General features: G+C 41.3%; 2 protein-coding genes across 2 annotated transcripts; both read right to left on the minus strand.

The window, feature by feature from the left end:
- Positions 1 to 24,688: 24,688 nt before the first annotated feature.
- On the minus strand, positions 24,689 to 27,992 carry LOC311010972 (uncharacterized protein; the record flags this gene model as incomplete). The annotated part of the gene is made up of 10 exons (XM_084005646.1): positions 27,942 to 27,992; positions 27,619 to 27,854; positions 27,200 to 27,314; positions 26,695 to 26,812; positions 26,510 to 26,601; positions 26,025 to 26,142; positions 25,831 to 25,932; positions 25,581 to 25,754; positions 25,073 to 25,249; positions 24,689 to 24,891 (listed from the first exon to the last, which is right to left on the minus strand). Exons 1-10 carry the CDS (start codon positions 27,948 to 27,950, stop codon positions 24,689 to 24,691), a joined length of 1,344 nt encoding a protein of 447 aa, XP_083861772.1. The 5' UTR covers positions 27,951 to 27,992.
- Positions 27,993 to 37,279: 9,287 nt separating this feature from the next.
- On the minus strand, positions 37,280 to 56,325 carry pcsk6 (proprotein convertase subtilisin/kexin type 6). Its single transcript, XM_084017500.1, has 21 exons — positions 55,782 to 56,325; positions 53,614 to 53,718; positions 52,756 to 52,866; positions 52,523 to 52,666; positions 52,218 to 52,294; positions 51,347 to 51,435; positions 50,445 to 50,617; positions 50,127 to 50,339; positions 47,357 to 47,457; positions 44,862 to 44,965; positions 44,591 to 44,708; positions 44,311 to 44,499; positions 43,607 to 43,743; positions 43,364 to 43,504; positions 42,932 to 43,034; positions 41,874 to 42,070; positions 40,302 to 40,389; positions 40,119 to 40,222; positions 39,379 to 39,508; positions 38,668 to 38,780; positions 37,280 to 37,874 (listed from the first exon to the last, which is right to left on the minus strand). Exons 1-21 carry the CDS (start codon positions 55,935 to 55,937, stop codon positions 37,777 to 37,779), a joined length of 2,691 nt encoding a protein of 896 aa, XP_083873626.1. The 5' UTR covers positions 55,938 to 56,325; the 3' UTR covers positions 37,280 to 37,776.
- Between the last annotated feature and the right edge of the window lie 729 nt (positions 56,326 to 57,054).

The following is a 57,054-nucleotide window of genomic DNA, read 5'->3' on the forward strand; positions in this document are numbered from 1 at the left end:
TCTTCCCTGTATTTAGCTATGCGCAAGTTTGCGAGAGTGGAAGACGGCAATGGACAAACCAAAGCGTAAACTTAAAGGTGGAGCTGAAAAGCTCAGGGCCAAAAGGCTCAAAAATCTAGCCGCAGACGCCGGAAAATGTGCTAAAATAACTGACATGTTCAGTGGAGGTGCTTCGGGAGCCCCCTCCACCTCAGGTGAATCAAGCACCACCAGCACCAGTGGACAGGGTCGCTAGCTGCAGCGATCCACCCATGGAGACAGCACAGATGGTGGAAGATGAACAGGGAGGAGGAGATGATGAGTCCGAACCTGAGGGTCATGGACTGAGTGAGCCGCTGCCGGTGCACCAGGTAAGCAGCTATTAACATAAGGATAATACGTTTAGATGATGGATTTGAATTTAGCCAGTCGCAGCGATATGAAAATGATGCGTAATAGTTGTGACAAACGGCTACTATGCTAATATGCTAATGAAAATGATAGATGAATAGTCATGCTACACGCTATCATGCCTGATGGATAAGCAAGCACACAGCATAGCCCCACCCACGATACACGCCGTTCACAGGTGGAATGCTGTAATAATAGTCGTTGGAAAGTTTTTATTACCACGTAGTATTACACTACTATGGCATTACACAGTGTATTTAGCGATGCAACTTGGGCCATTATGGTAATAGCCGAGCCAATTTATTACAGGGGGTTGGTGGTTATTATTGAAGTGGTTGTCGTCGTCTTTTTTCCCAAACGAGGCTCTTATTTGTTTGCGCAGCTTAAACCTTTTCTTTTCGTTGAAATGTGTCTCGATGACAAACGATTAGTGTTCTATGGTGGGACGGGTTGAAATGAAACTGAGAAATTGGGGAATTCTGGCCAACGTTCGGTTCTTCTGTGTTGAAAATAAGCCGCTTCCCCCCCAAGACCCTGCCAGCTAACTGGGGTAGTTTGTCTGATGCTCTCGGCTAACGTACTCTCACACTCCAAATATAATCTGTCAATATAAAGTTCTAATGATTCGAGTCTAAATGTTCAAGCCGACATGGTTGCCGTTGTCTTTTTCCAAACGAGGCTCTTGTTTGCACAGCTGGAAAGCCTTTTCTTTTTCGTTGATATGTGTCTCGAGGAGATGTGTCTCGAAAGAAGCACAGAAAATAAAAGCGAGAGCAACAAAAAAGCAAAATGGGGAGTAGTCTATAAAATTGCAATTTTAAAACTTGGCATATTTTGGAGATATCCTACAGTGTTCTTAATATGGGTAATTTAAAGATATTAAAATGACTTAATGGAGATGAATACAGTATAACTTATTTGGATATTTCCAAATAAAAAATAACATTTAAGCATTAATGTTACTACAAATAAATATACATTTGTATATTTAGTTTAAGTATTGTATTATTTGTAATTAATAATTGATCCCTCTGTTCTTTTCTAGTCAAGCCAGACTGTTGAGGCAGATGTTGACTACTTTTGCCGTCCAGACCGTGCTACACTGCAAACTTTTTTGAACCACCATCCAAAGCAAGATGCTCCAAACCCAATAGGAAAGGTCTTCACAAACAAAGAAGGTACAAGCAGGAAGTGGCTGACATACTGTGATCAACGTCCTGCTTTATTTTGTTTTGTATGCTTGGCCTTAAGCAAGCCCTCTGATAACAGTGTATTCATTACTGGAATGTCTGACTCGAGACATGCTCACCAGAGAGCAGAAGAGCATGAAAAAAGAATGGCACATAGAGCTTGTGCTGAAGCTTATTTTCTAAACTGCTCAAAATCTGACATAAACAGCCTGCTTAGAGGAAGACAGCTAACTGCTCATAGAGAGCAGATCAAGAAGAGACGGCAGGTGTTAGACCGTGTGGTGGAAGTGGTCAGAGTGATTGGAAAGAGGGGCCTAAGCTACAGGCACGAAGACGGCAACTTTTTGGAGATGATACTTTTGCTGGGGAAATATGATGTGGCATTGAAAGAACATCTCAGTGACATAATTCATAAAAGCAAAAAGCTCCATGAATCTGCATCAGGCTCAAGAGGCAGGGGTTCCCTTGTCACTCTGCTGTCTAAATCGACTGTCAACTCAGTGATTGACACAATCCTTAAGATGATCAAAGACAACATCGGCACGGAAATTCAAAAAGCCGGCATGTTTACTGTACAACTGGACACAACACAGGATATCACAGCACAAGACCAGTGCTCAGTTGTGCTTCGGTACGTCACTGATACTGTACATGAGAGGCTTGTTGCTGTGGTAAGGTGCAGTTCATCCACAGGAGAGGCCTTTGTTCAGTTGTTGAGTGATGTGCTTGATGGTCTGAACTTAGACAAAAGCCTCTGCATTGGAAATGCCACAGATGGAGCTGCCAACATGCAGGGAAGATACAGAGGCTTCTCTTCACTCTTGTCATCACAATCTCCTCACCATGTCCATGTGTGGTGCTACTCTCATGTGCTCAATCTCGTTCTTTCTGACACCACTGAAATTGTGATAGAGAGTGGATCTCTTGTTCATCTCCTGAATGACATCGCTGTGTTCATCCGAGAATCTCATCAGAGAATGAACGTATGGGAGAAGGAAAGCCACAGCAGCAGGCACAAGCGCATAGGACCCATTGGAGAGACACGCTGGTGGGCAAAGCATGATGCCTTAAAGAAAGTGTTTGGCTCATTTGGGAAACCGCAGGACTGTCTCTACATTGATGTTCTGTGCACCCTTTCAGCCATTCAAGACCAGACGACAGTGAAGTCAAATGTAAGATCCAAAGCAAGGGGATACAAAGATGGCCTTCTCAGACACGAGACCATCCTGACAGCGCAATTATTCTTGCGGATATTTGAGAAGACCACCCCACTATCCAAATACCTCCAAACAGGCGGGATGGACATCCTCTCTGCCCACATGATGGTGATGTCCACACACGAGGCCCTTAAGGAGATGGGAAGAGATTTCCAGACAGTCAAGGATGCAACAGAGAGTTTTGTGAAGTGGGCAAAAACAAGCTGGAGGAGCAGGATGAGGAGATGGGCATGGAGGTGGAGGTTTCACTACCGCAGAGGAGGCCAAAGAAGAAGAAGTCCATGCCAGGAGAGATGGCCCAGGATGAAACTTCCAATGACCCAAGCAAGACGTATGAGGTTAAAGTCCATAACCAAATTATGGACACCGTTATTGAGGCCATGCAAAGACGATTCCTCGATAACGGCAATCTGTATGCGGACCTCTCAATTCTTGACCCCCGAAACTTCCCAGATATCAAAACCAGTGGTCTTCCTGAGTCTGCACTGAAAGACCTAAGCAGATGTCTCATCAAATTTAACAATTCGGCAACCATATCAAATTTACAATCTGAACTTGAAAGCTTGGCAAGCCAGTGGGACATGCTGAAGCGTCCACCACTAGATGAGTACACATCCCGTACTGTGGAGGAAGGACCTGGTGGAGACCCAGAGATGAAAATTGTCAGCAAAGCCTGTGCCTCATGTAAAAACTGCCCCCTGTGTTGCTACCAGATTCTCCTCAGATTCAACCTGCTCACAGACGCATACCCTCTTCTTTCTCTGTCCTACAAATATCTGCTGACACTCTCAGTGACACAGGTAGCCTGTGAAAGATCATTTTCAACTTTGAAATTCATCAAGAGCAGGCTGAGGAGCAGCTTATCTGCTGGTAAATTGGAGGCCTTCATGCTGATGTCCACAGAAAAGGACATCCTCATGGGATTGGACACAGACAGTGTCATAGACAGAGTGGCCGATAAAAGTGAACTTCTTCGGAAGCTCCTACTCTACTAAAGTAAGACAATATTTTTAATATTAGTTTAGTTTTGTTTCTCTTCAAAATTACCTAAACTTGATAGTAAGGAATAAAAGGCATAACACTTTCATTGTTGATTGTCTTCTTTTTCCTTTTAGGAAGCCTCTGTCTCAGGTTGTGGCGACGACTTGCTTTCACAAAGTAAGTATTATAGTTATGGAAATGAATGTAATTGTTTGGCTTGAAATTAAAACTTTTTCCCTTTCCCCCCCTTTAACATGCATTACATCCTTTTCTGTTATTTACTGTTTTTAGGGTTCCATTTCAGGATTGTGAGATTGGATTGTGAGGATTGTTTTTGGAGATGGACAGACGTTTGGTTTCTGGGTAAGTGAGAAGAAATCAATCTGATTCAAACACAAACGCACACAAGCACACACACACACACACACACACACACACACACACACACACATGTAATGTATTCAAGTCTCACTTCTCTGTGTCTTCCTCTTTATGAAATCCTGTCCCTCTAGGGCTTCACATGTACATAGTTCTTACTGGATTGACGGGGTTTGTGAGCATTGGTTCCGGTGAAGTCAGCTATTCACCAAGTGAGTAAACATTTACACCTCACCAGAACATAATAAACGTGTTGCAAACCAGATTTTTTATGAGCTTGTATGTGCTTAACATCAAAGTGTGCATGCAACCCCCTCCTCTTCTCTATCTGTGTGTGTGTGTGTGTGTGTGTGTGTGTGTGTGTGTGTGTCTGTCTATCTGTAGGTTTCATGAGTGTTTGATGGACTGTAGTCGGTGTAGACAGACAAGGCTATGCACCAAGTGAGTAAACATATAAACATATACACATTACCACAACATAAAAGTGTTACAAATCTGATGTTGTATGTGCCTAACATCAGAGTGGGTATGTCCCCCCCCCCCCCCCCCCCTCTGTGTGTGTGTGTGTGTGGCTATCTGTAGGTTTCATGAGTGTTTGATTGACTGTAGTGTGTGTGCCCAAAGAGCTGATTGGAACTGAAGAGCGCAGACAAGGCTATGCACCAAGTGAGTAAACATATCCACATTACCACGACATAAAAGCGTTAAAAATCTGATGTTGTATGTGCCTAACATCAGAGTGGGTATGTGCCCCCCCCCCCCCCCCCTCTCTCTCTGTCCAAGGAGCTGTTTGGACTGAAGAGAGCAGATAACGCCAGTTCATCGGCAGCTGCCAGGGGCTCTCTTCTCTCAACGTCCAGGTTTTCTGCCAGCTATCATGACAAATGTATAGATTCATTTTAAATAAACAATTGAGTGTGAAGTCACTGCACATTTCCTGGTGTTTTTTTGGTACCTGAAAGAGAGTTTTTTTAGTTAAATTGTGCACCTTTTCCACTAGGCCAGAACGTTTGTACATTTAGAAGACATAAGTTACGTCAATTTAATGGCAGATGTGCTCCGCTAATTATGTGGGCCGGTCTGAGCCAAAAAATGCCCGGGCCGTTTTGTTCTCCCAGTCCAGCCCTGGCCAGACATCTCAATAGGGAACACACTCCAGTTGCAAACCCACAACATTTTGAACAAGTCAATTTCAGTGATGTGTTGGAGGATGATTCTATGCCATCTTGCTCTCATGCTGTGGATACTTCTGAAAGTAATTTGAACGCTAATTTGGACACTCCTATGGATTTTCAAACCACCGTGACTGTGCAGCATCGTTTGTTGCGAAAATGTACTCCTCATCAAATTCCACCTTAACTGATGTACAGAAAAGCATTACGTGCACCAAAGAGCTACTGGAAAAGACATTGGACACTTTAAAAAGGAAAACTGCCTCTGTGATTAGTAGCTACTCAAATGATGAAGCTGTCAAGTCTTTGATGCAGGATTTTGAAAATGAACAAAATATGTTTTCAGAGGTGGATATGCCCTATAAAATGTGCAAATATTTTTCTGAAAAACATTCCCTTGTCAAGCCCACAGAGATTTTCTTAGGATACAGAGGTGACACAGCAAGAAAGCAGGGAAAATTGACTCAAGTACTGGCTGCAGACACTTGCCAGTATGTATCCATTATTGATACCATAAAATTTCTCTTTGCAAGTGAAAAGATGCAGAGACTATATGCAATCGAACAGAAGTGTTGATGGTAAAATGCGTGATTATTGTGATGGCATGCAGTTTGCAAATCATACATTATACAGCAGGTATCCCAGTGCCTTACAAATCCAGCTATATTTTGATGACTTGGAAACGACTAATCCTTTGGGGTCAAAAACTAAAGTTCACAAAATGGGAGCTGTTTACTTTTGCTTGAGAAACTTACCTGTGGAATTTAACTCCTCCCTTGCAAACATCCACCTCTGTCTACTCTTCAATTCCATAGACAGGGAAGTGTATGGCTTTGACAAAATATTAGCTCCTTTGTTGGATGACATTAGAACTCTTGAAACGGATGGGATAAAGGTTGAAATGGAGGGTCAGATTTCTATCCTTCATGGTACTGTCTGCCTTTTGACTGCTGATAATCTTGCTTGCCATTCACTTGGGGGGTTTTTAGAGAGCTTTTCAGCAAATAGATTTTGCCATTTTTGTCTAACTGACAGACAAGCAGCCCAGTGTGTGTTTGATGATGATCACCAGGAGTTCCGTAACAAAGTAAACTATAAAGAACATGTTGTGCATAACAATCCACCTTTAACAGGTATAAAAGAGGATTCCTGTTTGAACTCACTGAATTACTTTCATGTGACTGAAAATATTTGTGTAGACATTATGCATGATATTTTAGAAGGTGTGGCTTTGATTGAAGTGAAACTGATGTTAAAACATTTCATCTATAATGAAAAGTTTTTCACAGAGCAGTTTAATGACAGATTGGTAAGTTTTGATTACGGTTTTGCAAATGGAAAAAACAAACCAAGTGTCATTCTTAACTTGAGAACATCAGATAATCCCATAAAACAAACAGCCAGTCAGATGTGGTGCCTTTTGCTCTTTTTACCCTTGCTAATTGGAGATTTTGTAAGTGAACATGATCAACATTGGAAATTGTTACTTCTCCTCAGAGAAATATGTAGCATAGTATTTGCTCCAGTTGTCAGCATTGGACTCTCTGTCTATTTAAAACAGTTGGTTATAGATCACCATAATTTGTTCAAGATTCTTTATCCAGACCGACCACTCATCCCAAAACATCATTTTATGACTCACTATTGGCGCATGATGATGAAGTTTGGCCCACTTTTGAAGTTATGGTGTATGAGATTCGAGAGCAAGCATTGTCCCCTTAAAAGACATGCTCATGTTGTGTGTAATTTCATAAATATTTCTAAGACTTTGGCTTACAAGAATCAAGTTCAAAGTATGTATAATTGGAAATTTAGTGATCCACTGACGAAAAAAATGACTGTCCCGAACGCCTTTGCAGTCATGGTTGGATCGTTGGAAAAAAGTGATCTGTTAATTGAACATCTGAAACCATTTGGGTGTGATACTGGCACGTGCAGCACAATTCATGTGGCTCACTCTGTCTGTTGGCTTGGTCAGACATATAAAACTGGTTGTGTTCTTGCTTTAAACTGTGATGCAAGAGGGGAGCGTCTATTTGGAGAGATTGTACACATGGTTCCTAAGTGTGAAAAGGAAGAGGTGCTAATTTTTCTTAAAATTTTAACTGTAAAATATTTTGATGAGCATTTGTTTTCATGTGGTGGAGCGGACTGATGAGTATGAAATGTTGAATGTAAAAGATGTAGCAGACATCAGACCACTAGACTTGCTGTCATCTTTCAGTGGAAATGCACTATATGTAAATCCAAGATACAAATTGATTGTTTAAATTTGCATTACTGTAAACTGCTTTACCTGTGACATACCTGAGCCAGACACTTGCTTGTAAAGTTTTGAAGAGGATAGTTAATGGTGCTGCCTGTTTTGTGGTCATGCAGTTAATGACGGTGTGACCTGATGTCCTCTGCAGTGATCATTTGCAGGTTAGCCCATTGTTCATGAATTATTTCAGTTCTTGAATTATTTCAGCTTATATGAGTTTTTGTACAAATTCATAATAACAAATTGTTTTATTCAACCCGGATGTTCTGCAATGACAATTATTTTGAATAAAGGTCACTGGAATTTAATGCAAATGTTTTTTGAGTGTTTTAATGGACATCAAGCATATAAATTCTATTTTAGACAAAAAAGTATAAACAACACATCTTTGTGTTATTTTGTAACACATCTTTGTGTTGAAATACTTAACACACAACACACTGATTGTGTTAAAAGCAACACAAAATGTGTTGTCCTTAACTAGACACACAGATGTGTTAAAAATTAACACATGATGTGTTATTTTTAACACATCTGTTTTGAGAGTGTAGGGATTACGATGACATGAGCGGCGGTCTGGCTACCCCTACTTCAATGTCATCGACCTCATATAATAATCTCTCACATAGAAAAATCCTCATTTAAAGAGAATTCTACTATGCAAACTGTCATTACACTACCAATAGGATTTACGATGATACGAGCGGCGGTCTGGCTACCCCTACTCCAATATCATCGACCTCATATAATAATCTCTCACATAGAAAAATCCTCATTTAAAGAGAATTATACTATGCAAACTGTCATTATACTACCAATAGGATTTACGATGACATGAGCGGCGGTCTGGCTACCCCTACTTCAATGTCATCGACCTCACATAACAATCCCTCACATAGAGAAACACTCAGACCCATAAGGTCACGGAGAATTTCACCATGCAAACTGTCATTATGCTACCAAAGGCCTTTTTTTTGCTTAAAACTCACCAGAACAGCCTGCAGTCAACCGCTGCTATTTGAAAATTTTAATCGCGTTACCTGGGTCTATGGAAGATCCGGACCTGAGACAGGGTATTGTGAATATCAGCAAAAGTTAGGAATTTTACAAGAGGCTTCCTTTACCCTTTGAATTTGGCGCCGATTGCTAATATTCAAAATCACTCCCTCCGGTCCAGACGTCCTCTAGCCCAGGGTTAGCGAGTTGCCGACAACGCCATATTGTGGAAGAAAACTCTTCAGGTCCAATTCTGTAGCTGGTTCAAATGAGGTTTAATCACTGACAGTGGAGAAAAGAAATTCACAGTGTGTCTATGAAGATCCAGTCTCTCGAATGGCTTGGCCGAGTTGGATTTATACAGAACATGCCAGAGAACAAAAGGGAAGGCGTCATGAGTGGATTTGCATTGAATCAACACATGTCTCTCTGCAGAGGAAGAGACATCTGTTGATATCTACAAGGTGTGACTGTTCTCGAAAGAGCTAGACGATGTCACTACAGGGGTCACTCATCGGGCCTTGATCAATGTATTTGAGACAGAGACCATTCAGGAAGAGGGAAAGATCAAAGAGTCTTTTCATCAAGACGGCAAGGGTTAACACAATGGAAAACAGCTCAGCAGGACATTTGATGTTTAGAGAGAAAGGAACATTATACCAAAACCAAATAACAAATGTAAGGTAACACAATTTCTTCTACAATACACAGAAGCGTCTTTCTCTTGTCCCTCGCTGAATTCCAATAGTATTTAAGCAGGGCTACAGACTGCGACCAAATGGTCGCATTTTGCGACTTAAATCTGTGACAGTGCGAGTAAATTTTTAATCTACTCGCGCATGGGCGACCAGTAAATTTGCTGTTTTTTGTTTTGTTTTTTTTTTAATATTTTTTGTTGCTGACAAACTTACAGCCCACTAGTTGGCGGTAATGCAAAAATGAGCTGGTTTGCCAACCGACATTAACTCCAAAAGAAGAAGAAAGGAGACGGCTGGCCAATGTGCATGAGAGCGGGGGGGCGAATGACCACTGTGATAGGCTAATATGTGAAAAGAGGCGGTTCTTTGGGGTTATCGCGCGAATCCACAGATTTCACATACCGGCATCAAAACAATGGACAATGGCGGCGAAGCGGACTATCAGCTCGTACTTTCTACCCAGTTGTGTTAAACATAATGTTCCGGAGGACACAAACGTCGAGAATGAGTCCGACTCAGACTGTGAGGAGACGGTCGTGGCGAAAAAAGCCAGGAAATTCAGCTTTCGCGACGAGTGGCTCCGCGAGTTCACCTGGCTGAGGTATTTCAGGCAGACGAATTCAATGAACTGCAAATTCTGCTGTCGATACCCACAACATGCGGGGAACACAAAATTTGCCGACTGGCACTACACAATTAAAACATGACACATTGACCAAACACAGTGCCAGTCTGAAACATAAAATGTGCCGCGACCTGTGCAATGACAGTGCAACTCCATTTATCAGTAATACAGTGAAAATTATAGGAAAACTTTGCAAGTCGATTTCGGTGTGCGCTCCTAAATTTTCTGCTTGCGCCCCTAAAATTTTAAGTTAGGGGCCACTGTGCTCCTAGTGAAAAATGTTAGTCTGGAGCCCTGTTTAATTATGTTTTGTTTTTTGCTAAAGATTTGAAGAAGAATTGTTACTTCTCAATGTATAGCTTTCTACCAAAGTGTAAAATATACATTTTCAGCATTAGCCTGACTTGATATGTTTCTAATTTTCAGTCTTGTGATTTTGTGTCAACTTTGTTCCAGCTCCACAAATGGAAAATATTAGAGCGCAATCCAGTCCTCCTCCTCGCCAAAAGAACTGCACGTGGCTTTGTTGCGGAGTGCCTCTGTCCGTGGCAAATAGAGAAAGAGGACACCAAGGATGCCTTAGCCACAATAAAGAAGATCTATGAAAGTCTTCTTAATGATAATGCACACAAATGTTCATAACATACCCAATCCATAGTGAATTCAGGATGAATTTAAAAAGAAAAAATGACTTACATCTGTTTATAGCAAAGTAAATATTTAGTCTTTAACTGTGTCCCCACGGTTTGATTGCATATTTTCCTCTTGATTTATCCCATAGTGGTAAAATGTGTCTTTCAATAGTATTGACATGTCTTTTCACAGCTAACAGTTTTGTGCTCTAATCACATGGCACGTAAAGGTTATCTTATCTGTCCTCAAATAAGTTTCACATTAACATTTTTATAACAAAAACCCAAGAGCAACATCACTGCAAGACACAATGTCTCCATTATTCAGATTCATTCTCATACACTCATGTTAAGAGATTTTTATGGGACTACGTCTTTGGGTGAAAAATAGAGCTACTGAAAAATATCTGAAATGTGTTTGGGCATATACCGAAGCCCACTGCCCCCAAGGGCAGTTTTTTTTAATCAACTTTTAGTCAGACAATATGCATTGATAAACAGAATGTGACTACTCTGCACAGCAGCAGTGACAGAGGCACACCACAAAGTAGCAGAAGTCACAATTTATGTGTTTTATTAATATGTATATGTGAGTCAGAAGACTTGGAAAGACAAGACAATGTTTGGGGCATTGGAGTCAAGGGAAAAACAATGTGTTGCCTGCGAATATCCATCTAAAGGCACTATGGCGGCTCCTTCTTGTTCCTATATTATCATACAGCAATATTTTAAACTAATCCCCCGTCAAAAAATGCAGAAGATGACTGCTATCTTGTTTTGTAGATGCATTTTGATTAAAAATTTAGCAAGTGCTTACACCAGTGTTTGAACAGGTAGGAAAAACTACAAAACTGTGCAGGTTAGGAGTTCTTGCAAAATTGTTAAGATGGTGTGCATATGATTCAAAATTTCAATTAATTTCAAAATTATTAAATGAAAATTGAATGAAGTCAATTTCAATTTTAAAATGATTTCACTGTATATCCCTATTTTCTAACAGTGTCATGGATGGACAGTGGAAAGAGCTGCATTTGTATGTGCCTATGTGACAGAGACATGGCAATAGTTTCAATAGTCTTTGATATGTGTATGTTCGATTTGCAACTGTTTATGCCAATAATCACAACACAGTTTCTTCTTTCCAAAAGTGACTCTGGCTACCAGGACGGAGGAGACTTCACCCATGTCCACCCCATGTTCTTCTGTGCCCACCTCCCTTGCTCCACCCATGTCCACCCCATGTTCTTCTGTGCCCACCTCCCTTGCTCCACCCATGTCCACCCCGTGTTCTCCTGTACCCACCTCCCCTTCTCCACCCATGTCCACTCCGTGTTCTCCTGTACCCACCTCCCCTTCTCCACCCATGTCCACCCCGTGTTCTCCTGTACCCACCTCCCCTTCTCCACCCATGTCCACCCCGTGTTCTCCTGTACCAACCTCCCTTGCTCCACCCATGTCCACCCTGTGTTCTCCTGTACCCACCTCCCTTGGTCCACCCATGTCCACCCTGTGTTCTCCTGTACCCACCTCCCTTGCTCTACCCATGTCCACCCTGTGTTCTCCTGTACCCACCTCCCTTGCTCCACCCATGTCCACCCCGTGTTCTCCTGTACCCACCTCCCTTGGTCCACCCATGTCCACCCTGTGTTCTCCTGTACCCACCTCCCTTGGTCCACCCATGTCCACCCTGTGTTCTCCTGTACCCACCTCCCTTGCTCCACCCATGTCCACCCTGTGTTCTCCTGTACCACAGGAAACAAATGTTCCGTTAATTTCAAACTGTCCTCATATTAAATCAGTTTAACAGTGTAGTCTTTTTTTAGATAACATATCAAAACACAATTAAAGCTTCAGATCCAGACTTGGATGTATTTTTTTTGGCATCAAATGGACTTTTATTGTGCTGGGTATTTTGATGATAATAAGGTAGAATGCATACATAACTGAAGAGTCCATATCTCATTGTAAGGAGTACAATGTCAGCATGGTGCATATTTCTGATGTTTGAATGTGAAAGTAATTATTTTTCTCATCTCTCTGTCTGTCTTACAGTGGGACAAAGTGGAGGAATTCTTGGGAGCCCAAAGACAATAACAACAACAAAACTTTAAATAAACATTGTTTTTCTCTTCAACACTGGGTCATTGTGTTACATTGTTATTGTTGTTGAGGTGCAAACAGCGCATGCCCCCCCCCCCCACCCCTCCTCTGCTGGAGAGCAAAGAGTCACTGAGTCGGGGCACTGAGAGCTGCCCATGATGGTGGAGAGAAGAGAAGACAGCTGTGCGGCACTTTTCACTGCAGCTGAGGAAGACTGCCAAACTCCACACCTTGTTAAAATAAGCGCCTACGTAATTTTTTCAGGAAACACAGAAAACTGAACCAAATGTTGAGTATATAGTATTTATTTATAATTTTCTCAGGAAGGTCATGTCAATAGATGACTGTTGACACACTAATAACAATAGTGCCACTTATGTAACATATCGTTAGCCTAATAGCATAATTGCCTAAGTCATTTTTTGGCCAAATTGAGATATCTGCCTAACCTTCCTCTCCTACCACTGCTGCATCACCTTGCCTTATTGGCTATGTCCTCAACCTATCAGAACACTTTTTAGAGTCCAAAATCACTATCTGCCCAAGTCATCTTTTTGACTTAGGCAAGTTTGCCGGTATAAACAAACATGGCTGATCGCATAAGAAAGTTTAACAGAAGTGAAGCATTAGATCTTCTCTTCAATTCATTTGGTAAGCTGGTTTATTCCTTCAACTTTCTAGACAGTAAATGTACTCTCAGTCAATCAAGGAGATTAGGAACTGTGTGTTTAAACTTTTAATCACAATTCTGCAACAAGATATGATGTAGTGTAAGAGCTAGCTTATGCTAGCAAAGCTTAATTTGAAGTGTTGATTTTAAGTGTTTTGACAAGAAATACAAGAAGTATTCTTGGTAATATGGTCTTTTTCAAGTCTAAGTCTTTTTCACTTTAAGAATGTGGCTGCATTATTTGATTTAATCATCAATCATCATATTTGCATTTTCATTCTCATGATCTGCAAAATAGTGCACATAATTCAAAATGCCTTGTCAATGCACTTTGTTTGTTTTCATTATGGCATAAAATATGCAGTCATGAAGAAGAAAATGCAACTATGGTTGTTGATTAATTATATTTATCAGTCAAATGATGCAGATGCATTCTTAAAATGAAAAAGCATTTCTGCAAATGTATTTTAATTTAAACATTACCACCAGTACTATGATGACCTCCCTCATCATTAGACAGCTGAAAAGGAGTTCAAGGCAAGGTTAAAACAACTTAGGTGAGTGTAAAAAAAACCTAGTTGAGGTTAAAACAACTTAGGTAAGGTTAAAACAACTTAGGTGAGTGTAAAAAAAACCTAGTTGAGGTTAAAACAACTTAGTTAAGGTTAAAAGAACTTAGTTAAGGTTAAAAGAACTGAGGTAAGGTTAAAACAACTTAGTTAAGGTGAAAACAACTTAGGTAAGGTTAAAACAACTTAGGCAAGGTTAAACTTTAAAACAACTTTGTTAAGATTATACTTTAAAACACCTTAGATAAGGTTAGACTTGGTTATGTTATCATTATATACATATACTGTAAGAGAAAAAAATGCCTAAGTCATGACATATTCTGCCTAAGTCACTTTTATTTGTTATGGAGTTGATGTTGTGTCTTTTTTTTTTTTTCAAACTTGTTCACAGGTCTGGTTGAACTTGCTGTTACATTATCAATAAAAAATACCAATCTGCTTGCTAGAAATTGTGTTTTTTCTCTTTTTCCGAAAACGTTCAAATATGACTTAGGCAATTATGCTATTAGGCTAACGATATGAGGAATAACTTACTTAGGCAATTTTACATCATTTTACGTGACTTAGGCAAAATAATACTGCTCTACACTCTCTTGACATCAGGCCGTTCTGAAAAAGGGGCAGAATTTCATGATCTTGTCAACTGAGGAATTAGGTGATTTTACCAGCTGGCAGCAACACGTGGAGACCATTTAGGCAAAAAACTCATTTTTGCCAAAAAGTGACCAAGGCAATTATTTTAACAAGGTGACAATGTGATGTGTGCAAGAAACTGATTTCCACTGTGGTCTCCTGGCTGCAAAAAAGGTAGAGGAAGGAGAAGGAAATGATCTGACGGCTCTATACAGTGCATCACCTCATCTGGATAGATATGTAATAAAATATTTTGAAATAACATACACGAGTTGCTAGCTGTATTCCTTCTTAAACATAAATGAAATGGTTCTGGACCTGTTACCCCCGCGACCCTATCCAGGATAAGCGGTTGAAGAGGGAGGAAGAAGGTTCTCTGACTGTCAGTGTGAAGTTTTTAAATGGCCCCTGCTATAAAATACAGACGTTTGAACCTTGATCAGGCCAAACCATACTACATAGACATGATGTTGCTGATGGAGAAAAATGTATGTAAACTTGGTAAAAATGATCATTATGATTGTGAATAGGTCAGTCATCAATATCTTAAACACATTTGGCCAGTAAATACCCCTGAAAAGATGTACTTCTGATTTTATCCAAGTTGGACCTGAAAGGGGTGTGAGAAACTACATCTCAAAGGGGCTGGCTTGGAGCAAGATGGAAAATTGAACTTTGTCGTAGGACAACAATGAAAATATCATTGGAAAGGTCTTGGCCTAGAGAGTAACATATATCAGTATGAGAACTGTGTGAGGTTCCTGCTTCTCAGGAGTGACCTTTGAACCTTGAAAATTAGACACTTATGAATGCTTACAGGACGGGAACGAAATGTGTTACAAACATGGGGTCAACAGTTTTGGAAAGGTCTTGACCTCTACTACCATAACAGAGGGTAATCCAACAGGGGGCGCAACTGTATGGGTCAAAACCCAGAAAAAACAAGATTTAAACCTCTTAATTATAATAAAAATCAGATTTGACCATAAATATGTGTTTTCCATTACCAAAAACATCTGGAGAGCCTCCAAGCTTCCTTGTAATCTCGTCACATAATAGGGAAAACACTTTAAAACTACATTAAAAATGGCGCACCACACACACACACATAGCAACCACGTGACCAGACTGTCGTTCTTCAAGCATTCTTCCGGGTTAGGTTAGGTTTCTAAACGTAGGGTTTAGAAATTATCTATCCACTTATTTTTTAGCATAAAAAGTCAAACCACGTCACATATGTTTATATTTTGAGAAAGCCTTTGTAAATAAATACATTAACACAAACATTTAATCGCGCTATTTTAGCACTTATTCTTGTCGCTCCGTTTCGCAGACTAACAGGGGTACATTCAAAGACAGAACTGTTCGATCAACGTTTGAAAAAAGAACTTCTGGGGTTCGTAATTTGGATCTATTGTTGTTGTTCTGGTGTAATAATGTGGTTTAAAGTTTGTTTGCATATAATGTGGCTATCGAGACTGTGCCCCACACGTCAATCAGATTGATTATTAGTGAAGCTAACGCTAGCTAACAACGTTAGCTAACGTTGCTGCTTGTGAACATACTTCAAGAGAGCGATGTGCTTCTCTGTGTAGTTTGGACAGATTTAGTGGCCATCATGTAGCCCTATGAGCTTTATTTCCATTTTTAATGTACAAATAAACTCAAACTTTAGATGCTTTTATATCAAACAGGTGGGTTTCAAAAAAGACACAGTTGTGGATTCAATTTACATGTATTTATTCCAGATGTTAAAGTTCTCCTCCAGACAGATTAAAGAATGACACTGTAAACCAGGGGTCACCGACCTTATTGACCCTGAGAGATACTTCCTGGGTCGTGAATCTGACAAAGGGCGACCAGTTTGAAACACTTATGAAATAACACATTTGCTTTGACCTCAGAACCAGCATAGGTCAGAGTTCACCTACATTCACTAAACTTATATTTAAGTTATAATAAACTTGTTTTTAATGCTTTTTTAAAAAACATTGTCATTTTCAAATCTATATAAATGCAAGTCTGATTAAAGAAGAATAGCAAAAGAATAAAAATAAAATTTTTGAACAGGCACCTGTTGACAAAATGAAGCTTGAAGTCTGAAGACAAGTTAACATGAAGGAAAGGCTAGCTAATGAATGTAGCCGCCAAGGCGCTGATTAGTTTGGATGTCAAAAGCTTTGATAGGCATGGCTTTCCATGGCTTCAATATACAACATATATTTACAACATAGATAATAACACACTCAAAAAACTGATTCAGGCCCTTCTTAGATGTGACACATTTAATTGGTCTTTGATTTACTGAAAATAAATCTATTAAACACTTATACATCTACATTTAATTGAGATACTATACCAGTTTCACGTTGACGTTCACAAACTCAAAACAACTGAGTTTCAGTTGAATTGGGACCACCCATTGCGCATGTGCGAGACATCAACATCGTGTCTGTTTCTCCCGGTCTTTTCGCTTCCTTCTTCTCGGAGTCGGACATCTTCCGTCGACACTGCTGCGCGAGATACTATTGTGCGGAGACACCCCCCACTCATGCAATCTGCACACTCGCGGATTCAGTCACGTTGTCCACGTCGTTTACTTTCAAGTTAGACCTTCGTGGCTTTTAAAAGACCAATTACTTCGCCGTTTTGAATGATTTGTTCTTTTTACAGTGCATGGTTACAACACCAAAGGCCTGTCATGAAAACGAGGTGAGTAAATGTCTGTTACTTTAACGTTTTATGAGCAGCAGGGCATAGTTTAATTCAAGTATTACAGCAACGTTAGCATTGCACTGTAAACTGTTAGCTTGCATGGACACCAAAGTAGTCTTGTATTGTCTTCAGTTAGCGAAACAAGTTTTATATTTTAACGGTCTGGTAGGCTCTCAAGCGTCGCGCATTTCAACCTATTCACATGGAGACACATTACCGGGACAATTTAAAAAAAAAAAACGTTCTCTTATTTTACAAAAATAGTTCACCGAAATGTGTTTCTGAAAACGTTTTATGCGAGAAATAAGCTATGCAGTTGCTGAATGTGTCTTTATTTTAGATCGACAACATTCAGTTTAAAAGATTGTCTCAAGTTTGCGGGAGGCGGCGCCCCGTCTTTGAAGCTTGCCGTGACGCAACGCCATTACACGGCTTCTTACATAGACATTGAATAGGAAGCGCGGAAATAACGCTGCCTGCTGACACGTACCTTCAGTACAAAATCTCACTCTGAACTACGTTAAAAACTTGAGAGCCCGGTATTCAATGCTGCAGGGGAGGATGGATTTTGGATTAAATATCGAAGGATGTCTGACAGTTAAGAACACGTAATTCTGCATATTAAGTAGCCATGTGCTTCTGTTTGTTTGAGAAATGATGGAAAATTCTCCCACAGACGCCTCGAAGTTGTGGAGCAGAGGCCTATGATCGGAGACTTCAAAAACAGATGGCCTGCTCTGTTTGAGCCAAGTGAAGTAAGTAAATGTTTGTGTGCTGTCAATTTCTATTATTGTTCATGGTGGGGGAAAAAAAGTATAATGTATGTACATTGTTTTGTTTTTTTTTCTTTTCAGGTGAATGCAGAGTTCTTGCGCATCACCACTAAGCCGCTGCAAACAAAGTTCCTGTCACAGTTTGACCATTTTTCGGACAAGCTAATGGAGATCTTCACGTGCAAAGGAGGAGTTAAGGGACAAAAGATCAAGTGCATCCTGGCAATGAAAGACTTGGTTAGTAAATACTTCAAACACATTTTCACTGTATTGTGGTGGTTTAGTTTTTTCATCTATAGCTGCCCATTTAAAGAAGTACTTAACAAGTGAAAATATGGTGTTTTGATAACACTGGGAAATTTGTGCGACATGATCAGAGATAAGTGGCTGTGGCATTTGCTTTTGCCCAAACAAAAACTGTAACTACAAGAATGCACTGCAGTGCACCATACACAAAAAAACACCTCTTGCAAGTTGCTACCTACTGCAGATAGTATTTTAAGATAAGATGATGAGTCTTTATTGTCTCCCTTGGGAGATATTCATTTTGGACAGACATGAGACAGTCCAATTCCTGCACCACCATCACAACCAGATGTCTTTATTTGTCACCCATGTTTTAGTCCGATGACATCAACGTAAGGAGAGAGGGCATCCTGCGAAGCCTTGTGGTCTACGTCAATGAAGACCCGGATGTGTTTTTCAAAGAATATTTGGTAAGTTAATACATTTCTTTCTCACGTAGTATAATTGTTACCCATACGTATCACTAATGTAATTATGCAACATAAAGAATACTGTAACCTCTTACCTTTTTTCTACATTTCTTGCATTTACTGACTTCTGGCACTATTGCCCGTCAAGTTATTACTGCAACCTAGTGACACATAGTAGTCACTGTATACACTGTGAATTATACAAAGAGACATCAGACTCGGGGTTTCTTCAAGTAAGCCTGCCAGCAAGCAGGTTAGGTTCACATAGTCAGTTACCATGGTGACTGACATAGAGTTTAAGTTACCTCTCATTCTAGAACGGAAAACCCAGTTTCCCTCATCTTAGGGTTCACTTACTCTGAGTTGTCACAAAACCCGCTCTCTGGAATACCCCTCTGGAAATAACACTGATGTGTGCGTCCGGCAATTCTACGAAAACCTGACACCACCATCATTACGAATGGCCAGATATCTCAAAAAGGCATCTGTTTTTTTTTTGTTTTTTTATCAAGACAACTGACAAATTGTTGCATTCATATTTTGTGTATGGTTTTCTGTTTGTTATTTAGTTTTGTGTAACTAACGGGAGCCCGGCCTGAGCTAGCCCGACCTGAGCTAGCTTAGTTAGCTTCAGAACCTGACCAACAGACACTAATGCTAGCAATGTTTGCTGCTGTTCAAGTGTCTCCTATTAGTCTAACGTTATGTTTGAAATGTAAAAACGGTAACATTTAATTCACATTCGGTTAGTTTGCAAGCTGAGCTGGACCAGCTGCACTCCATTGGCCGTGACCAACTCGAGTGCGGCTGCCTGGCCACTGCCATGGTATGGTCTCTTTGGTCAAGAAAAAAAAAAAGAAATGCAAGTGTCACCTAACGTTAGTTGCTGTCCTGTCCTCCTTGACAGGAAGTAGCAGCACTCTATTAAATTAATAGAGCTAGCAAAGTAATAGTATTAATTTGCTAGCTACTGTATTAGGGTAGAAGAAAGTAAATAAGCAAACTTATTATATTACAGTTTTGAAATGGAGTATTCAATATTACAATATCAGTATTGCAGCCCCCTTAACAGCTATTTATATATGCAACCATTTTTCTTTTCTTATCTTTTTACTTTTTTATTCAGTATTTATTGTAGTTTACTTGTGTCCATGCTTGCTGTGTTTGTCTGCTGTGTGGAAAATGGGTGTTTGTTGAAGTACAACATATTTGGAGTGATTTGGAAACAGCATTTAAGCAATAATCTATGAATGCTGTCAGCAATGAATAATGAAAGCTATGCTCAAGGAGAACAATTAAAAATCTCTCTCGTATCTCTCTCCAGGATCATTACTTAAATGTATGACCACAAAACAGACAGCTGTGCCCCTACCAAATGCTGAAGATGAAAATCGTAAGTCCAGTAGTATTCCTCTCTAATTTATAGCATATGCCATGCCCTGTAAAGAGTCATTATGTTTATTATTATTTTTGTTATTTCAGTCCCAGGAACATCCTCCTCCTGTGGGACAGTGGCCACTGGGCAGGAAGAGGCACCAACAGAGGCACATCGAGCGCCCACTCAAAGTGATAATACTGATGACTGTGAGTTCAATAGAGTCTACTTCAATTGATAACATGTAACATGTCCTGTAACAGTTCTTTATGACATATATATACTTTGTTGTTATTTTTTGTCATAGCAGTTCCAGGAACATCTTCCTCCTGTGGGACAGTGGCCACTGGGCAGGAAGAGGCACCAACAGAGGCACATCGAGCGCCCACTCAAAGTGATAACACTGATGACTGTGAGTTCAATAGAGTCTACTTCAATTGATAACACGTAACATGTCCTGTAACAGTTCTTTATGACATATATATACTCTGTTGTTATTTTTTGTCATAGCAGTTCCAGGAACATCTTCCTCCTGTGGGACAGTGGCCACTGGGCAGGAAGAGGCACCAACAGAGGCACATCGAGCGCCCACTCAAAGTGATAATACTGATGACTGTGAGTTCAATAGAGTCTACTTCAATTGATAACATGTAACATGTCCTGTAACAGTTCTTTATGACATATATATACTCTGTTGTTATTTTTTGTCATAGCAGTTCCAGGAACATCTTCCTCCAGCGGGACAGCACCTCCTATCCCTCATCATGATGCGTGCCCTGCTACTAAAACAGGTTTGACCACATCAGAGGATCCTGCAGAATGGCCAACTGTTCTAAGCCATACCAAACTGTGCGCATTAGTCACAAAAGGACCCATACAGATCAGAGATGTAGTTTTCCCCCAGAATTCGGAGAAAAATCCACGTAGATTCACAAAAGAAAACTACGAAATGGTAATGAAAAATGGGGAGAAGATACAGCGAACATGGCTTCTTTATTCACTTAGCACAGATTCTGTCTTCTGTTTTGCGTGCAAACTTTTTGGTAAACAAGAAAATGCACTTACCAAAGGAGGTTTCAGAAACTGGAGGAATCTGGCTGAACATCTAAAGGATCATGAATATTCCAAAACACACATTACCTGCATGACAAGTTGGCATGAACTCCAAATGAGGCTCAAAACTAAAACGGCAATCGATCAGCTTAACAAGGATTTAATGCACCTTGAGATGCAGCACTGGAGAGGTGTCATACTCAGAGTGGTTGCCATAATATGCCACCTTGCTGAAAGGAACCTCGCTTTGAGAGGCCAAACAAATGTGCTATATGACCCACACAATGGCAATTTCTTGTCACAGGTGGAATTAATGGCACAGTTTGATCCAACTGAGCATTTGAGGAGGATTCAAAACAAGGAAACAAAGGTGCACTACCTCAGCAGTCAAATCCAAAATGAAATCATAGCACAAATTGGAGACAAAATAATTGATGAGATAGTCAAAAGGGTGAAAAAAGCAAAGTACTTTTCTGTCATAATGGACTGTACTCCTGACATTAGCCACACTGAGCAACTATATGTTGTCTTGAGAGTGGTTAACTGCGAGCCATCAGTTGGTGCATCTATCTCTGAACATTTCGTAGGATTTGTGGATGTTCAAGACACTACTGGCAAAGGTCTGTGTGACACACTACTGGAGAAACTGAACAACTTGAGCTTGAGCATTGCGGACTGCCGTGGACAATCCTATGATAATGGGAGCAACATGATGGGACATAAACAAGGGGTTCAAGCAAGAATATTGCAAATGAATGAGAAGGCACTGTGTGTCCCATGCAGTAGTCACACTCTAAATCTGGTTGTTGCAGATGCTGCGAAATCGTCAGTCATCTCCATTTCCTTTTTTGGTGTTCTCCAGAGACTGTACAATCTTTTCAGCTCCTCTGTGCAACGCTGGGCAGTTCTACAGGAACATGTCAAACAGTTAACAGTAAAGTCTTTGTCAGTGACCAGATGGGAGGCTAGGATTGACAGTGTGAAAGTGGTGCGTTACCACCTGCCAGATGTCATACAAGCTTTGTCTGGTCTCCAAACACTTGCAGTGCAGAAGAAGGACTCAGAGACACTGTCCACAGCAACCAGCATTAAGGGTGAACTCATGACATGGAGTTTTGTACTGTGCACTGTAATCTGGTACAACATATTGTATCAGATCAACCACGTCAGCAAGATTCTCCAGAGCCCCACTGTTTCACTTGAAACACTTAAAAGAGAAACAAGCACAGTGAGAGTGTATCTGGAGAAGTTCAGGGAAAATGGGCTAGCTGCCTCTAAGACTGATGCTAGAGAGATAGCAGAAAAACTAGAGATTGACATGACATTTCCTAAAAAAAAAAAAGCGCAAAACAACCAGGCAGTTCCTGTATGAGGGCAGAGAAGAAACCCAGTCCACTCCAGATGAGCACTTTAACAGAGAGCTTTTTCTGCCCCTAGTGGACACAGCCCTCACCAGTTTGAATGAACGATTTTCAAAAATGGAGGATGTTTATGCCCTTTATGGTTTTATCTTCTCCAAAGAAAATATGTCCAAGACTATTCAGAGTGGCAAACTTGAAGACAGCTGCAAGAAACTGGAGAAAAAGCTACATGACATTGATTCTGAAGATTTGGTTCTTGAGATCAGGGCTGCTGTCCATGCTTTTCCTGATGAAGCCTCTGTCTCCCCAGAAGATATGCTGAACTACATCTACAGAGAACGGCTTCTTGATCTGTATGGGAACCTCAGCATTGCCCTTCGCCTGCTCGTGACTCTTCCAGTCACTGTTGCCTCGGGAGAGAGAAGTTTCTCCTCCTTGAAACTAATAAAGACATATCTCAGGTCAACCATGTCTCAGGAGAGACTTTCAGGACTGGCTCTCCTGTCAATAGAGCGCAATGTAAGAAGGGCTTTGGATCTGGAGGACATTGTTTCTGGATTTGCTGCAGCCAAGGCCCGTAAGAAGCACTTTTAGAGCCAGTGCCGATGAGAATTGTGTGGGTTTGTAATCATTGTTTTGCACATTTTGTAGATGTATATTTTCAACTAAGGCTTTGTTAAAGTTATTTCTGTTATTTAAATTTGTATTTTATATTTGATGCCAAATGTGCAGACAAGCACCTTGTTATTTAGTTAGTTATTATATTGTTTTTATTGTTCTTGACATTTATATATGCACATTTTGAATATAAAAAACGTTGGTTTCATACATCTTTCGTTGGCGTCAGATTATTTAGAAGATTATTATTGTTATTGTTTAGTCAGAAGGGCCCCACTGAAAATTTTGCTTGGGGCCCCAACAGACTCTAGAATCGCCTCTGTTGAGGATGCAGAGAGGGACATCACCACCACAGTCATGGGCATTTACACAATCCGAAGAGACGGACATGAGGAGCCTCAGGACGTGGGAGTTGTGATTGAGGGCATTAAAGTTCTCAACAACCTTGGAAGTGTCACCACGGGCTTCATCATGCTATTTGGGCTCATTTATGCCCTTGATCTTGCCTTTCCCGAAAATCTGAAGTACACTTTCGAGTTCTTTCAGAAAATCGTAATGAACCTGGATGGACACAAGCTGAATGTAAAAATACAGCAGCTGAAAATTAAGCTCTTTTCATAAGAGACTCAGACAAGGGGCACTTTGCAATGTATGGTAAAACCAATGATTCCATGTTTAGTCTGAATACCTTGCCTTAGCCGTTGTAATTATTGAAATTATATTGTTGTGTTCCAAGTACTAGTAACTAGTTTTTAAGTCAGCAAAGTATTTTCTTTTCTAAAATGTGATAGTTAATGCACTGTGTTCATCACAGAGAAAAAAAGCTCTTAGTCAAGTTCAAAGTATTTTTATTGACCAGTTTAGTTTGGGCTTGGTGAAAATATTTCCATGTTTTGTACTGCTGCTATGTGTGAATGTGCTGTATGTATATTTCATACCAGTTTTAAGCATTATATATTACAGTTAATGGTAAAAAAAAATGTTCATGCTTGATCCCAACTTGCCATATCTGTGCTTTTTTTTTTCTGTGTATTGACACAAGTCATGATGTCGTTGAGTTTATCGATAACTATCATCAATCCGTTGATGAGTTTCATGTGGATGTTAACAAGATATTATATCTTCGTATATGTATTTGGATGCGTTTTTATCGGTTTTAAATAAAAACACATCAACCAGATATGGTGTTGTGTGTCTGAATTGGGGGTCAAATGGAAGAATGGAAGAATTTTTGCCCTAATTTATTTTAGACTAATCATATTAATTTGAGTTGAACAAATGTAAATCAGTTAAGGTCAGTTAATGTAATTATTTTATTTTGGCTGTAATTGATGAAAAAAAGTTTGACCAACTCAATTTTATCATGTTAGAGGGATATACTTAAATTGAGTTGGGGCTAGATGAATTTGATGCGTGGAAAACCTGCCCAAAATGTATTTGTGTTCATCCAATGAGTCATTTTTTTGAGTGCATCTACAAGAAATCTACATTTTTTTCCTCCGCCGTGGGATTTTTACAAAACAACAGTCTTGTAAACCACCCCACCCCTCCCTCTCCTCCCAACTAGATTTCTTCATCAGAATCTTCACTACTGCTGTCCTCTTCACTTTCCACGTCCTCCTCCATTGTGAAGAAACCGGGGTCTGTGTTGACAGTGGCGTAGGTGCCTGTGACTGCACTCAGTTTGTTTTGGAGAAAGTCTTTTCTCTGTAAAAGACAGGCGTGCAGTCCCCTGTATCCGGCCTCGGTCATATCCGAAGGAGTGGCTTGAGGGAAAAGTGAAAAGGAATGAGATTTAAAATTAGGCAGATAAATTTGGAAATGTAATGCAGTTTGAATGCCCAACTCTGAGGCTGTGTTTTTGTCTACTAAAAAGGAAAATAAATAAAAAATGTCAGTCATTGGGAATGCTCCTCTTTTAATAAATAGAATATTTGTAGAACATACTGTGGTTCCTGATGTTGTCCTCAGTGTGATGAAGGAGGTTCTCCAGATTATCTAATGCCTTTCTCAGGCACTGATAATGCTGGGTCATCTCCTTCACAATTATGAGCTTCTCCTCTTCCATACGCCTGACCAGCATGACTTGGTCGAAAAGTCGCCTCTTCGAACGGAGGCTCACCACTATTTTAGAATAGAGAACAGATGTGACAGAATCAAAACATTTGAGCATGTTCCATGTTCATGTGCCCATTGGTTAATAAAAGAATGGGTCAGTTTTTCCTCATACCTACTGTTGCTGACTATTGTTCTCTATTTGACTGATCTCTATCACTTAATCAAGCCTTTTCTAACATTCCATACTACAAAATAAGCAATAAAAGTATGTATGATTCGTACTGATATCATATTGGATTGATATCGGTATCGGCCAATATGTTTTCATGTATGGACTTTGTCAGTGTATTTTAAACCAATATTCACAGCTCAATATCAAAATGATGACTTTGCTTACCATCTCCTTGCACTTCCCAAGGCAGAACCACATTATCAGACAGGCTGCATGCTGCTTCTATGTCAATTGTGTCTTGACCAGCAGCAACAGTGTTGAACTGGATTATCTTCTCTCTTAGTTTTTTCTTGAGCTCACCCAGTCTCCTCCGTTTCCGTTGCCTTGTTTGATTGCTGTCTGTTAGTTTAAAAAAAGTATTATTAGTAAGAATAACAAAGAAGCATTAGTTGTTGAGTGATGCAATACTAAATACCATTTTGTCGATAGAGATCATGCTTCTTCCTTCTGAGGGAATAGATGATCTCATCTATTTCTCTCTGGAGCTCTTCCTGGCTACTATGAGCACCATGATTCTCTTGAAAAATAGAAACAGGCAGAGTTTGAAAACCAAATGAAGCCAAATGAATGACAGTACCAAACTGACTTGTCAGCGACAATGTTGCTTACCAGTGGCTGCCCACTGCTTCACATCCTCCACCCACTGTTCTGTGTCATCCAGTGTGATGTTGAGGTCTTCCTGGAGATGCTGAAGATTTGCAGCTTCCAACTCTGCTCTCTGTGTAGTCTATTTATAATGTTTTCAGCAGAAAAATACAATGTCAGAAGAATGTTCACTCAATTATCTGCTGCTAAATGCTTAATACTTTGCATTCTACATGTCAAAGTATCCTTGGGAAAGATACTGAATCCCATATTGCTGTCTATGTGAATTATATTCTGATGAGGAGCTGGCACATTGTACAGTAGTTTCAGTCACCAGTGTATTCACGTGTATGAATGTGTGTGACAATGAGATGAATGTTGACATACTTTGTAAAGCTTTGGAATGGTCACAAACACTAGAAAGCTGTGCTATATAAATACATTCCATTTACCATCCATTTAACCATTAAATGACAAATGTAAATGTTAAAAAAGTGTAGACTTCTTACTTTGACAAATCGCTTTGCCAGTGTCTTGTGGAGACTCTCCAACTTCCTGCTGTTCCATTCCATTGCAAGCATTGTTATCATATCAGCTCTGCCTGTATAAAACAAAACAGAGAATATGCACATTCCAATCAATTTTATTATCTGGTGTTGTTTCAAAGCATGCCACTTAATTTTTTTTAACCAACCTGACTTGGTCATGTATTTTGTGGTCAGAGCTGCCCTTGAGAGAAAACTGTTGACCTGCTCCACCTCCTCACCAACAGTATTTCCTGCACCATCCTGGTTTCTGCCACTCCACTTCACCTGCTCCAAAATAAACAAACATATACACAAATATATGCACTGCTTATAAAATACCTGTATTTACTTGCTCTCTTGCTTACACCAAAGTGTCCGGGCATGTTTTTGTACTTGTTTCCTCACCAGTTGTAACTGTTAGGCCAGAGATATACTTCCTTTTTAAGCATGTGTGTCCTTAACAACATCTTTATTTCTGAGGACCTGCAAAAGAACTGTCCAAAATGACACTATGCAAAAAAAGGTAGCTATGGTGAACACTAGTTAAAAGCAAGTATATCGCTGGCCTTACAGGAACTTTGACAAGCCCGTAACATGATTACAACATATTAAGTGATTTTACTAATGTGGTCAATCTTCTTATGACACAAACTCTTAACTTGCACACTGTACCTCACATTTGCCAGTGTGAGCCTTGGCATGCATTACAGAGAGGAAAGGCCTCATGGCTGTAAGTATTTGGAGCTCAGGCAACTTCACTGCCATCTTCTCCAAATATGGCCAATACCTGTAGAGAAAACCACTTACTGCTTAGGTTGCATACTGACATGATTATAGGGAGATAAATCAGAGGTAGTAACTAGTAAAATCTCTGTTACCAACCGAAGAACAACATGTATCAAAAACAATGCTAGAGATAATAATGCCTTATATCTGGTGGACATGGAGGTTATACCACATAAGCTATATTAACTTTCTACAGCCATAAAAAAGGCATGATTCTAGGCCTGTTGTGGCAATCTACAAGGAATTAATACAGTGCAAAATACCAGTGAAAACTTAATTTATGACTTGGAAAGGGTTAAGATTACCTGCAAGTGAGGTCCATACAAAAGAACGTTATGTTTGCAGCTTCAGCAAGCTCTTTCTGCAGGAACAATGGGTAGGCATAGATTTCACCACGGTAGTGGTTTAAGCCTTGAAGCAGAATGCCATGTCTGCAAACGGCAATTTCCAGGCCCTCCTCGTCCACCTTGGCCCTGGACTTTCGTGAGGTTTCTCGCCCTGCTGTAAAAGTTGCCGGCCCACAGACGTCATGACCAGTCCTCTGAAAGGAGACACAATCTGTTATATGTAACCCAGAGACAAGTTAAAAAAAGAAAAAGAAGTGGTAGGAGGTTGGATAAAACCTTACAATCGTCATTTGGCTTCTAATATGATCCACAAAGGCAGACACTTTGGCATCTTCAGCATGAACAGGCCATCAAAGAGAGGTGGTTCATCTGTCCTGTTAAATCAGAAGAATTTCCTTGTTTTATTACAGCCTTTATGTCACCTGTCGAAATTAATGCCGATATTTCACATTAGCGGAGTAGTTAAATATTACTGTGATTTACTGTGGAGGTAAAAATAAATAACATTACTGAAGTTATTGGCCATGGATTAGGGCCATGGAACCGAAACAAAAAGGTATTACTAAGATTAGAAAAATAGTTTGCTGACCCTTTGGACTTCTTGAAGCGGTAGTGCTTTCTGTTACCAGCTGCAGATATGGCAAGCATGTCTGGTGTGCATGCAGGGCACTTTAAGGGCTCAACCAGGCACAGATGCTGTTTCTTCCAGTGGCAGAATGCAAATTTGCGATATACCCTGTGAAAGGTATCACCGCAAATACTGCCCGTCTGAAAACAAGGATGGTATTATTTTGGTTAATTCCAAACTTTGCAATTTGGAATTCAAAATTTCAAATAACAAGAGTTCTCACCCGTCCTGTGCGATGGGCCGATGTTCAAGCATTCTGATAAATGCTTTCTGGGATGTAGCTGGGCTGGCCAACTTCATTTTCTGAAATGATGTTAAAACAAATTTAAACAGCATTTGGCAGCTTGCTGTTGCTGGCCAGTATCTGCAACTGATGAAGTCACTGATTCCTGGCGTCCACTTGCAGGAGCAATGTGGGCAACTGACAGCAGGCAACCAGAGGTTGTATGGACCTGAAAAAAAATACATATACCATTTCACATTATAGGTACAAAACAGGACCAAGTGATAATATTGAGCCATTATTGGCTTGTGATGGGATACAAACAGTAGAAGGAAGTGACAAGGTACCATTGATAGTCACCAAGACAGTCTGCTTTCCTGGCATGACGGTGTAATCTTGGTCTCGGCCACAGGAGCACATTTGTGTTGGTGGAGGAATGGGCAGCAGACATACTGGAGTAATGAAAATTTCACAAATGAATACCTATAGTCAAAATATAAAACACTAACAGTTCAAGTTTATGTAGTGCATTTTATCGAAACCTAAAGACAAAAAACAGAAAGCAAAATCTTTTGAACACACCTTGTTCAACCAGTTCATAATGGCCTCTTTCATCCATTTTCACTGATGATGTGGGAGGAATATGTTTGTAAAAACTCTCTATCATGATTTCTCTGTCATGAAAGATGAGTTTTTTATGAACCATTGAGTCACATTCTGCACAGAGAAACTGAACTCCTGAGGGAACACAGTCCAAGCACCGGACCACAGCATTGGCTGTTTTGCACTCCTGACAGCAATGCTGGGGAACACCTTCTGCAGCCAGCAAGCAACTCAGGAGCTCTGGCACTGCAGCCTTGAATTTTTTCCCAGCTGCCTCTTGGTCCACTCTGACATGCTGGTTGTTTCCTCCACTTCTGCTGATGCTGGGACGGTGACTGAACTCAACAAGTCTCTTAATGTTTGGAGATGTTGATCTAAATTGATAAAGTATTAAAAAAAAAAACATGCCAAAGAGAGTCATAAGTTTTTTTTTAACACAACAAAAAAGGTCTATATGGCTTTGCCACAGCCAATGCATCATATAGCCTACATGGCTGCTGCAGTACATTCAATATTCAGATGCCTATTCGGATATTTTCAAATTCAAAGATTAAGGTTGACTTTATTTGAGTTGTCAGATTTAAATATGCATACCAAGATTTGGGACCTCTTGCGGAATTTCATCCATCTGCGAGGCCTCACCTTCTTGCACCTCCATAGTACCAGTGGGTTTAGCTGCAAGCAATAATGTAAGAAACATTACTGCTGACCAACAGCTTCAACTTATAATAATAAATGTAATATTTTTCCGACCAGATCGGTTCTTCCGCATTGATTTTGGTACAATGGACCCATCCTGGTCCCTTGTCCTCCAGGAAACATTGGAGCCTCCAGTACCCTTCTGTTTCCTTTTCTTTGATGGCTAAAAGTTAAAAAAAAAAATAAAAAAAAAAGATATTTGCCTTTACTGAGGCTAAGTGTTTTTAAGAGAAAATGAAGTGCAATAATAGAGAAAAATATATGAAAAATATTACTGTTTTTGCTGCCAATTCATCTGCCAACACTTTCCCCGCCTCCAGCCACTGTCTGAAGGACTCAGATGCCATTTCCAGAGATAAGAAACTGGTTCTTAAAAGAACCGTTGTGTTATGGTTCTTAAAATAACCGTTGGTTTATTTATATACTATGTATATTAATGTTCAGAAGACCTGAAAAAAAAACAACATGAACCAAACGGATGAACTCAGATTAGTCGTGCAACCATGTATTTTATTTGTTGCCACAGAAATGAACATATAGTTAAATTTAATATAAAGTGAATTATCACAATTTTTTATTATTATTGTCGACGTGGGGGCGGGGGGCGTCTGCCGATGATTGACGGGGGTGGGGGGGGGCGATCGTCCGCGCAGGAGGGGGGCGGGGGTAGGCCTACAGTACACAGTACAGTAGCATTCTGTACAAAATGTCAGACAATTTCAACACATGCCAATTGGTCCCGTGTAAAAACGGATGAACTCAGATTAGTCGTGCAACCATGTATTCTATTTGTTGCCACAGAAATGAACATATAGCTACAATTTTATATAAAGTGAATTATTATATGTTTTTATTATTATTGTCGACGTATGGGGGGGGGGGTCTCTGCCGATGATTGAGCAAAACGTCAGATAATTTCAACACATGCCAATTGGTCCCGTGAAAAAAAATTAAACCCGGACATTTTCATGAATTTATAAAAAACAAACAAAAAAAAACGGACGGATCAGACTTAAAAAGAGGACAAGTCCGGGAAAAAGAGGACGTCTGGCCACTCTATTGGTAAAATCATGTCTTTAATATGATTCAGACCTGATCTAAAACCGTCAAACTAAACTCAGCTACATATGAATCGCAAGTACTCGATTATATTAATATAAAACATCGGCAAATAAAATTAAATATACAAACCTGTCGCACTCAAACTCTTCTGGCTCTTAGTACGTTGTTTTTGATTGGAGAAGAAGGTCAAAGTTCATCAGTGACGTCTCATCTGAGACACCGGTGTGTCGATATTTACTTGACCGCTAGAGGGCGCGCTATTTTGAAACGTAACATATGGTCGTAATTCGGTGCTTGACACACGACCTATGTGGTCGTTTTCACGAGGAGGACAGTCTCCAAAGAAAATAAGGAGTAAAGTTCCATGTGCACTGCTCCTTTACGGAAAGAAGCAAAGGTCTCGTGTATGAGTGTGTGTTCTTGTAATATCTGTGTTCGAACTACCCGGGTAGATTGAGTGTCAACCTTATCTGTCTGTGAATGAAGGGGGAATCGATGATGCTGTGTTCTGCAGAGGAATCCTGCGGCTGGCCACACCGCGTTGCTAGTTCCTCCACAGTCAAACCTTCACTTTAACTGGCTCGCCACTGAACACCAAGTTCAGGTCCCGATCGACTCGGTCTGGGTAAAAAAAAACAATCTATGCACACAGCGAAGAATGCATAAGTCACAATCTTTTTTCTCTCTATCGATCTCCTTAAATCATTACTATCATTCAAACATTCTATTTGAGTATATCAATTATGAAACATATACAACAGTCCAATCATTATAAAATTAATAGAATTACATCACACAAGACATTTTAGTGCCAATGAGCTATAAATCATGTACTCTAAATCACAACATTCACTTAAACATATAAATGGAATCATAGAATGTATTTAAAACTCACTATTTATATTTTTAACATATTAAATCTAATTATGCTTTTTTTAACTGCACTTTAAATATAACATTTTTAATTACACATATGCCCTTTAATATATTCACCTTTTTTAATTGTTAAGATGAACTACACAGTCCTTATGTATTCATTTCAAACATATTTTAACCATTAAATGACATAAATCAATCACATCTTACATATAATCAGTCAAAAGAGCAAATACTCCCTCAATAAAATAACTTTTACCTCAAACAACTAAGTACAAGGCACCTTTAATGGTGTAAAACACTGTTACTGCTCTGCTTACAGTGCTAGAACTGCAGCTAGCTCAACCAAAGTAGCTGCATGGTGTAAAGAAACATTAGCATGACAATGCAAAATTAGCTCGCGGCTAGCGCTATTAGCTCGCGATTAGCGATCTTTTTACACTCATTCATCACAACTTAAAATTATCTGTATCTGTATCTGCGTACTCTCACGTACTCTTGGTGACAGTATCACAGCTCCGATTGGTTTTTATTCATGGATAAAGAGCAATACGATCACTTCAAGGCGTCAGTCAACACAGCCAACATGGCGCCTGCATTAGCATTTCTTACCGGAGCTAAAGCCCGCTAACACAGAGGCGTTCCGTTCCACCTGAATCTTCACACGTTTCACCCTGACGAACGAACAACATGTTAACAGTCTGTACCAGAGGACTTATGGTGAATTTCTGGTGTATATTCCCTACCGGGAGTTCTCAGTTGGTGAGCTGGTTGCTCTCAGGCAATATCTTCTGCCGAAAAGAGAGTGAATACCGGCTGAGACGTTTACTCATAGCGGACGCGCCACCCTCTGGTTGGCCAGGGAACTGCACTATTTCGAACAGCAAGCTCAGAAACCCAGGTGGGTTACACTCTCCCCTCCAAACTCATGCACGTCCCTGTGCATGGCAATGTTCAGATGGTTATCACTTGAGGGGACAGAGCGGGGGGATGAGCTGGCGCTTCACTCTCACTTATGATGTCATTCCAGACAGTAGTCAACCCTTGGAAGAGTGACTTCACCACTGTGACTAAGGGGTTTCCCAGTTCGGCATAGTCAAGCCGCCTAGGTGGCTGACGATTCCTCTCCGGCCTCCTCATCACGTCGTCAGTGTCTGCTTGTTTCTCCGTCTCCTTAATCTCCTCTTCTCCTTCATTTTCAAGGACATTTGTCTCGTCACATTCTGGTATGTCGGAGAGGACTGGAAGTTGTTCAGGGTAGTCCTCATCCGACAAGTCTTTCACAAAGCCGTCGTTGTCGGGTAAGTTTGTCTCTCTTTCCACAGGTTCGTTTTCAGGTAGGTCTTTCTCTTCCACAGGTTCACCTTCAGGTAGGTCTTTTATTCCCACAGGTTCATCTTCAGGTAGGTCTTTTATTCCCACAGGTTCATTCTCAGGTAGGTCGTTCTTTTCCACAGGTTCATTCTCAGGTAGGTTCAGGTTCAGTGTCACTTGGTTGACTGGAGTAACATCAGGTAGGCTATTTGCGCTAGCTGGAACATCATCAGTCGCCTTGTTGAGGTTTGTAGTCAGATTCTCTTTAGAATGGCTTGGACTAAGGTGTCTTGGAACATCTCGCGAGACAATACATCTGGTTACCTCTGGAACTGATTCTTTTTGGGACCAGGTAACAGGAAAGATATCCTCCTCATCTGAGGACTGATCAACTTCTTTTGTGTCACTGCAAGTTTTCTGGCGTGTTTGGCGGCGCTCGAGTGGTTCGGGTTGTGCACACTCTTCTGTGGTTACAGGGAGGAACCCACATGGGAGCAAGAGGTCTCGATGCAGTGTGCGCCAGGGGCCTTCTCCGGTCTCTGGTTTGACTGTATAGACGGGGAGGTCTCCAGCTTTCCTCACTACCACATGGACAGTGGACTCCCATTTATCAGTGAGCTTGTGCTTTCCACGAATGCGTACGTTCCTGACAAGTACTCTGTCTCCAATATCCAGAGCAGAAGGAGTCACACGCTTGTCGAACCTTGTCTTGTTCTTTTCAGCTACCTTGGCAGCACTCCTTGTAGCGATTTTGTAGCTCTCCTCGAGGTGGGATTTGAGGTGCTTTACGTACTGGGAGTGTGACTTCTGTTGCTCTTCTTTGACAGGTAAGCCAAATGCAAGGTCGACCGGCAGGCGTGGCTGGCGTCCGAACATTAGCTCATATGGTGTGAACCCAGTCACTTCACTTCTGGTACAATTATACGCGTGGACCAAAGGCTTCACAAAGTCCTTCCAGTGTGACTTATCCTGGTTTTCCAGAGTGCCGAGCATGTCTAACAGAGTGCGGTTAAAGCGTTCCACCGGGTTGCCCCTTGGGTGGTTCGGGGTTGTTCGAATTTTCTTTATGCCTGCAACTTCACACAGTTCTTTGATTAACCGCGACTCAAAATCAGGACCTTGGTCGCTGTGCAGTTTCTCTGGAATACCATAGTGGACGATGAAATTGTCCCATAAGCACTTTGCAACTGTTCGAGCCTTTTGGTTTGGTGTTGGGATAGCCACTGCGTATTTTGTGAAGTGATCTGTGATCACGAGAATGTCCTTTGTGTTACTTCTGTCCGGTTCAATGGACAAGAAGTCCATGCAGACCAGTTCAAGCAGTCGTGTTGTCATGATGTTTACTAAAGGTGCGGCCCTTTCAGGTAAGGTTTTCCTGCGCACACACCTTTGACATGTCTTGACTCTCTTCTCAATGTCAGAGGCCATCCTCGGCCAGTAGAATCTGGCTCTGACCAAGTCCAGCGTGCGGTCTCTTCCCATATGACCCATGTTGTCATGCAGGCTCGTTAAGACCGTCTCACGAAGTTCTTCAGGTAAGACCAGCTGGTACTGTGTGTTGCCTTCTTCTTGGCGTGTTCTGTAGAGGATGCCGTTCCGCAGTTCAAGCCTGTTCAATTCCCTCAACAGCAGAGGTAGGTCTGGGAGCTCAGTCCTCACAGTGGGCGGTGGTTTCTCGCCACGCTCGATCTGGGAGACGACATGTTTAATGCACTGGTCAGCTCGCTGTTTGTCTCTGACGGTGCGGGACGATGGGAAGCCCTCCAAACTCATCTTCCTGCTCAAAGCTGTCGGGTACAGCATTTTCAGAGATGGCAAGACTTTCGACGAGGGAGATACTTCCATCGCTGCCCATTCCATCATTGGCGCTGTAGACAAGTTGTCTCTCACAGATGGCATGAACGACCCCCTGGTCCACAGCCTCAATGTTATCTGGGTCCGATAGATGGTGTTGTGTGAACTGGCAGATCCTGTCCCACTCCTTTTGAGATGCAGGGTCGTCACGCAGGTTGCCGTGGGGACGTCGCGATAGTGCGTCAGCATCTCCATTCTGCTTCCCGGGGCGGTACTGGAGCTTAAAGGAGAAAGTAGAGAGGGCCGCTAACCACCTGTAGCTGGTTGCGTCGAGTTTGGCTGAGGTTAGTATGTAGGTAAGAGGGTTGCTGTCAGTGACTACTGTGAACTGGTTGCCATAGAGATAGTCACTGAACTTCTCTGTTACAGACCATTTCAGCGCTAAAAACTCGAGCTTGTGAGCTGGATAGCGGGACTCACTACGGGATAACCCTCTGCTTGCGTAGGCGATGACACGCAGCTGGCCCTCCTGCTCCTGATATAAGGCCGCTCCGAGGCCGGTGGAACTTGCATCCGTGTGAAGGATGTAAGGCAGTGCGGGATTTGCGAAGGCCAGAACTGGGGACGTTGTCAACTTGTCTATGATCATCTCAAACGCCTGTTGGCAGGCGGGGGTCCAACGGTTCAGAAAAGGTTCTTTGGGGTGGTAGTACTGGCCACTCTTTTCCTTCGGCTTTGAGTGCTTCCCAGGAGGTGGGTAGCCCGATGTTAAGTCGTTGAGGGGCTTCATTATACTTGAATAGCCTTTAATGAATTTCCTGTAATATCCACAGAAGCCAAGGAAGGCTTTCAACTCCTTTAGATGCTGAGGAACTGGCCAGGTATTTAGCGCTGCAATCTTTTCCGGATCGGTCTTCACTCCCTGCTCCGAGACCACATGCCCCAAGTACCGGACTGAGGACTGAAAGAATCTGCATTTTTCCGGGGACAGCTTGAGCCCATACTCCTTCAGGTGGTTGAGAACCTTGGTGAGTCCGGCTTCATGATCTTCTAGTGTCTTCGAGAAGACTATCAAGTCGTCCAGGAAAACACCAACTTCCTTCAAGTTCATGTCTCCCATGCACTTTTCCATCAGTCTCTGGAAGGTACTGGGGGCGTTCGTCACTCCCTGAGGCATGCGATTAAACTCCCAGAAACCAAGTGGGCATACGAAGGCTGTCTTGAGCTTGTCAACCTCGTCAACTTCGATCTGATAGTAGCATTTCTTACCGGAGCTAAAGCCCGCTAACAGAGGCGTTCCGTTCCACCTGAATCTTCACACGTTTCACCCTGACGAACGAACAACATGTTAACAGTCTGTACCAGAGGAATTATGGTGAATTTCTGGTGTATATTCCCTACCGGGAGTTCTCAGTTGGTGAGCTGGGTGCTCTCAGGCAATATCTTCTGCCGAAAAGAGAGTGAATACCGGCTGAGACGTTTACTCATAGCGGACGCGCCACCCTCTGTTGAAGGGAACTGCACTATTTCGAACGGCAAGCTCAGAAACCCAGGTGGGTTACACATACGTTATGTCAACATCCAGGTTTTTTTTCTCTTTTTAATAATAAAATAATTATTGTTCTCAGCCATTTCAGTACACGTAGCTGGATCTAATATACTAATATACCCCCCAGATGATAGCAACAGATGGCTGCAAAATAAAATTTTGCATATTTAAAAATAAAAACATTTGAATTAATGTTTTTTAGATGTTATTAATCATAGCCTTAGTATGCCTTCTCATGAATGTCTGCCGAAACCTGACCTCTTTCTGTCCTCCTCACCCTTATTCCTGGCATTGTCTGTTGGTGCAATATGAAAGACATTTGTTATTAAATAGTGTAACACACACTGTATGGCCATGATATTTGCCATCATAATGTACATAAAATTGAAAGAAGGTTTGCAACAGGGGGGTCCCGGCCAGAGGTTAACGCTATATGAGTAAAATATATGATCATATAGATACAATATATTATATGAGTATTTAAGTATTTCTTTATAACATTAAATCAGTCCAGAATGTTTTCAGCAAAGTCCCAAATATTTACTGTTCATCACCTGTATATAGGAACCATTGTTATTAAAAAAGATCAATTTGCATTGAAATAATACATATTAAGATTGCTGCGTAACCTTTTACGTAGCCTACATAATTTAAAATGACTCATGTTTGGTTTCACACAGGACAAAAACACCAGTCTTCTGGGTGAAAGTCCTGTGTTTGAACCATCCACCCAGACCTCCTCCTTATGCAGACTTTGATCAAAACGTATTTCTGCAGGATCCCAATTGACTTTCCATTGGCATTATAGTATTGGCACGCACCTGAAGCATGTGGTCATATCAGTGACTGTAAAAGAAGAGAGGGGCAACACTTCTGGCTATAAAAAGCTCAGTGTGCTTTATTATTATTTACATTTAAACTGAGCTGAAAATATTCAGCTGAAAATAAGACAGGTGAAGGGAAATGGATGATAGCTCACCAAATAAAACAAGCGCCTGCTGCTGTTCTTTGCTATCTCTGAATACAAGCAGAATCTTGAAACAGTACTTCATATTGTAAAAAGAGCATTCATTCTAATGCCATTTTGTACATGCTGTATACAATTCATCAATGTCTACACAGTCCACAGCCGAAGTTTACAAAATGACACATGCCCCCTGCAAAAATAAACATACAAGTGATTCATTCCAAAGTGAGAAATCCACCCCTCCAAAATATTTTTTTAATACTCATTACAAATGAAAACTAATTGTAGTTCTTTATGAATGCTTGTAACTGCCATATGTTTGACAAAATTATGACATTTCAGACTCTTTTTAAGACTGATTTAGAGTCAGAGGGAAGGAGGTGTCAGGAGGTGGCTGGCCCTTATCCGTTCATCAAACAGGTACGGCAGCAGAACTGGCGGTAAAGCTTCTTCTCACAGAGACGGTTGGACTTCACCATCTCACAGAACGCCTCATCAGCTGACAGACAGACCCGAGAAGAGAATCAGCTTAATAAAAATGTTACTTTCTACTCCCTGTCTCAAGGTATAATACACAGACTCGTACAAAACAAAACTCAATCATCACTTATGAGCCAAGTGTGTGGTATGACTGTATCTACAGAGACCTGCCCTCTGCCTGTATATTCTCTATACAAGGACCACATGAGCTCTGTCAGACACAAATCGGCTGAATTTGATGGATGATATTCGGGGGTTGTTATATCGCTGCATAATTTTAAGTGCATGTGCACATAAAAGTAATATTCACCATGCTCTTCTTCTCTCTCTATATCCAATCCAATTCACTTTATTTATATAGCATGATTTTAACAAACACAGGGTTTCTAAAGTGCTGCACAACAAGATAAAATACAATAGATAACACAATAGAAACACAAAAAAGATGATAATAGAAAGCTAATGGTAATAAAATCAAATCAAATAAATAAAATGCACTGCCGGCACAGGATAAAAATATGCATGTATACACATAAAATCATAAAAGCAACACCCTACATGGTGATAGAAGTCAAAGAAAAGAGGTGAGTTTTAAGAAGAGTTTTAAAATGAGACAGTGAGGAGGCCTTTCTAATGTGCAGCGACAAGCCATTTTTGGAGTTTTGGAGTCGCATTGAATTAGTCTCAGTTAGTTGAAACTGTCCAAACATCAAATAGATCAACTAAATGACTAAGAGTTCCTCCAGTATTAGCAGCTGAGGTGCACAGCATCACCCCGGATGTGTAAAGCTGTAACATGGGTTCAAACTCACCATTATTACAGGATGCATTCACAATACAAGTCCTGCCGACCAGACTATAACCCTCTTTGCATTTGGTGCATGTTGTTCCGGGGCCACTGCAGCTCAGACAGTTTTCTTCACACCTTGAGAGACAAAGCGAGATGAAAACCAGAAGAACGGAGGGGAAATCATCAAAACCTGAACAACCAGTTGATTGTGGGTAAACAAGCAGTAAAATTGTGAGTGATTTTTTTAAAAATAAGATGGTGTGCACCAGCAAATGGTAGGTGTATAATTCAAATGAAACTCTAATAGAAGAACAGTTGATTTAACCCTTGAGGCTGACGAGGGACATTTTTAATAACTATGGATATGAGGTATTTTTTTATTGTTTTTTATTTTGTGATTTTGTGTTATTTTGTAAGTTCAACCTCAGCTCCTATATTGATTCTACACTTGACTGTGTAGCCAAAATACAGACACTCAGATCCTTCAGGACAAAAAATGTCCCAATTTAAATTAATTAATGTTAATGTTAATTTAAAAACATTGACATAGACTGCAAAACATATTCTCCTACCATTTAGTATACCCAAAATAAATTACATTTTGTTTTCATGAAACCAACAACAGTGGCATAATGGTTACCCTTTTCCAATAAGAATTAATATTTATTTCATTTATTTTGTTTGCTGGCTACAGAGTGTTTGTAATAAACATTTCACACTGAAAATCACCCACCTATGACACATCTTATGAGGGACTCCTGCTGCCTCTGCAGAGTAGAAGCCAGGAGTACAGGTCTGCACACATCTCCACTGCTGCTGCAGGTAGCCCTCTGCACACTGGATGCACTCCTCCTTACCGGGCCCTGGGAAGCACAGATAGTACTTAATGTCATGCAAGGTAAAAACCTCCCAGTCACCGTCGCCATGTTTCCATTTAATTGTAAAGTGAGTGTTAAGGGACATTTGTTAAGGGACATTTTGAAATCTTGCAAAAAAAAGAAATGTACATAAGGAGTGTTTCCTTCAACTGGATTGGAGCAAATAAACTCGGCTACAGTGTAGTTTGGTCAGAAGTTGGTGCTATGGGCAATGCATGGCTGTAATCCGCAGATAACGTGGTCAAGCATTCACACGTTATAGGAAGACACCGACAGCAGAAATAGCTGACCAATCAAAAAACTACCTCAAGTGATCATAAATCCTTTTTTTTCAATTTAGGAAGTTTTATTGAATTTTGCCGTTACATACAGATTTTTTCATGCGATACTTCAAAATACGTATAAAGGTATATGTACAACACATTATCAGCAGCACAGAGCACTTTAGAAAATATCAAAATATATTCACACCTATACCCTAATATCTTCCACATTGTCTGTCACAGGTCTGGTTTACCTCATCGCTATATTTTATTTCTGCTACTTCCGTGAAGGCAGTGTAGAAAAGGCACGTACCTGGCAACACACTACTAACCTGTACAAGTCCTACAAGAGGAATGGCATGGGCTGCAGTTCATCTCCTCCACATGGAAAAATGTCCCATTGGTGCATTTAGGAACACAAGTCATCCCTGCCAGACTATACAAATCAAACATTACAATACTTTGCTTTAAGCCGACGTTGTGATATAAATAGCAGTCTCACCTTCTTTACATACCTGTAGCCTTCGCTGCAGGAAGTGCATCTGTCTGCATACCTCAGGCATCTCATACAGGTGTCATGACACTTCAGACACTGTCTCTGATCTGACATAGACAACATGCACGGCCATCAATACAGTGGTAGAAGCAACAGTGATCAACAAGAATGTACTTAACATTTTGCATGTGCCACCTCTGAATCAGCGAAGCAGAGGCCAATGGCCTTCGACCATTTACAGGCCACCAGGAAACATTATAATTAGTCTATCATCATCATCTTTTAAACACATGGGGGTGCATGTGGACAGTGTACTGTCCTAGACCTACCATGTGGACTTCATCTGCAATAAGGGTTTTCTTTTTAAGGAGCCAGAACGGAAATCCTCAATCTATTATTCTGCTCCACCATACAAATAAATCTGCAGTTGCAGCTCAGTCTGGATCAGTGGCCTTTCAGTCCAACTGAAGACCAGGACACTACTCCAAGGTTGTGGGTCACTGTGTGCTTTCTAAGCAGCTGCACTAAGCGCACACTCACACTGATTGACTCAATTGCCCTGGACCTTCGTCATGTCTTACATGAGAAGTACCAACTTCTGCCCTCTGGGAGGCGCTTTAGGGTGTCAGGCTTCAAGAAGAATCAGTACAAGCACCCTTTTGTTCCGCGCTCTGCAACACTGCTCAACCAACCAAAGAGTAGCACGATTCAGTGATCAACCACAGGCCCTCAAAAACACTGATCAATGTGACCGTCCTCGCACAAGGCTTTGCCCTTTTTGCACTCTGCTTGAAACAAAATGACGTGTGTGTGTGGGTGTGTGTGTGTGTGGGGCAGGGTTCAACCTGTCGTGTGGAACACTTTCATTGTGGGGACCCAATAGGGGGAATTGCACGCCCCCATAATCTAAGTCATTAAATGTTAGGGTGAAGACTTAGTTTAAGGTTCTCTCTCCCTCTCTCTCTCTCGCTCTCTCCCTCTTCCTCTCTCTGTACATGACGATTGCTGAACGGTGACCTTACAGATGGTCTTGATGTGGTTTTCTTATTCTGGTGATAGAGCGTGATGAGATGCAAGATGCATTTCTGTGTGAAAGGACAATAAATTGTGATCTCTGTTATATCTTCTGAATAATGTTCCCAGTAATTGACCCACTGTTGTCGGCTATTTGTTCTGTTATTTCCTTGTGGGGTTTGTCTGTGTGGCATCTTCCCTCAGTATTACCCATCATGCCTACATAGTGATTTTAAACTAAAGTAAGTCCTGGCCATCAATCCGTCATCACCATCTCATTACTGTTGCAACTAGCTTTCGAATATGGATAATGAAAAAAAACATGATGAGTGCTAGAGACATAATTCCTAGCGTGTGTGTGTGTGCAATAATATCCATACATTTAAAATATATAAGACCATATAAACCTTTATAACTCATAACCACCCCAGCACATCCGCCGGCCAATTCCCAACAACACTGACAATATTTAAGAAACAGTCCATGGAGCAAAACTGTTTTAAAAAAAACCCAATCTATATGATATTTAATGAAAGGTCAACTGAATTTGGTCCACACTGTGGATGTGTTGACTTACTCTCATCAGCAAAGTAACCTGGGGGACAAGTATTGATGCAGCTGGAGTTGAATGTGTTGAGGTAAAGCCCCCTTCGACAGGAGAGACAATCGCCGGCCGATTGGCCAACACATCCCTCACAGCCTTTATAGCAGCGTCGACAGCGGCGAGACGCTACGTCATCGTAGTGTCCCAGTGGACAGTGGCTCACACAGGTTCTGCACACAGAAGCAGGAGGGGGCAAAGATTTATTTTACAGGAAACATATGGAGTAGCTTGTATGAACTGATCTGTATGGATTATTATTCAAGCATGCCTATGTAGATTTTTCTGAACAAAAAAATGTGTTGGAACATCAATATCAACATAAGTTTGCTAACATTATACACCCTAACTACTGATCACACAAGAATAAGCATTGCAGCAGAACCCCTTCATTACACAGATATATGCAGCCAGACGAAGTCCATAACTGTATATAGTAACAACAAACCATGGTAGAGTAGGGAATTTAAAAGACAAATACCTCCGACTTAATACAAGTCTGCAAACAGTTGGTTTGAACTAAGGTCCCGCCTCTGACCAGGCAAATAGCCAATCATCATTTAGGGTAATGGGGAGGCACCCCAGATCAGATTTCAGTGGTGGCCACTTCATGGACACGCCCCTGCTACTGTCAGGTATATTGATGATTCCTTAAGCCAACACTAAGGTGTGATGGCAAACATGTTAACAAATAATTATCTAGTCATATTTGTCGTGTTTCGGGCTTTCCGACAACCTCACACTCTGCTTTTAGCTCTGTTTTGGTCGCCCCCAATTACTGAGTATTCTAGCATTATATAATTAGATAAGGATATTTGGAGCTGTTCAGGTGGTGTAAAGTGGAGATTTTTGGTTGAAAAGGGCTGCCTGCTGCATCTAGAAACGAAGTTCATGAGAGAGTCACAACTCCACCAAAGTAATGGGCCAACCAGCACTCAGCCGAAAGAAGATAATACGCTCAGATGGGAAATTCAGAGTTGGCAAGAGTTGGACGTTCTTCTTGTCTGGCTCCACTCCCTTCTATCAACGCTTACCTGCCACTTTTCAAGCTGCCTGAACTGAAGTGGATACAGTTGAGACAGTGGTCTGAATCTGGTCCGTCACAGCCCTGGACTCCACACTCACTGTGGCATGGTCCTTGACAAACACCACATTCATTATGATCAAAAACACCATCATTAGATCAACAACATCATCACACACACACACACATACACACACACACACACACACACACACACACACACACACACACACACACACACACACACACATATACAGTATGTATATATGTGTAAATACATACTCCTTGAGAAAGTTTGATTGGCAATTCTTTGTATTTTGTATTGATTTGATTGGTTTCATTCCTATATGTTTTTTTGAACCATAACTGCAATATATATTTTGTTATTTCAGTTTAGATGTGAATGTTGGGGGGAGAAAATTGACTCCTTTGATTCTCTCACCATCGTACTCATCTTCCTCCTCCAGGATCTCCTCCGGGACTGGGACCTCCAACATCCTTGAGCGTGAGTGCTGAGCACCGTAGGGCTGGTGGGGGCTCTGAGATGTGCCATAAAGAATTAGTGTCCATTCTTTTAGGTTGCCTATGCCAAGTAAAAGTAATGATAGTGATAGAGGACAAGAACGTCAGCTTCTGTTGCAATGGTGTATCTCAAAGTGTGTGTGTGTGTTCTGTTGGACCTTACCCAGCACCTCAGGGTTGCGTAGCTTTGATGGTGAGTCAACAATCTCCAGAGTCCATGTGCCAGCTGCACTCTCACCCCAGAAATGAACCGTCATGAACTCCCAGTTCCTGAAGCCCTCATTGGAACTGTCGAACAACCTGTGGGCAAAACATTGAGGTGAACTGAAACGTGATAAAAGGCCTGGTGCTGAGGGAAATAAAAGCAGGGGACTGTTTCTTACCCACTGATGTTTGACCTTGTGGCTTCCCCAGGAATATATCAAACCAAGAGAATCAATCTACATTTCAAAAGATATTTTCTATGGTTTTATTCATAAGCATATTATGAACAATGATAACCAGCACTATGTGAATATCAACAAAGAGGATGAAGGACCAACAAGGGAAAGCCCGGCTGAAATAAACAAACCAGTTAAACTTTTAAGAGTGATTGCAGCATCTCTACTTTGACAGCAAGGACATTTGGCACAAGACAAAAAAAAAATTAAGAAGCAAGTTCTCTTAAGACTAAGAAAAAATCTATAATATCTGCTCAGATTAACACTTCAACAATGTTCCAGTTACTTTGGATAATCCACACACCTCCCTGTGAACTGTTTTCAATAGGAATAGATACAATTGGGACATTTGGTCAAACTGAACCTTTAATAAGAGGCTAATGTGGGATTCTGCAGCATGCATTGGTGTGTACAGTGTGGCTCTCACCTCCTGGCTAGTAGCTGTGATCTCGTCCCAGACGGTGACATCAGGTTGATCTCCATGTCTCCTCGTCGTGGGTGGGCAATCAGGACCTTGACTACCACATGCTCCAGGTAATCCACGTGCTGCTCAGGTTCTTCTGAACACCCAGAGGTGGTAATGCTGCTGTTCAGAGTTTGACCAGCATGGATGTACCTGGGGTAGCCAAAAGCAATTTACCTTAAGATTTTCTGACATATTTGACTTAATTTAGCCTTTAACTGCACCTTCCTGCAATTTACCTCACCTGATGCGTCGCTCAGGCCCCTGACTGCACGTGTGCTGAGGAGGAACAGTCCTCCACTTCATAGCCGCCAGCACCATGGCCTCTGCATCCACCAGGCCAAAACCATACAGGTGGCTGACTGTGAGAAAAGACACAGACTGATTAGAACACAAAGACAATGTAAAGAGAGATCTTCATCTATATATCTTTTCTACGGCTTCAGTGTTATTTAAGGTATTCCAAGTATAAAACAGTCAATGTATGTAAGTATAAGAAGTAGAATGCAGTTTGCCTCTGAGTCCCGCAGCATTGGTCTTCCAGTCATCAGCTTTCAGGTGGACTGGTCTGGATGTCTTCACAAGAAGATGTTGCACATCTCTCCATGTCAGCAAAAGGCTGCAGAAACCAGTGACACTCTTTATCTCATGTGAACTTTATCTGTGTTAGCTTTGTTAGGCCTTTGATTGTTATGACAAGTCAGTTACATTTCTTTAGTACAAGCAGGTTTGCAGAAATGCACCGTGTGTTTTTGAGTGTTCCATTGGTCAATTTTCACCTTTATAGACATTTACACATGTAGATCCAATGATACAGGAAGAGGTAAGACAGCCTTCATTGTTAACTTATGCAAAAAAGGATTAGACTGTGGGTTTCATTTTACGTTCCTTACTTGAACATCTCAGAGTCCCTTATCTTACCAGAGATGAGGTCAAATGATCTATTTTCTTGTTTTTGTTCAATAAGACAAATTCATAGAAATGGTTGATGAAGATGGAAGATAAAACACATGATGTGATAAAGACTGCTTGCATTCCTCTGACATCATGTATGTTATCTTCCATCTTAAATACTTCATGTTAATGTTTTCCTTGTGCTGTCCTCTTTGTTTTCCTTTTTTAATGCCTCCCTCTTGTAACCCCCTGTTTAAAGTTAAGCTGAAACAGCCTCAAGTATCTATCTTCCGTGAGGTATATTAAGTGAAACTGTATAGAAAGGTGGGATATAACATTAACCGTTCAATATATAATATAATATTATATATATATATATACATACACACACACACACTATACAGCCAAAAGTATTCGCTCACCTGCCTTGCATATGAATTTAGGTGACATCCCATTCTTAATCCCTAGGGTTTAATATGACGTTGGTCCACCATTTGCAGCTATAACAGCTTCAACTCTTCTGGGAAGGCTTTTCACAATGTTTAGGAGTGTGTTTATGTGGATTTTTGACCATTCTTCCAGAAGCGCATGTGTGAGGTCACACACTGATGTTGGACGGGAAGGCCTGGCTCTCAGTCTCAACTCTAATTCATCCCAAAGGTGTTCTATCGAGTTGAGGTCAGGACTCTGTGCAGACCAGTCAAGTTCATCCACACCAAACTCTCTCATCCATGTCTTTATGGACCTTGCTTTGTGCACTGGTGCACAGTCATGTTGGAACAGGAAGGGGCCATCCCCAAACTGTTCCCACAAAGTTGGGAGCATGGAATTGTCCAACATCTCTTGGTATGCTGAAGCATACAGAGTTCCTTTAACTGGAACTAAGGGGCCAAGCCCAGCTCCTGAAAAACAACCCCACACCATAATCCCCCCTCCACCAAACTTTACACGTGGCACAATGCAGTCAGACAAGTACCGTTCTCCTGGCAACCAAACCCAGACTCGTCCATCAGATTGCCAGATGGAGAAGCGTGATCCGTCACTCCAGAGAACCACTGCTCTAGAGTCCAGTGGCGGCGTGCTTTACACCACTGCATCCGCCGCTTTGCATTGCACTTGCTGATGTATGGCTTGTATGCAACTGCTCAGCCATGGAAACCCATTCCATGAAGCTCTCTACGCACTGATCTTCAGCTGATCTGAAGGCCGGAGTTTGGAGGTCTGTAGTGACTCTACAGAAAGTTGGCGACCTCTGCCCACTATACACCTCAGCATCCGCTGACCCCGCTCCGTCATTTTACCTGGTCCACCACTTCTTGGCTGAGTTGCTGTCATTCCCAATCACTTCCACTTTGTTATAATCCCACTGACAGTTGACTGTGGAACATTTAGGAGGGAAGACATTTCACGACTGGACTTGTTGCACAGGTGGCATCCTATCACAGTACCACGCAGGAATTCACTGAGCTCCTGAGAGCAACCCATTCTTTCACAGTTTGTAGAAACAGTCTGCATGCCTAGGTGCTTGCTTTTATACACCTGTGACCATGGAAGTTATTGGAACACCTGATTTACCTGAGTGAATACTTTTGGCAATATAGTGTAAATGTATATATAGAGAGATATAGATATACAAATAAATTGATTTTCTTTGTACTTTTTCAGCATATATTGGTAAATAGGTGCACAATATGACTGGGATGTGATCTAAGGGTTAAATAATGCATTTTTTTAATTTCAGCTCAACTTCAACACCACAACGCTATGATTTATGGGTAATTCAGTGCAGAGCAATAAGCCATCACAGAATTGGAATTGGGACATAGAGTTAACTAGTCACAGTTCCTGCTGTAGGTGAATTTAATCAAACATTGCCTTGAGAGGATTGTGAATATCACAGAAACAGACATTTACATGTAATGGGGATTAAAGGCTGACTAAAGATACAAGGAACAGCCCTGACAGTTCAGAGAAACCTTTTAAACATCATGTCTACAGAAAAATGGAATTCATTTTGAGAAAGGATATTTTTGGTTGTGTAACTGTGCAGAAGAGAAGAGGGGGAAACAAAGCAATGAGCCAGTAAACAGCCAGACTTAAAAAAAACATGACTGACTTGGCCTCCAGGGCAAGAGCGATGATTCCAGCCACAATGGGAGCAGAGACAGAAGTACCAGTATGACTGTCAGTGCAGCGGTGTCTGACGTCAGTGGTAACCTGCAAGGGAGCACAAACACAGTTCAGTCCCCATTTCATGAACTCTTATAGATTTGATTTTATATTGAATGTTGTATCGGTTGTCTACAGTGAGCCCATAATGTCCCAGCATGCTGATCAGGAGTTAAATTACTTATTCAGGGTTTTTCTTCTACTCCTACTTTCTCTAGGCTCTCAGTCGAAAAAAGTTTTAAAAGGTTGGAAGTAGAGGGCAAAACCAAATCTCCAGGTTAATTGTGATATCTATAAAGAGAGACTTCACATAATTTAGAAATACATTTTACACAACAATTTGACTTTTGCCAAAAAAATAATGCACACCCCTTGTTTGATACGGTTTACAGGCTCATAAAGCCCCTGAACTTGCCGGTGTAGAACTTGTAATACAGCTTTAAAATCTTTGAAGAAATTATGCAACATTTGAAATCCAGTGACAATCCAGTCTTGGATCCTTAATTACTTCAAGTTCAACTTTAAAAGCAAAGTGTTAAAGTCATCTAAGTTGCTAACTGCATTGGTAGTGATGGTAGTGATGGTAGTGATGGTAGTGACGGTAGTGATGGTAGTGACGGTAGCGAAGCCGCAATGGCAACCTGTCAATCACAGGGTTATAGTTAAGGACCATCATTTTAACAAAACAAACATCATGCTGGATTGAAGAAGACTTGAAACTAGAGATTGAGACGATAAACTCATGTTTACTATTTTCACTGAGATAACAAATCAAGTGACCATTAGGGTCATTTTCTCTTAGACTTCCATCGTTTTTCAAAGAGGAGTTGCCCCCCTATGGCCAATAGAGAGAATACACATTGAAGGCATTGAGGTTTCTGCCTGATTTTAGACTAGTAACGGCCACATCACTACATTCTTACATCTGTACAACAGCTTCCTGTTTGTGAAAATGTCGAACCTAGATCTAACTTGTGGAGTTTTAAAATAACACTGAATAATCACTGAAGTCATCAAAGAAATATGCATATGTCATTTTTGTAAAATGACTCTGTATAGTCAATCTCATCAATACTCAGACATTCTCTGTTACTGGAAGATTACATCCCCTTCCTTATTCCCATTACAAATGACTAGCTGTCAGTGAGGTCAATTACTGGAACAGTAGGGAATGTTTTTTTAAAAAAAAGATGCAGACAGGAAACACTAAAAGTCTCAAAGCTCACAGGCATTTCTTGTTTAAATAGAGTGATGGGACAGAGGGAGACACTGTATGTGGTATCTTCTCCACAAGCTGACCTGACCAGCTGAACACTGCACTGGGGAGCTGCATGAGTCTATTCTTATACACAACCCAGAACATAATATTTACACTGAGGGACACGGTGTGTGACCTGATCACGGAGAGACACGGCTGGCATCCAGATCCAAGACAGGACCCAGCACCACGTTCTCACAGCTCATCGCTAACTGCAGCACTGCTAACCGTCTGTGTGTGTTGTGAATCGAAACCATCACGATTCTTCTCTTGGTCAATATACTCTCCACATGACACACCAAGCAAACACATCCTGTGCTGTTCTTTGGCCATACAAATTTCACCTTACAACAACCTTTGTACACGCTGGCTTCATGCCTTTGGAGTGCATGCCTCACCTCACATCTCATCACTTTGGTGGACAAGAGAGTTGCTCTCATAATAATGAGATACTGATATTGTTTGTTGTAGAAAAGCTTTCTAATTTTATTTTATTTTTTTTAATTTTCTGGTTATAAACAGCTTACACAGCAAGCCACCAATAGTGTTTGGTAAATTTCCAGTCAAATGACGAGAACATAAAATCAAACACAATACGACTCAAAGCTTCAGTGATGTGGCTTGTTTGCTTCAGGCTTACAAGTGCCATTGTCGCAGGTTGTCATTTCTTATTTTTGATTGGTTGCTAAGCCTCAAGAGGGCGAGTCTTACATCATAGGAGCGGGGGCACCAGAGGGAGGAAGAGTAGAGATATGCACCCGTTCTCTCCATTCATTCAGACCAACTGACGCAACATAAGGAGTAACAAAGTCCGTTTAGGGAGGAAGTCAGGATGGATGGTTGGGTGAAACAAACACAGGACTTTGATCCAGGAGACAGCTGTTTGTGTCCCTGTCAACATGACCTTATTTCACTATATGTTACTTTTGTTCTGTATCTTCTGTACTTATCAACCTTGTTTTAAGTAACAATCCCAAACCACAATCTTTTCTAACCAAATAATTGTGTTGCCTGGCTCATAGCACTGTTGTTCTTAAGGTATGTTTGCTGAACAGCTACTACTTTACTCAGACAAGGACCTAACACTTGTTTCTATTTTTTAGCTCTTACTTTATCGGCAATGATATGCCGTGGTTTCTTTCTTTTACTTATTGTAATTCGCTTTGGACAAAAGTGTCTGCTAAATGCCCTAAATGTAAATGTAAATGCCTAAACGTAACCAATAAACCTCAAAAAGTAAAGCTACACTGGAAGTATATTTTCTTTATTTTGACACTATGCATGAAGAAGTCCCTACAGCATCACAGTTTAAAAGCGTCTGTATTTTAGTTATGAGTGAGAATGTGTTGATATGGATGCTTAAGAAAAATGCAAAGGAAACCTTTTGTTAATCATCATGGACAATGAATGACAACCAAAGGCTCGTTGTCACAGTTGATAAAATGTATGCAGTACTCACAATCTTCCGCTCGTTAAAATCTCCACTGCTGTACGTTGTGGCCATGATGGAGCTGCAGACCTCCAGGTACCAGGGCTTGTTTCCGTTCTCTGTGGTGCTGGAGATGGAAATGGTGTAGATACTGCTGGTGTAACCGTCACATGAACAGTGATCACCCTGCCGACCTCCGTTACCTGACGCCCAGACAAAAATGGACCCCAAGCCTTTGCGGCCCTGTGTGAGACGTGATGCAGTGCTGTGATTCCATTCAGACATCAATCCATACAAGCGTAAGTCTGCTCAGAGAAATTCTGTTCTTTTCATTGTGATTGATCAAACCTTCTTGATGCCTTGCTCAAAGGCCTGCTTAGTTAGCAGCCCCGGGCCATCCACTGTCTTGCCATCATCTTTTGGTCCCCAGCTGGCACTGTAGATGTCGATGTAGTCAGGTCGGATTCCCAGGGACTTGGCCTCCACCAAATCAGTCACATCACCGTCCAGCATCCGGATCCCTGTGTACAAGGAGACATATCCCAATCCATCAAACTCATTCCACATGGAATGTCAGGCACACAGGTTCCTCGTATCTTCATCAGATTACACAGAGAATTGATGATCACTAAAGAGCTGAAAGCAGCATTTACACAAAATAACAATCAACAGCTCCAGCAGAGGACCCCAAACTTCCCTTTCCCGGGCCACATTAGCCAACCCTGACTGGGGAATCCCGAGGCCTTCCCAGGCTAGTGTGGAGATATAATCTCTCCACCTAGTCCTGGGTCTTCCACATGGCCTCCTCCCAGCTGGTCGTGCCTGGAACACCTCCCAGAGGGAGGATCCTTACTAGATGCCTGAACCAACTCAGCTGTCTCCTTTCAATGCAAAGGAGCAGCGGATGTACTCCGAGTCCCTCCCGGATGACTGAGCTTCTCACCCTATCTCTAAGGGAGATGCCAGTCACCCTCCATGGCACCATGGCCTCAGATTTAGAGGTGCTGAGTGCAGCCCTGCATCTTCAAGTAGGCTTAAAGGGAGGCTGAGTAGTGTGATTCCCCTGTAGTTGGTACACACTCTCTGGTCCCCCTTTTTGAACAGGGGGACCACCACCGTGGTCTGCCACTCCTTAGGCACTGTACTTGACTTCCATGCAACATGACTTGACGTGTTCTCCAAGTCAGCCCCTCCACCACCAAAGCCTTCAGCATTTCTGGATGGATCTCAATAACAGTAGAGAGCTCTACCTCCAATATGAGCATTAAAGGCGATCCCAACGGTACAATGGGAGTTATTGGCCACCGCTGCAACTTCTCCAGCACACCGAGTTCCATGTCTACATGTAAACAGAGAGCAAAGACAGAAATTAAAGCCTGACACATGGGTATCTGTTTCAAAACCACGTTACATTAGTAGTAGGGATATCTGAAATAAAATGACCAGCCAGTGTAAATTCAAGTCAGAAGGCGTGTTTTTATAAATTATATCAACACTGTTTTCACTCCCAGTGTGTCAAATACTGTAGTTTGGTCAGTGCTCCTCAGCCTCAGCGTTTAGCGTTTGTATCGGACGCACCGGGTTCACAGCTAACTCCAATGCAAATACATCAACATCCTTGCTACTCGCCCAGAGCAACTGACTTGGTATAAACTGCAAGATAGTCCACACAGGGCATGTGGGAGCGGTGGTGCGAGGGTCAAACAATCACAGGACTTTCAGCTAGGAGACCGCTGTTCCTGTCCCGTGGGAAACTAAAAGTATGACAGTTGTTAGTTCCGTGAGCTCTCAGTGTTGTCAATCGTGAGTTGTTAAGTCGGTCAAGTTCAAATCAACCACACGCAGCAGTGTTTTGCTGCCTAAGCTTAACTTCCTGTGAAGATGGAAGTTTATTTTGGGAAGACAAGACATGCGACTACATTGATACGTCCACAACTGAACTGAAGGGTTCCTAAGGCCGCATAGTTTGAAGCTAAGGGGCCGTGACCAAGTTGCAGTATTTGGCCAATCACTGCATGACGTGGGCATGAAAGTTACAGAAACTATAAAAAGGATTTAAAATTTCAACATATTATCGTGGAATGTCACAAGGTGAAGGCATCAGTGTTCTTTCTTTCTTACATGTTTTCATTGCGGGAGTCATACCGCGGTGTAGGGTCGTGGTCATTCCCATTGACATCATAACTTGCTAGGTGGTCCTAGAGAAATGATAAAAACAACAGAAGAAAAGGAATCAAACAGGTGACGCTGAGGCAGAGAAAAATGCTCTGTGACAGAAGCTTCTTTCTCAGTTTTTGTAGAGATGATTTGCAGCCAAACATGGGTTGCAAACTAAGGGCAACAGCCTATGATCTCAAATGTGACACTGAAATTCACAGGACATATTTTCATTTTCAACTGTGTCCATATTTGGAGATAGTGCATACATAGTTCTGAGCCAGATCAGGGTGGTTCCTCTCGATGCCATCATCCAGTATGGTGACCACCACGTTCTTGCCGGTGTAGCCCCTCTGCCAGGCGGCCAGGATGTTCATCTCTGAGCGACAATGGCTGCTCTTATCATTACAGTGCTGAAAAGAAACATGGCAGACAAGACTGTTTTATTATGTCTCATCAACATGGAAACGGCAGGATGAATGATTCAGTGTTCTTTACTTACAATGTACCACATGTTGGACCATTTAGGGTCATTGAAATGAAGAAAACCTGGGTCACTTGGGGCAAATCTCTTAACTCTGGGTTTTACTACCTGCTGCTGAGCCCAGTCCACCTGGGAATGCAAATGGAAAGAGCAATATAAATCAGTTCCAAGGGAAAAAAGAGCCACACGGTTTGCTGTAGAAATTTAGTCAAGAACTTGGATCTCAAAAATCAAAATGAATTTATTTGCAGATACAGGGGTATACACACACACTCAAACACACACACACACACACACACACACACACACACACACACACACACACACACACACACACACACACACACATACACACACACTTCAGATCTGTGTTGGAGAAAAGCCTGAGTTTGACATATCTTATAGGCTTGAATAAAGGATTTAATTGTAAATGAAATTCCTCAATCGACCATCACATGACTTGTATCTTTCTCTCTTATTTTTTAATTTGCTCTACTGGAGGAGGGAACATGTCTAAACAGCCACCTGAAACTCAGTCTAAGAGGAGTGAACCTGTTTCCTCTTATAAACCCAATTTTCATTGATTGTTGGGTGTAACTGCACAAAATATATGGAATTGTCTTATCATTTAAGTAAGAAAACACAGGCCATGCTTTTTACATCATGCGTGGCAGACAGCATTTTCCCTATAAAAAATGAAATGGAAAAATCTACAGAAATATGTGAACTGCTGGCAATAATACTCTAAACTATGTCCAATGTTGGCAGGTCTGCTTGAAAGGCTTCAGACAAGAGTAAACATGATTTTCATGTGACCATAAATCTCCTCTGTTGTACATTTTGATTCCGCTTGAAAGAAAGTGATCCAAGTCTCACCTCAGGATCCATATGGATGAAGCTGTGAGGCCCCTTGAACGAGTATGCAGCTCTGCGAACCACTCTGCTGTGGTGGAAATGGTAATGGTCCTCCAAATTTCCTACCTGATCAAACACATCCAGCAACAACGTCAATGACAACAGCCACACTGAAAGGTTAGAAATGCTCAATATTCTGCTGTTGTCTAAATGTGGTCTCACTCATTAAAATAAAAAGATAAACGCGATACCACAAAGTGCTCTACACTCAAAACACATTTGGGCCATCTGTATATGATATCACTCAATAAATATTTATGTTCTTTTTCAACTGTGCACCAAAAATGTGAGCAAGATTCTCAGCACATGTGCATAGCTGGCACACTGCAATCACTGCTGTTCCCCTTCTCCCTACCTCCCACCGCTTTCCTCTTGTCTCACTGACTTTCACTGAGGCAACCTTAAAGTCCAGCTGGAATGAAAAATGCCTTTTTGATCGCTTTTAGATCACATCCTTGATCATATTGTGCATCAATTTAATAATATAAAGATTTAAAAAAAATTAAATATTTGTATTTTTGTATCAAAATGTATGTGCCTTCATCAGTTACTACCAACCAATTTCAACCCATAATATCATGACATCCAATCATTAATCAATCTGTAAATTCAGCTCTGCACAGATCTAGAGGTTTATGGATCACGCTATGTGCACATCCACTCCTACAGGTGCAGGATAAAAATCTAAAGAGAAGGAGCAGCTCATGAAATTCTAATAAAGGAATGTTTCAAAATCTGTGCGAACACCAAAACTAAAACACCCATCATCTCAATATAGACTCTGCACATAAAGAAACACTTACAAGAGGACTGTGCAGAACATATGTTATACACATTGTTGCACTTTTATTAAACTGATTTTAGTTGAATATGTAATTTAAAGGTGCAGTGTATGGGATTTGGTTGCACATAATAACCAAACTGGGCTGCACGGTGGTGTAGTGCGTAGCACTGTCGCCTCACAGCGAGAGGGTCCCGGGTTCCCGGTTCGGGTTCCTTCTGTGTGGAGTTTGCATGTTCTCCCTGTGTATAAGCATGGATTCTCTCTGGGTTCTCCGGCTTCCTCCCACAGTCCAAAGACATGCAGGATGGGAATAGGTTTATTGAAGACTCTTAATGTCCCGTAGGTGAATGTGAGTGTGAATGGTTGTCTGTCTCTACATGTCAGCGCTGCGATGGACTCGCGACCTGTCCAGGGTGTAAGCACGTAGAACTAAGGTAGCCAATGTGAAGGACCGTATCTAGAGCTGTTTGGTTTGTACGTTCTACTGTTTCCCTTCAATAACCGCACAAATTAAAGGTTGAGTAGGTGATTCTATAGATACACTTTCATTTGAAATCCTCGTAACATACCGATAGCCATCAATACATGAAAGGCTCTGACATAAAACATTAATAAATGTCATCTGTGACCCTGTCCAATCAAAAAAGTTGGGCCACAGAAAAAAAATGGGATGGCCTGCGCGTCTGTCAATGCTTACTTCCTGATTGTACTCGTTTTGGGGTTCTGGGGAAGCGGCTTTAAACAGAGGTCTGAACAAAGTCTCTGTGGTTTTTCCAAATTACCTACTCTGCCTTTAAAGGTGTAATATGTGACATTTGTTGGTTGCTCTTTGTAAACATTCAAAGTGAATGAGAGAGAGAGAGAGAGAGAGAGAGAGAGAGAGAGAGAGAGAGAGAGAGAGAGAGAGAGAGAGAGAGAGAGAGAGAGAGAGAGCAGCAACCGTTATTAAGAGAGGGAGCAGCATCAGAGAGAACAAATAAATAAAACGTTCATTTTTTAATTGTTCATCGTGGTTATTTTAATTAATGCACAGAGACACTCACACCTATTTTAGATGAATGCAGCCGATGGGCAGGCTCCATCCTGTCCTCTGTGTGTGTGGTTCAGAGGAGAGAGAGTTGCATGGTGAACAGAACATGCACATAAAAGCATGCAGCGATGTAACAACCTAGTGGCTCCCAAACAAACAGTAGCCTAAAGACCTTTTCTAACGTCACATTGTTTCATACAGCAGTGACATCACAAACATATAGCACTAATCCTAGCCTACTTTTACTATTACCGGTGTGCCACAAAGTGACCATGAGGCAAACTACACATCAAGAGGAATGAACTGTGCCATTACCTGTCCAAAGTTTACATATCCATATTTGACTGCGATGCTGTCAGCTCGTTGCGGACCACCTGCGATCCGCACTGCCCAGTGGTTTGTATAAACGTCCCCAAGGCTCGACGCCGCCGGGAGCCAATGAAACACAATGAAAAGCAGGAATAAAGTCATCCTGACAAAGTTTCGCAGCGAAGTGTCGGATCTTTGGCGCAGCTGTCAGACAACGTTTGTCATAAACCCACCGTGTTGTGGTGACGAGAAGTCCCGGTGAAACTCACTGTCTAGTAGAAACCGCGGCGCGTATGTGGGATCAGAAAATAGAGCCGCAGCACTGCAGCAGGAGCGGCAGCGGCGGCAAGAGCGGCAACGGCGGCAGGAGCGGCGGCAGCGGAGGTCACAGCAGGATACATTTGGGGTCAGATCAGCGCCCTCTGTAGACCTGCATGGACGTTGGATCCACAGTATGACGGGGGGACAAGTCCCATCCACTTGTTTAAGTCAGGTTCCCGTTCTGATCAATAACAGCTGACTGGTCCTCAAAAGGATGTTGATTTATGTTAATTGAGAAAAAATAGCTCTAAATAGAAGCTCAGCTGACGCTTTTAGCACGTATTACTTGTTAGTTATTATTAATGGGAATGGGAAATAATATAATACTTCAGGAATAACGGGGATGTAGTTTCTCCCTTAACTCATTGATTTGATGACATCATCAGAAATTGCAATTGCATGCAAGCATAAAAAGATCCTCTAAATAAGTCATGGAATCAATTTGTACTTTATACTTTTAGCTTGTTAATATCCTCAAATCTGACAGGAGCTAACCACTTTACAAAATTGACCCATATTTCTGTCTCCTGCTACATCCAGATAAAAGCATCAAAGAATACAAGAATTGATATTTACTGTTAACATAATTCCAGGGAAGGACCCCGACCCCCATTAAGTTGTCCCCCACACATTTATTTTGCTTCTGACACATGCCTGCTGCAGTGATCAATCACACTCGTCATATAAGGATATTGTATGCACTGTTGGCACGTCTGCCACTTAAGGTGTCTTTACATTGGAAGGCAGTTAACCAGGGTAACAAAAATAATTCATCTACAACTGCTGAACAGTTATTTATTTATTTTTTGTTTTACTTTTTTTAATTGGTGTTTTATAGGTTTTTTAGAATATCTATTTTGCCATTATTAGTTTTTTATTTTATTTCTGATTGGCTGTGATTGGTTTACGAACTGTGATTGGATTAGCTGTGACGCTACATACATGTGTCAAACTTCAG

This window comes from Eutrigla gurnardus (genome assembly GCF_963514095.1).
Source record: "Eutrigla gurnardus genome assembly, chromosome: 1".
NCBI lineage: Eukaryota > Metazoa > Chordata > Actinopteri > Perciformes > Triglidae > Eutrigla > Eutrigla gurnardus.

Excerpts from the sequence above, each read along its gene's own strand:
- pcsk6 (XM_084017500.1), bottom strand. The coding sequence starts at position 55,937 with ATGACTTTATTCCTGCTTTTCATTGTGTTTCATTGGCTCCCGGCGGCG. Across the intron at positions 51,436-52,217 it reads GACTCCCGCAATGAAAACAT|ACATGGAACTCGGTGTGCTG; the intron begins GTAAGAAAGAAA and ends GTTTACATGTAG. Across the intron at positions 40,223-40,301 it reads TCCTGCAGCGAAGGCTACAG|TCTGGCAGGGATGACTTGTG; the intron begins GTATGTAAAGAA and ends TGATTTGTATAG.